This window comes from Berghia stephanieae, chromosome 7, assembly GCF_034508935.2.
Source record: "Berghia stephanieae isolate SIO BIC M18660-M18661 chromosome 7, UCSD_Bste_1.3, whole genome shotgun sequence".
Classification (NCBI taxonomy): Eukaryota; Metazoa; Mollusca; class Gastropoda; order Nudibranchia; family Aeolidiidae; genus Berghia; species Berghia stephanieae.
Window position 1 is genome coordinate 15,340,161 of NC_088366.1, and position 52,559 is coordinate 15,392,719.

General features: G+C 35.3%; 3 protein-coding genes across 6 annotated transcripts in view; 2 read left to right on the plus strand and 1 right to left on the minus strand.

Moving 5' to 3' along the window:
• LOC144976770 (ran-binding protein 9-like) overlaps positions 1–8,666 on the plus strand; it is a 21,314-nt gene extending 12,648 nt beyond the window's left edge. For both annotated transcript variants that reach the window (XM_078921189.1, XM_078921190.1), the window contains exons 8-12: positions 2,136–2,248; positions 5,093–6,058; positions 6,471–6,625; positions 7,414–7,525; positions 8,412–8,666. In XM_078921189.1, the coding sequence (XP_078777315.1) occupies positions 2,136–2,248; positions 5,093–6,058; positions 6,471–6,625; positions 7,414–7,525; positions 8,412–8,542 (1,477 nt within the window). In that variant the 3' untranslated portion in view covers positions 8,543–8,666. The remainder of the gene's footprint in view (positions 1–2,135; positions 2,249–5,092; positions 6,059–6,470; positions 6,626–7,413; positions 7,526–8,411) is intronic.
• A 14,642-nt stretch (positions 8,667–23,308) lies between these two features.
• LOC144976771 (uncharacterized) lies at positions 23,309–29,661 on the minus strand. Its single transcript, XM_078921191.1, has 2 exons — positions 29,529–29,661; positions 23,309–26,531 (listed from the first exon to the last, which is right to left on the minus strand). The coding sequence occupies exon 2, from the start codon at positions 25,526–25,528 to the stop codon at positions 23,945–23,947; it is 1,584 nt and encodes a 527-aa protein (XP_078777317.1). The 5' UTR covers positions 25,529–26,531; positions 29,529–29,661; the 3' UTR covers positions 23,309–23,944.
• Positions 29,662–36,399: 6,738 nt separating this feature from the next.
• On the plus strand, positions 36,400–51,386 carry LOC144976772 (GPI alpha-1,2-mannosyltransferase 4-like). 3 transcript variants are annotated; one of them, XM_078921192.1, is made up of 3 exons: positions 36,400–36,665; positions 42,058–42,178; positions 42,683–51,386. In XM_078921192.1, exons 2-3 carry the CDS (start codon positions 42,067–42,069, stop codon positions 44,476–44,478), a joined length of 1,908 nt encoding a protein of 635 aa, XP_078777318.1. In that variant the 5' UTR covers positions 36,400–36,665; positions 42,058–42,066; the 3' UTR covers positions 44,479–51,386. The 3 variants fall into 3 exon arrangements, with proteins under 3 accessions (XP_078777318.1, XP_078777319.1, XP_078777320.1); XM_078921193.1 differs by having other exon boundaries at positions 36,502–36,586; XM_078921194.1 differs by lacking the exon at positions 36,400–36,665 and adding an exon at positions 36,786–38,669.
• The last annotated feature ends 1,173 nt before the right edge of the window (positions 51,387–52,559 follow it).

The window sequence follows — 52,559 nt, forward strand, 5'->3', positions numbered from 1 at the left end:
GTAATAGTATTAGTATGTAGTAGTAGTAATAGTGGTAGGAGTAGAAGTAGTAGTGGTAGTAGTAATAGTACTAGTCTAGTAGTGGTTGTAGGAATTGTTGTAGTTGTAGTAGGAGGAGGTGTAGTAAATGCTATTTTTTAAAAAGGGAGAGAGAGAGACATGGATCATTTGATAACATAATGGAAATTATCCTGTTACTGCTGCAAATTGTCATCTCTATTAGATTGAAGACCACTCTCACAAATATTTTATCTCAAAACCTTCAACTGATTAACTGGGCTGGCAGATGTATATTACCATCACAATTTCCTTTGGGACATTAGCATCATCTCAAACCATCACCACTGTTACAATTACAACCACCATCACAGCATTGTCACTGCCTTAACCACCACCACCACATCACTTCATCCATCACCACCACCGCTAGAGCACCATTGCTACAACCAGCATCTCCTCTTCTACAGGAGCATCACTACTACCAACATATTTGGGGTCTTTTGGTCATTTCTTTTGCTGTTTTGAAAGCAATATCCTTAGATATTGCAATTTCTGAGCCTTATACTGATTTAAAATGGTCATTAAGCTTTAGTTTCTCGATAAACTGATAATTTTGTAATTACTGGTGATTGCTGCAAACAAATGTTTGAATGATGAAGATCAGAGTTTATTTGTGATTTGGGTTTGATGTTAGCTTTTATATAAATTTTTGTATTTTGCGCACTTTTATTTTCCACACATGCGGACAAAATACACTCTTTTTTTTGCAAAAAAAAATACACTTTTAGGATCATAGAATACACTTTTCATTCTGGGAAGGTTGGCAGGTCTGCGATAGTCTGGTTATGTGGTCTTGTGGTATGAAACTTGCTGTTGGATCAGAAGGTTTTGGGTTCGAGTCTCACTTGGTGCATAGTTGAGTCCTTGGAAAAGACTTTACTCACATTCTCTCATTGTACTCAGGTGTAAAATGAGTACCTGGCCGTTAACAGCATAGTGTCTGTCTGAAATAATTGTAATATCGCCTGACATGTGTCATGTCTTGTTCTATATGATACATGTTGCTGTTGGTCAGGGACCTTTTGTAAAGCATTTTGAGCATGTTTAGTGGATATTGCGCTATTTTAAAAAAAGCTTATTTAGAATCTTTCATTTTAATGCTCTCTTTCATTCTTTTGTTTGTACTGATATGATTGTATGTGAAACCAATGACGATTTGATTGATACATCCCGTATTTATATTTAGTACAATATATACCTTCAATGATTTTAGGTGTATTTGATAGAAACTACCTGTTATCTAAGTTTAACACCTTACACCCTTTCGTTTCTTGTCTCAATAGAAAATAGTTTAAAGTCTTTTTTTTTTTTTTTTTGTTTTTTGTTTTGTTTTTTTGGTGCATCAAATTTACAGAAAAAGACCTATTTTCCTACTCAATTCATTATGTTGTAAATGGAATTCCCTTTCGTGCGGGAGAACACTGGTCCTTTTTTTGTCTTTCTTTCTTTTTTTTTCCCCACAATTCCACAAGCCTATCTCTTTATTCCCCGATTATTACTTGTCCTTTCCATGTGTCTTTGTTTTGGAATGAGACCATTTGGTTTTACCTGGCCCCCTTTTCAGAGTCATTTGCTAACAGGAAACAGTTTTATGGGATTTATCTTTTATGAGAGATGATATTTTTTTCCTTTTGAATCATCTCCTTAATATTTGTCATTTTTAGGTTCTTTATGTTTCTATTGTAACCATTCGAGTTTATCTTAGCCTGTGGCATTTTCTTCCCCATGGAAGAAATTTTTTTCCCCATTTGAAATTGTTTGGATTCATGTGGTAAACCACTGAGTGTCGATTTGTCAGGAATCGCATACCATTGTTCTAGTTGACACATTGGGTAGTCTCAGTCCTGATGTATGGTTAGATTGCTTTTGGGATCAGTCTACTTCAGTTCTTTTTTTCTTAGAATTTTTCATGTCTCCTTTGTTTTGGTTTTTTAAAAATTACTTTTGAAAAACCTATAGATGTTTGATTTTCTATAATATGTGTGTTTACTTACTTCCTTTTCCTTGCAAGGTACGAAATGATATTTAATAGTTGCAATAATAGAAATCTTTTTCTTTTTTTTTTTAATCCATAGAATTGTGTCAACCTACCTCGTCCACCATGGATATTGCTCTGCTGCTGAAGCATTTTCTAAATCCACAGGAGAACCAATCATGGAAAGCATAGAGTCTATACGAAACAGGCAGCGTAAGTATGCGCCAGACATTTCACAGTGAAAATAAGATAATATAAAAATTAATAAAATTACGTTTTCTTTGTTATTTTTTATTTTGTAGTTTGGTCAGGATTTCACCAATCTTGGTTTAATTTTTCAAGAGAAACTGAGAATCAATATTGAGTAGTGTAGAGTCGGGGAACTTGGCCACCCTGCGGTCGCTCCACTTCTTTCGCTTATTTCAGTCTCAAGATGTCAATTTTCTTAAAATAGAAACTGGTCATCAAGACAATCAGCCAATCAGTGATGAGATTTTATTATACTTGTTCCAGTATTTCAATTCGTAATACTTTATTTTCGCATTTAAAAGTTGTTATGCTCGTCTGGGAAATTCGCCATAGTTAAGGGAAATTCGCCACCACTGTCAGGGAAATTCGTCGCTCGATTTTAACACTTTTTTATCATGAATTATATGTACTTTTTAGATATTATTTTGTTTTCTCATGTTTATATTTTATTTAATTTGTAGTAATTACTATATTTTATTTATTTACAATGGCAAAAAACTAAAAACATTCAATGACCAATGGCAAGTTTTATAAATGACGAGATGATACTATGATAGAAGGCGAATACATGACAAAATATCTTTTCTTGTGTTTTGCTGAACCATCCTATCCTATTTTTCTCTTAATCTTTTGCTTCCATTTTGGATTTTCTTTGAAGTTCTCACCATTTTATTCTGCCAATATATAAAAAACTGCTTCATTATAGTAAAGAGTTCATTAAGTCAGTTAAATTACTAATAATCATTACTATCCTCATTATGTAAATTTTATGCACTATGAACGCTACCGAGACACTGCATCACCAGTCTAATAAATAATTATCGGTCAAAATATCATCAATGCCCTCTTTAAACGTTTAATTAATAATATTTAGACAAAACAGAGCGACAAATGTCCCCAATTAGAACGGCGAATTTCCCAGATACTAGTGGCGAATTTCCCCGAAAGCAGTGATATCATTGGGACCCCCAAATAAAAAATAAACGAATATTTTTAACTATTGCGAATGATGGGAACATCAAAAATAATGTTTAAATCATACAATATCAAAATAACAGGTTGTAGTGTAAGGATCTAAGCTGAAAAAACGCTTAAAATGACGAGTGAAAGTAGGAATTTGGAATGGCGGGTGTTGGATTTCGGACGAATCAGACTCACAGAACGACAGACACGCTATGGCGTTGAATGACACGATTGTGTCACGATATTAATGTACTAAATGCTGATTGGTGGATTAAAAACAATAGATGAAAAGAGCGTCAAAGTGATGATGCGATACTTGGACTCGTCCAATAATAGGTAAGATGGGTTATTTGCAAAGAGAGGGGTGTGAGAAGTGGCAAATTTCCCCGACTCTACCCTGCGTTTCTATTGCGCCTTTCGTCGAAACCTCAAAGTGCTAAAAAAATTGAGCAGACATCAATGCACAGAATGCAATCTCATGAAACCAATCAACCAATATTAAAACAGTACTAATAGAATATAGCATCAACAGAAAGAGAGAAAAAATTTAACACATAATTACATTACTATGTAACTGCTATAGATAAAAGTGTGGATTGTATTTTCCCTCCAAAGACATATTAAGACAACACATTTATATGGTTTCTACCGTCAAATGCAGGATCCATTTGTATTACACCCATTGTTCATTGACAGTTTTATGCATTCCAATTACTTGATGTCTCTGATTGTCGATGCATATAAACAGGATGTTGCTATTTTTCGACAAACAATCCACACAATTTTCAGAAGACAGAATGGCTTTTATCCCAACAATTTATATTATTTACTATTTGCCATTTATTCGACATAGGTGGGAAATTCCCCGTTATTTATATCGGTTTCCCATTGAATTGAAACCAGGGTCCTGCTTCAAACCTGCTATTTTCCAATTTTGATTTCCAGAAATTTGAACACAAATTAAAATACCATCGTCATCATTATCTCTGCTACCACGACCACTATTGCCATCACATCATCATTTTACTACCATTACTACCACTAGCAACACATCAACAGTCCCAATTTTGAATTCTTTTTCTGTTCACTATATATTATGTTGATGACAATGAAAAAGTTTTTGTTTTATTTTTGGTTTGGGGTTTGTTGTTTTTTTTTTTTTTTAATGAATCACGAGTGTCCTGCTTGTGAAGAATTTTTGGATGGCGCTCTGCCCTTGGTCTGGGTGGAACAACTTTTCCCCTCTAAAACCATGAATTTGAATTCGCACCTATGAATTAATAATTCACACCATTCAATCATCCTGTACTTCATTTCAGAATTGAATTCCAATGGTTCTCTCCATAATTGGTATTGTCTTCTTCTTCTTCTTCTTCTTCTTCTTCTTCTTCTTCTTCTTCTTCTTCTTCTTCTTCTTCTTCTTCTTCTTCTTCTTCTTCTTCTTCTTTTTTTTTATTATTATTATTATCATTATGATTATTGTTGTTATTATTCTAGCGGTATTGAGTGTGGTCAGAGGCCATTTAGATGAGAGTGAATGCAATACTCTGGCCCTGATTTTATGTCCTTGTGTGAGGCACTTTACATACCGTCTTGGTTTTGGAATGAATGAGTACCCGGCTTTTAGGCAGTGGCTGATTTTGTAAGAAAGCAAGGACGGTAAAGGCAATCGGGTAAATTGAAAATTGGAATGCTGGGAAAATTGACGAAGAAATGATATGCATTTTCTCAGGTGTTTTTTTGGGGTGAGGAGACCGATTTTTATGAAAAAATATGCTGGACGTGAATATCAATGTCATGGACATGTTTTATTGGTAATAGCATTTCTGATTCCTTTTCTTGCAGGTATTCAAAAACTAGTCTTAGCAGGCCGAATGGGGGAGGCGATAGAGACAACTCAGAAACTGTATCCACATTTGCTTGAGACCAAACCAGACCTATTATTTATGCTAAAGTGTCGTCAATTTGTTGAGATGGTTAATGGTACAGATAGTGAAGTGCGTGGTTCCAGAACATCCACAACTATCTCTCCCTCTAGCAATATTTGTAATAGCAGCAGTGGCCCCGTGACATACAGCAACAATATACACAGCACCAACTCTAGCAGCCATGGGAGAAGTCCAAAGTCACATTTCGGTGGTGGTGACTCAACCGGCAGCAATCGATCCAGCCCTGCTCATAGTCCTCACCCTTACCATAGATCCAGCACACCACCTTCATCTTCATTATCACAGCATCATCATAGTCATCATCAACAGCAGCAGCAGCAGCAACATCACCATCACCACACGTCACCCTCTTCCCGCACAACCCCTACAAATTCTGCCTGCAACAGTCCCAACAGACCTTGTAGTAATAGTAACAGCAGTAATAGCAAAACTCAGGGAAGGCAGAGTCCGTCGATTTCATCATCATCCTCGTCATCCGTCTCCACCACTGCCACAGTCACCACTACCCAGGCCTTGTCTTTGTCCACTTCCTCCACATCCAATCTCCCTCCTACCTCCTCCCCTCAACAACACCTATATAGCAACAACAGTGTTAACGGTAACTCTGTTACAGCCGTCAGTCTGAACAACAACAATCGCCTTGATAACGATAACTGGGAGAGCTCTATGAATTCCTCCAATGCCAACTCTATCAACGAGTTCACCACCAACAAGTCTGCCTTCCCTTCTCGCTACATCCAGGATGCCGATGGAGATGATGTTGATATGGTGTCAGCAGATAAATCACCCATTACCAATGGCACAACTCCTATTGCAAATGGGGGGACAGATTCACACACTATTGATGAGGACGAGGATATGGGTAAGGCAATCTGCTCTCATGGGAGTTTGGGTTGGAGATACTATTGTAGTGTGGGCTTTAAAATGACATTCTAATAAAATGAGATTACTGCTATTGTGTTCACCCATATTATTTGATGTATAATTTATTTTTTATCTGGACTGAAAAATGGGCTAGGTCCATATAAAATCCTAATGTTGATAAATGACGCGTTTCTGAAATGGCTCAGAAATGTTGCTTGTACCATGAAACTCCCAAGTATAAACACCAAATCAACCTTGACATAATGGCAAGTATTAAAGTTGTTTTTTTTTGGGTTTTTTTTAGAAGTAGTATTTTTATGATTTCAACGATATAATGTCATTGTTTTTTGGGTTTTTTAAAATTATTTCATGGAATGATAGTAGTGATAAAGGTGATGTCCTTTCCACAGATGTTGATGCACCTCCATCCAACCGTCCACTCATGTGTGGTGGTAATGAAGTTGCCATAGAGAAGATGCTGGCATTTGGCCGGGATCTCAAGATGATGAGCCAAAGGTTACGAAAAGATTATGGCAAAAATGAAGCCAACAAGAAAACATTGCAGGTGAGAGTAGCACAGTGATGATGTCTGTTTCATTTCAAATATCTCATCGTGTAGAATCCCATGTCAAAATTTCAATTGGTTTCTACCTGAAAAATTAGGGTGCATGGTAAACATCTGGAAACGCGTGTATGAAATACTTTTAGACAAAGCAGAAAGAAAAAATAAAAGAAAACATCAACCTGTCTTGCCACTTCAATATATTTTTAAAATGTAAATGGGAGTTATTCAAGTCTTTGCTTTCGTCCTTTCATGTTTAATGTTTGTACATCAAAGCAAGGATTCACTGTTGATACACATGCCTCTGTGAAGAAATCAAGCTTCAATACATCCCAACTATCTGATAACCTCTGTGATGTAGTGATCTCACGTCTGACCTGTAGTTGCAACCAGTTGTTTTTTGGGGGGGGTTTTTTGGTTTATTTTCTTCTTTGCTTGGCATCTTTTTTCATAGAAACTTTTTCAGGTTTTTATTCGTCTCTCCCAAGACTACACTGTTAGAAAGGACTTGGGTGCTGGGAAGTATGATAGTAGGAAACTGGCCAGAAATTCAATTATTGGTTTTAGATTGCTTGAATACTGTCTTTAGTGATAAAGAAGCATTAATTAAATGGTTTGAAACCTGTCTGTAAAAATATGAGATAAATTTGATGAATTGAGACATTCAACTACTCATGCACATAGACTCAGTGTTTGTCAACATTTAGTTCTGCCTTCATTATCAGAAACCTGTCTAGTTGGAAGCACTTTCACTTTGAAATTCATGTTCTCATTCATTTGCTCGTCCCCAGGATGCCTTTAGTTTACTCGCCTACTCCGACCCTTGGAACAGTCCCATAGGATCACAGTTATTACCTGTCAAGAGGGAACCTGTGTGTGCTGCCCTTAATAGTGCTATTTTAGGTAAGACTTTGATTGAAACCAATAATTTGTTTTAAGATATTTTATTGGTTTGTGGTGTTGCGGAAAATAAAAATAGGAGGCGGGGGCGTGGGGTCTTGAAACAAATATAGTTTAGATTTCAGCTTAATTTTGTTGCACACCTCTGACATGTTATTTAAGGTTTTGTCTTCAAAGATACCAGACAAAAAACTAAAAAGCAGCATGCCTACCATCCATGTCCAACAAGTTTTTGAATATGTCATTTTCTGAACATTTCGACTACTGACAGCATTAATATACAATCATTTTGAAGGATTTAGTTTTTACCTGTTTCTCTTGGTTAAATTTTGAAAGATAATTCAAAGACTGAAGGGTCTGGCATCATTCATCAACATTCAGCTTAAGGAAACTGAAATTTGCTAGATCATTTCCATTATTCTTTGAATGACTTCATGTTGATGTGTGCGTGAGGTGGTGGTTTTTTTGGGGGGTTTTTTGTGTGTGTTTTTTAAATGTGTATGACCTTTAGTCAAAGCCTCATATAGATTTTTTAGGGATCAAATACGGCAAACTGGATATATTTTTTTTTCCACCAGCTTGACATTTTCCTTTAAAGTGGCTTTGACTACATCTGAGAAATTCTGGCATTTCTTTAGTATTGTCTCATCCTTATTATGTGAGTGATGCAATGAAGGGCCAACACGTTAAGATGACGACAATTGTGGATTTAATATCACTTATGATTTATAATATCACTTTGAATTTCTCTTTAAAACTTTAAAAGAATTTTTTTTAATTTAAAGAGAGTTTTTTCTGTACTCTTGTCAGTGAGCTCAACGTATGCTCATAGTGTATTAGTTATTATATTTTGAGATGCTTACTTCATTTTTTTTTCACTGTTTTTCAGAATCTAAAGGCCTTCCCAAGCAGCCGCCATTAGAACTAGCCCTGTCTCAGGCCAGTCAATGTGTCCGTCTCATGGCCAGGTCGGGCATTGGATCTTGTGCCTTTGCAAGCATCTCTGAATATCTTCATTAACAAAGGCCGATGTATATATTTGTGTGAATACGTGTTTGTTTTTGTCTGTGCTTTTTTGTTGTTGTTTTTAATGATGCAGAAGGTTGTCTTGCAGAAATAAAGAGTTAATAATATTGCGCAGTTGTCATGAAGATGTAGTTTTTTTGTTTTTAAATTCCTCAGGCAAATCTCTGACAATATGCTTTGAGTGGGAATCCATATTTGCTGCTGGTGAATTAGTAAATAGATCTGTTGGTTAATTTAAACCAGATCCAAGTCTTAGGTCTTGGTCAACTTTTATATTGTTATTATTAATTTTTTAATTTCTTTTTTTTTTTTTTTTTTTTTTGTGAAATGAGGATTAAATTGTTAGCCGTTAAAGAGCTTAATTTTTGCATTTTTGGTAAAATTAGATTTTTTAAAAAAAAACAAAAGAAATTTCTGGAAGCAGATTTTCAACAAAAAAAATGTTTACTTTGTCCCATTGGTCTGATATTATATTTTGGGTGTTGAGGTTAGCAATTTATCCATAAAGCATCAGTCTAGATCTGGAGAATGATGAAGGCTTTCCTTGTAATGTCGTGTTGTTTTCCCGTATTTGTGGGTTGTTTTTAAAAATCCAGTTTGTCCTGATATATGATTATTATTATTGTGGCTCGTGTTTGACAACTGTGAAGTTTTTGATATTGTGATAAAAATACAATATAGTCAACGTCTTTGCAGTGAGAAGTGCAAATAGGTGTGTGCATTTACATTTGCAATGTGAACAGGACTTTTCATTATATTTGTGATGCATCATATGATACAATGATCCATGATTGTTTGTGAAATGTATTGCAGTAAGAACAATAACTATAGATGCAGATGATAAAATTATTATATTCAAATGAATCACACATATTTTTTTTTCATTTCCCATATCTGATCAAATTTGAGCCTGTTTTCCATTTGGTAATCGATGTGAGCATATAAAATTCTGCTCTCAAATTAATTCCAGGGTCCCCTCTGAAGAGCCCGTCCTGTTGTTGCTATTTAGTTGCCTCTTACAACACACTTGCATCGTGCCAGCCTTTTTCTTCATGCTGGGGTCTGCACAGCAGCAATTTTCTCACCATCTTGCAGCTTCAATTCAGCCTTCTTGGTGATTTAAGATATCTCCTCTTTCTGGGAGGGGTTCCTGGACTCACATAGTGGGCAGGAAGGTACTTACTGTGTCTTCTATCCTCGTATCTGTTTCCCAACATGCTTTCTGTCTTTGTCTTGGGATGAGATTATTTGGTTTTGTCCTGGCCAGATACCCTGACTGAGAGGGAAACAGTCAAATGTACAGTTATAATTTTTTGGAGATGATATTTTTTCCCTTGTTAATCATCTCTCGGTTATACACTGCATTAATTTTTGTTTACGTATTACATATGATTTGTAAACATTTGAGTGTATCCTCTCAGTGGGGACCTGTGCTTATGTCTGGATGATCTCAAAGTACTTTGATAGTGTGCTCTTGGAATCTACATCTGTTTCCTATTTGAACCAATTCCCCTTTGTCTTACCTTTTCTTGGGTGTTTTAATTGTAAATCTAGAACTTTTTACTATCCCATTTTCTTCATTTTTACTAGCACTGATACGACCTTAATGTGTTGCCGCCACTCATCATTGGCAAGCAATTTAATTCCGTAATAATTCTCAACGTCATGCCAAACTCAAATTTCTAGCGCTGTGAGTGTATGCATTCTACAATTTGTGGATAAATTTTCAATTTGTATGAGTTTTTAAAACTTTGTAAGTTAACTACTTCAAATTAGGAGTTTCAGCTTTCCTCCCCCAACTTCCCGACCCATTGCAAAATTCCCATTTTTTCTTGATTTCCTGGCTCTCTGGGGACCCTGTAATCCATGCTGAATTTACTGGTGTCAATTTATGGCAACATTATTTGGAAAAGTTTAGTTTTCCATAATGATTTGAAGTCCACATCAAACACCTTGACTATCATTGAAAAAGAAAAAGGAAGAAATTTCTGGTATCCACAAAACGTGACAAGGACGATTGGTATGGCAAATCCAGAATTTCACATCTGATTTCTTTTCTTAATATTCGGATTAAATGTTAATGATATTGACTGCTTTTATTACATATTTTTTTCATTGCTAAGATAACAGAATTATAGGACTCGATTGAAACAAATTCTCTCTGTCAACTAGTAGTAGCAGATTCATTCAGATTCCATAAATATTTGAATACAATAATATTTGATATGTCATTTGCAAAGTTTGCTCAGTTTGGGTGAGAGTTTCATAAAGAAAGATTTTGATATTATGTCAGCAAACACTTTGTCAATTACATCTGTCTCTTGAGTCATCATCGCTGTGTCTGGGTCATGTACCTGCTGGGATCAGAAACTCCTCTGATACACTCTCATCTGTTTATTGTTATTATAATTTTTAATTATCATTACTGGTTCCTGACCTCCCGTAGTGGGCAGGGGGGTACATACTGTGTCTTCTATCCCCTTATATCTGTTTTCCAACATGCTTTCTGTCTTTTGTCTTGGAATGAGATTACTTGGTTTTGTCCTGTCCCTGGCCGGAGTCCTAGCTGGGAGGGAAACAGTCAAATGCATAGTCATTGTTTTGGGAGCTGATATTTTTTTCCTTGTAAATCATCTCTCTGTTATGTATTATTATATTTGTTATTTTGAATGTATTATTTAAGCATTTGAGTGTATTCCTCTTTGTTGGATTTTGTGCTTGTGTCCGGATGAGACTTATAGGTGATCTCAAACTAAATACATTGGTGGTATGCTCTTGGAATCTCCATCTGATCCCTATTTGTCCCCAGTTCCCCTATGTCTTACTTTTTCTTGGGTGCTTTAATTGTAATTCTAGAACTTTTTACTATCCCATTTTCTTCCTTTTTACTGGCGCTGATATAACCTAAATGTGTTGCAGGCACCGTATAACCCTTAAAAACAAACAAACAACATAATTATTTTTTTATCGTCATTATTATTATTATTATTATTATTATTATTATTATTATTATTATTATTATTACTTCAAGATAAATGGATTTAAATTGTCATGACAGTTTTATGTCAGCGATTGATGCAATATCATGTCATTATTTCCCCAGGCTCCAGCATCAGTGGGACAATAGTATGTTACTCATCTCCATAACGTATGCGTTGTTCAAACATGTTTTACAAATCCACAAACTCTCTGTATGAAGCTATTTGACATGCAAACAATTGTACCCTAAACTAATGAGTGATTTTTTTCCATTTTGCCTTAAGCCAAAAAGAATTTGTTCTCTCCTCTCTCTCTCTCTCTCTCTCTCTCTCTCTCTCTCTCTCTCTCTCTCTCTCTCTGTCTCTCTCTGTCTCTCTCTATCTCTCTCTCTCTCTATCTCTCTCTCTCTTCTCTCTCTCTCTCTCTCTCTCTCTCTCTCTCTCTCTCTCTCTGTCTCTCTATCTCTCTCTCTCTCTCTCTCTCTCTCTCTCTCTCTCTCTCTCTTTTTTTTTTTTTTGCCGTTAGATTTGATGTATTCTATTTTGTTATTTGGACAAATGAGAGTTCAATATTTTTTTTTTTTTCCTTATTTAAACAAAAGTTTTCAACCGGAGAATCAGATATTGTATCATACGACTTGTATTATGCCTTCACAGATTATAAATGCTAATAGCTTTTCCAATTTTGATTAACAAATTTTTCATGTAAGTTTGCGTTGATTTTTAAATTGAATTGTATGTTTTCTTTAGTTCACTTTGAGGTGAAGACATAAGGCTTTGGTTATACAAACAAACATACATATTTGTACATCAATACACACAAAACAGAGGGGTATAATGGGGTTTTTCCAACTAATATGATGATGATTGTTATTATTATAATTAATATTTTTTTACTTTTTTTTTTTTTTCCTTATCATTACTATGCAAGTCACTGAATCAGCAGAAGGAAAGTGCTCAAATTAATTACCTTGATACAGGGTTAATACACCAAAATCTTCGAAAGATCCTGACTTTTAAAGCAAAAAGCAATTAGTTCTATTCATTACCTTTCTATATCAAGCATACAATTTTGACATGACAGTTGAGTACAGTTTCATGAACAGTTACATTATTATTTCATTAACATTATTTTTATCAAGTGTTCACAATAGATTTTATTAGTAGTTTCTTAAATTCTTATTGATTTCATGTACTATCATAAGTTGCATTTCTGGGTGGGGATCCTGACCTCCCATAGTGGTCAGGGGGTTACATACTGTGTCTTCTATCCCCTTATGTCTGTTTTCCAACATGCTTTCTGTCTTTGTCTTGGCATGAGATTACTTGGTTTTGTCCTGGCCCTGGCCGGAGTCCTAGATGAGAGGGAAACAGTCAAATGCATAGCGGGTGGTTGGATGGGAGCATCACCCTTGAATCATATACCCATGATGTTCGCATGGGTGTACGATCCGATAGTGATGTCGTTTCTTCTCTTTACTAGCCTATCCTGCTTCTTTGGTTTGTGATTGTATTTTTGACAGGGGATATTTTTTTTCCTGTAAATCCTCTGCCTGTTTGTTCTTGGTTATTTATAATTTAGCTTATGATATCTTTAGGTTATGCTTTTGATTGACATTTGTACTATTTTTGTTAGATTGCTTGTTTTTTTGTTTCAGCGGTCTCTCATATAACCTCAATTGTGTTGGAAGAGACCTAAAGCAACAAACAAACAAACAAAAATCAAATGCATAGTTATTGTTTTGGGAGATGATATTTTTTTTCCTTGTAAATCATTTCTTTGTTATGTGTTATTAAATTTGTTATTTTTAATGTATAATGAAATGTAAGCATTTGAGTGTATTGCTCTTTGTTGGATCTTGTGCTTGTGCCTGGTGAGACTTATAGGTGATATCATACTAAGTACATTGATGGTATGCTCTTGGAATCTACATCTGATACCTATTTGTTCTCAACTCCCCTTTGTCTTACTTTTTCTTGTGTGCTGTATTTGTAATTCTAAATCTTTTGACTATCCCATTTTCTTCCTTTTTACTGGCGCTGATATAACCTTAATGTGTTGCAAGTACCGTAAAACCCTTAAAAACAAACAAACAAAACATAAGTTGCATTTGGTCACTGTAATTCTATAATATGAAATATATATTTTGTATGTGTATTTATGGGTGGGGTCTTTGACCTCACCTGGTGGGCAGGAGGTCACCCTGTGTCTTCTCTCCCCTATATCAGTTTTCCGAGTTGCTGTATGTCTTTGTCTTGGAATGAGTATACTAAGTTTTGTCCTAGCCCTGGCCAGAGTCCTTGTCTGGGAGGGAAACAGTCAGATGTTTAGTTGGGAGATTATATTTTTTCTCCCTTGTAAATCATCTCTGTTATTTAGGATTAAATTTTACTTTGCTTTAGATATATAATGGTTTGTAAATGTTTGAGTGTTTTCCTCTTAGTGGGATCCTGGGCTTGTGCCTGGATGAAGCGTTTAGCTGATCTCAAACTCAGTTCACTGATATGTGTTCTAAGAATCTACATCTTTTCCCTATTTGAACCAATTATCCTTTGTCTTAGTTTTTCTAGTGTAACTTCAATTCCAATTCTATAACTTTTTGACTATCCCATTTTCTTTCTTTTTGCTGATGTGGAAATGACCTAATGACCACAAGCGCTGTAAAACCCTTGAAAACATTTAAAAAAAAAGATTTGTATGTATTTTATCACAACATGAAATAACTAGTGGTTTGGGGGTAAATCATGGTCTTAGCAAATACTATAGTATGTAAAGTTCTTTATTACTATTACTATGCACTGTGTCAATACTTGTTTGTTTTTTTTGTTTTGCTGATTTGATACAATGTGAAACTTTTGGCTTACGATAATACGTGAAATCATCAATGAAATGTGCAAATTTTGTAAAAGTGTAATACTGAATGCTTCCCATAGTGGGCATGGAAGCACTTACGGTGTCTTCTATCCCCCTATATCTTTTTAGATTATCACAAAGCGGTATAATGGGTGGGGATCCTGACCTCCCATAGCGGGCAGGGAGGTACATACTGTGTCTTCTATCCCCTTATATCTGTTTTCCAACATGCTTTCTGTCTTTGTCTTGGAATGAGATTACTTGTTTTTTTTCCTGGCCCTGGTCGGAGTCCTGCCTGGGAGGGAAACAGTCGAATGCATGGTTATTGTTTAGGGAGATGATATTTTTTTCCTTGTAAATCATCTCTCTGTTATGTATTATTATATGTGTTATTTTTAATGTATAATGTTAGCATTTGAGTGTGTTCCTCTTTGTCGGATTTTGTTCTTGTGTCCGGATGAGACTTATAGGTGATCTCAAACTAAGTACATGGGTGGTATGCTCTTGGAATCTACATCTGATCCCTATTTGTTCCCAGTTCCCCTTTGTCTTACTTTCTCTTGGGTGCTTCAAATCTAATTCTAGAACTTCTGGGTGGGGTTCCTGACCTCCCATAGTGGGCAGGGAGGTACATACTGTGTCTTCTATCCCCTTATATCTGTTTTCCAACATGCTTTCTGTCTTTGTCTTGGAATGAGATTACTTGGTTTTGTCCTGGCACTGGCCGGAATCCTAGCTGGGAGGGAAACAGTCAAATGCAGTTATTGTTTTGGGAGATGATATTTTTTTCCTTGTAAATCATCTCTCTGTTATGTATTATTATTTTTATTTTGAATGTATAATGTAAGCATTTGAGTGTGTTCCTCTTTGTTGGATTTTGTGCTTGTGTCTGGAAGAGACTTGTAGGTGATTTCAAACTAAGTACATTGGTGGTATGCTCTTGGAATCTACATCTGATCCCTATTTGTTCCCAGTTCCCCTTTGTCTTACTTTTTCTTGGGTGCTTTAATTGTAATTCTAGAACTTTTTACTATCCCATTTTCTTCCTTTTTACTGGCGCTGATATTACCTAAATGTGTTGCAAGCGCCGTAAAACCCTTAAAAACATAAAAACAAAACAAATTCTAGAACTTTTTACTATCCCATTTTCTTCCTTTTTACTGGCGCTGATATAACCTAAATGTGTTGCAAGCGCCGTAAAACCCTTAAAAACAAAACAAACAACAATTTTTTCTTATCTACTCATGTTGCATTGAAGAAGAGGAATTTTAAATGAAATATGTTGTATAAGGTAAAGGCAGTTTTTGCAACTAAATGCTCGGAAAAATCAATGAAAAGGGAGACTTTTTTGTGCTGGTGAAAAATTTGAAGAACGAAAAGAAAATTTATGACATGGGTTACAGTAATTCTTTTCTCTTTCGAAATCCGAGAGTTCAGAAATGCATAATTTAAATATAAGACTTATCACGCTTCTCTTTTTCTTTTTGGTTGAGATTTTGTACCATTGACAAGAAAGTCCTTTGTTCTTAAATATATAACAACAGTTAAATGGAATGGAAGAATCAATTAACGAAGACAGATAATGTGTACGTTTCGGTTTTCCTCTTGTCATTAGAACACAATGAATGAAACACTAAAGAAATCTTTTGTGCTTCATTTGTGTTTTGTTGAGATAGGTGATACCCGAAATGTCCAGATTGTCTGTCTTCGTTAATTGAATCGAAGTTTCCATTCTATATTTGACTTATTTATTTCTTCAAGCTTCAAGCAGCATTTGTGTCATACTTTCTTCTTAAAGGAATATACTTGAAAGTTGCTGTTGATTTGTTTTATTTTTGTCATATATCATCGTTTTCTTTTATATCATCTTTTTCTTTTAAAGTTGGGTGGGGTTCCTGACCTCCCATAGTGGGTAGGGGGGGGGGGGGGTACATAGTGTGTCTTCTATCCCCTTATATCTGTTTTCCAACATGCTTTCTGTCTTTGTCTTGGAATGGCCCTGGCTGAGAGGGAAACAGTCGAATGTATAGTTAGTTTTGGGAGATGATATTTTTTTCATTGTAAATCATCTCTCTGTTATGCACTGTATTATGTTTTCTTTATATTATATATGATTTGTAAAACATTTGAGTGTGTCCTCTTAGTTGGGACCTGTGCATGTGTCTGGATGAGACTTTTAGTGATCTCAAACTAAGTACTTTGATAGAGTGCTTTTGGAATCTACACCTGTTTCTTATTTGAACCAATTCCCTTTTGTCTTACCTTTTCTTGGATGCTTTATTGTAATTCTAGAACTTTTTACTATCCCATTTTCTTCCTTTCTACTGGAGATGTTATGACCTTAATGTGTTGCAAGCACCGTAAAACCCTTAAAAAAAACTATTTGTTCCCAATTCCCCTTTGTCTTGCTTTCTCTTGAGTGCTTTAATTATAATTCTAGAACTTTTTACTATCCCATTTTCTTCCTTTTTACTGGCGCTGATATAACTAAATGTGTTGCGAGCGCCGTAAAACCCTTAAAAACAAAAAAACGTTCTTTTAAAGTTTTTAATTGATCCATCAAAACAAAAGTGGCATTCAGAGACATGGGTATTAATTAACGATATTAGTCGGAATTATATAATTATTTATTTGTAAAGAGGCATGTAAGCCATCCTCCTCAATTTGATTTTCATGCATTTTAGACTGTCAGTATTTGCTTGAAAAGAGCCAGTGTGGAAAGTGCTATTTAAATGTTTGTGCGCTTGCTTTTAAAATCACACCCTTTCAAGACATGGATGATATGTACTCCATTTATCTTCGTCCCCAACTCTTATCGGTTGTTTATCATCACTATTCAGTTCTTCTTTTTATTTTTGTATTTTATATATTTTATTTTATTATTTTTTATAAAGAGGGGTTAGCCACTGCTAGTTATTTTAGGTTGCTGAGAGGGGAAAGGATATATTTACATACAATACAGTCAAAACACACGCACTCACACAGACACAAGTTTAAATGATCATTTTCATGAGAATATGATCTCATTCTTTCAGGAGTGTTAAAGCACTTTGTCTTCTCATCAATCATGACTGATTTTAAATGTCTTTCCATTTTTACTGTTTATGTATGGTCTAGCTTTTCATTTTTTAATTATTGTAATTTAGTAAGTATGAAATATTGCCATTATTATTATAATAATTATGTCCATGTATCTTGATAAACAACACAGAAATTTCTTTGCAATGTGAAGAACAATAAAAATAAAAATTTGATTTATTTCTCCCAAGTTATATTGTTGTCAAGCTCTTTACAACAGGAAACCGATGCGCGTGTCGTGTAGCCCAGTGTCCATGCCCCCCATGGCGTTTAGTGGAGGTTAATTTTTTTGTGCACTCTCATTTGACTTTCTTTGAATTGGACAGCATATTTGGGGTTTCCTAGACAACTGAATTCGTTGGCCAAGAATGGAAATCACCTGCATGTTTGTACATGCCCTTTTTTTTTTTTTGTATATCTGTCATAATATCGTTCTAGTGTGTAAAAGTGGTTACTAGGTGGGGTTCCTACCTCCCATAGTGGGCAGGGAGGTACTTATTGTGTCTTCTATCCCCCTATATCTGTTTTCCAACTTGCATTCTGTCTTTGCTTGGTTTTGTCCCTGCCCTGGTCGGGGTCCTGGCTGGGAGTCAAATGCATAGTTACTGTTTTGGGAGATATTTTTTTCCTTGTAAATCATCTCTCTGTTATGTATTATTATATTTGTTATAATTTATAATGTAAGTATTTGAGCGTATTCCTCTTAGTGGGGGCCGTGCTTGTGTCCGGATGAGACTTGTAGGTGATCTCAAACTAAGTACATTGATGGTATGCTCTTGGAATCTACATCTGATCCCTATTTGTTCCCAGTTCCCCTTTGTCTTACTTTTTCTTGGATGCTTTAATTGTAATTCTATAACTTTTTACTATCCCATTTTCTTCCTTTTCACTGGCGCTGATATAACCTAAATGTGTTGCAAGCGCCGTAAAACCCTTAAAAACAAAAAACAAACAAAAGTGGTTAAAGCATGTACTGTTATTGGATGGGGTCTTTTGACCTCCCATGGTGGGCAGGAGGTCACTTGCTGTTTTTTTCTATCCCCCTATATGTTTTCTGATTTGCTATCTATCTGTCTTGGATTGGGATTACTTGGGTTTTGTCCTGGCCCCTTCCGTAGCCCTTGGCTGAGAGGGAAACAGTCAATTGTATTAAGTGTCAAGTGTTAGTTTTGGGAGGTGATACCTTTTCCTTGTAAATCATCTCTGTTATCTGGGTGGAGTTCCTGATCTCCCATAGTGGGCAGGGAGGTACATACTGTGTCTTCTATCCCCTTATTTCTGGTTTCTAACATGCTTTCTGTCTTTGTCTTGGAATGAGATTCCTTGGTTTTGTCCTGGCCTTGGCTGGGAGGGAAACAGTCGATTGTATAGTTTTGGAAGATGATATTTTTGTCATTGTAAATCATCTCTCTGTTATATACTGTTATTTTTTTTAAATGTATAATTAACCTTTGAGTGTATTCCTCTTAGTGAGATCTTGTGCTGGTGTCTGGGTGAGACTCAGGTGATCTCAAACTAAGTTCTTTAATAGTATGCTCTTGGACTCTTCATCTTTTCCCTATTTACGAACAATTTCCCATGTCTTACTTTTTCCTCAAGTCCTTTTAATTGGTCCTTTAGGATGTTTTCACTATCCAATTTTCTTCCTTTTTACTGGCGCTGATATGATATAAATGTGTTGCAAGCGCCGTATAACCCTTAATAAAAAACAAAAAAAAACAAAAAAAAAAACGAATTCACCTTGGTCTTAGTTTTTAAATTTTTTTTGGAGGGTGTGTCAATTGTAATTTTAGAATCTTTTAACTATCCCATTTTCTTCCTTTTTACTGGCGCTGATGTAACCAAAATACATACATGTATATTATTTTTTTTTTTTTTTCATGGGGGTTATTTAATGTTCAGTGAAAGTCAACACTCTTAAGTCAACTTCTGTTTAAAGTCAACACCTCTTGTTGGCCCCAAATTTTCTGTTCTTTATCTGAGTTCCATTGATACTGGATAAAGTCTGATCCGGTAGTGTTGACTTTATCAGGATTCCGTTGTATGTTTGATTTCAGGGGTTTCGCGGCGACTATTAGTCACTTCAGCGTCAGTAAAAAGAAAGATGATGGAATATCCAGAAAGATTTAGGTCTAGTTCGAGCAGCCAAGAAAAAGTATTGAACATGTTTTATGTTTTTAAGGGTTTTACGGCGCTTGCAACACATTTAGGTTATATCAGCACCAGTCAAAAGGAAGAAATTAGGACAGTAAAAAGGTCTAGAACTACAATTAAAACGCCCAAGAAAAGGTAAGACAAAGGGGAATTGGTGCAAATAGGAAACATAGATCAGTGTACTTTGAGATCACTAAATGTCTCATCCAGACACAAGCGCGGGTCCCCGCCAAGAGGAACACACTCAATTGTTTACAAATCATACAGTAAAAGGGAAAAATAATACAGTGCATTACGGAGAGATGATTTACAAGGAAACGAATATTATCTCCCAAAACTAACTGTACATTTGATTGTTTCCCCTCCAAGCCAGGGCCACAACAAAACCAAGTAAAATCATTCCAAGACAAAGAAAGAAAGCAAGTTGGAAAACAGATATAGGGGGATAGAAGACACAGTATGTACATCCCTGGCCACTATGGGAGGTCAGGAACCCCAACCTGAAATATTGAAGAGACTAGAAGGAGATCCAAGAGCATAATACCCAAAGAAAATACAACAACACCTCTACAGGTTTGTATTTGTATAGCTTAGGAGACCCGATCAAATGGAAAAAAGGAGCAGAAACAGAGAGCAATCTTTAGATGGATACGGTTACTAAAGACAGACTTTGACCAAATAAAAAAAAACACAGAAAAGATTATTTACAAGAGAATAAAAATATAATCTGTCACAAATAAGTTGAATCCATTTGACTGTCTCCCTCTGAAAAAGAAATCGTATAGAGCCTGAACTAAAATAAATTAACCCTTTCCAGACTTAAAGACACAATGCCACAAGGAAAGGACAACTGATATGTCGGGTATACATATAAATATTATTTAATATTTTTAAGAGGTTTTACTGCCATTGATACATTGTTAGTATCAGGTCATTTCAGCGCCAGTAAAAAGTGAAAGTTGTATATCTGAAGTTAAAAGCACCGAAGAAAAAGCACGACAACGAGAACTGGTTCAAATAGGAAACAGAAGATTCCACAAGCAGTCTACAGATTTGTAAATTTTGATATTACCCATAAGTCCCATCAAGGCTTAAGGAAAGAATCTCGCTATGAAGGAGACGCTCAAATGTTTGTTTGTGGTTTGTTTTTAAAAGTTTTACGGCGCTTGCAAAACAGGTCATTTCAGCGGCAGTAAAAAAGGATGAAAATTGGATAGTAAAAACATTCTAGATGTACAATTAAAAGGACTTGAGGAAAAAGTAAGACAAAGGGGAATGGTACAAATAAATAGGGAACAGAGGTAGATTCCAAGAGCACACAATCAGTGTACTTCGTTTGAGATTACCTAAATATCTCATCCTGACACAAGCACATGTCCCCACTAAGAGGAATACACTCAAATGTTTAAAAATCATATATTATATGTAAATAAAACAATACAGTGCATAACAGAGAGATGATTTACAAGGAAAAAAATATAATCTCCCAAAACTAACTATACATTTGACTGTTTCCCTCCCAGCTGAGGTATCCGCCTAGTGCCAGGACAAAACTAAGTAATTTCATCCCAAGACAAAGACAGAAAACATGTTGGAAAGAAGATAAAGGGGGATAGAAGACACAGTAAGTGCCTCCCTGCCCACTATGGGAGGTCAGGAACCCCACCCAGTGGGTTAGGACAAAACTTAGTAATCTAATTCCAAGACAAAGAAAGCAATTGGAAACCAGATACAGGATGATAGAGGAAAAACAATTATCTCCCTGCCCACGTAGGGGGGTTCGGGAACCCCACCCAAACTCAAATGTTTATACATATTCAAAACTAATAACTATAAAAGTGCACTATTGGGTCATTTCAACACCGTTAATAAAGCAAAAGATTTAGGTCATACTAAAAAGCGCAAGAGAAGATTTAACAATGGAGAAATGGATTCAACAGAGATTAAAAGTAGGTTCAAGAGCAATTTATCCTTATAGCTAATCTGACACTATCTACAGGTCCCACACTGACACTGACACTGACACAGGTTTTTTTTGGGTTTTTTAAAATATATATTTTATTGAATACCAAACTTCAAAGTCACAAGGCTATAAAATATATGACGCATTGCCTCTATATAAACAGAACAAATAAAGACACTTTTTTCCCAACTATTTGCTTAACTAAGTTTGAGCCCCAAAAGTTCATTATTTCTTATAACAATCAATTTTTTTTTCCATTTACGAGCATTTTTGTCATTTCCCTTTAGCATTTTGGACCAAATACTGGCAAAATATAAATCTTTTTTGTTTTCATTTTATGCGTAAATGTGTTCGCATAATTAAAATTAAAGAGTTGATGCAACACCGGTAAGGTTAAATGCTACATTTAAAAAGAAATTAAATAATAATTTTCCTACCATAATCTCTGAATGCTTTTCAAAGTGAAATAATATATTTTTTTAAGATAACAAAACAACAAAGGCAATGCATCGCTTTTTAGCGTGAAAATTGAAAAAGGAATGGCTGTTATTAGATAAAATAAAATTATAAATTAAAACAATACAGCAATCATTTTAACAAAACGATATAACTATTATTATCATTATTACTATTACATTCTTTACATAATACGTGACTTGCATCCAGTTTAAATGAGTCAAAAAGGAGAGTTGAAAACAAATGAAACAACATGAATAGTTGTAGTTGCAGGAAGTCAAATCATTCTAAAACAAAAAAGGCCGTATAACCAACGAGTATATAATATCATTGGTAAAACTCATCAGGTAAAGCACCTCACATATTACATACAAAAAGAACCTGGTTCAATCTACATTCCTCCAGAATTTTTCATGGCTTCATTGTCAACCCAACAATGATTTGGTAGCAGAGTCCACTAAAATTATACTTGGTGGAAAGTAATTTGCAATGACAAACATCCTATTTCATGGGTTGCAAGCGATTGTTAACTCCTGTTACTGTTACACAATGAAGAAACTAAAATAATTAATTCCCAACTCTCCAACCCCAAGCCATATGGATGTTGTAAAGGACCACTTAATTAAGCTGCAGACTGTTGGCTCACTTACAACTAAATGCAAGTCATATCAGTCGTATTTGAATCATTTCCTATAACGCTAATTTCATGAAGATTGAAATCAAAACAAACGATTTGACCCCCCCCCCCCCCCTTTCAATAATGCTCTTGACAATCTGGAAACGTCAATAATAATAATAATAATAATAATAATAATAATAATAATAATAATAATAATAATAATAATAATAATAATAATAATAGTAACAACAACAACAACAACAATAATAATAATAATAATAATAATAATAATAATAATATAATAATAATAATAATAATAATAATAATAATAATAATAATAATAATTATTATTATTATTATTACTATTATTATTATTATTATTATTATTATTATTATTAAACAAACAAAAAAAAAGAAAAGAAATTACTTCTAGTCAAGTGTTTCATTGGCAAAACTCCTCTGCTAAAAAGTGTCTCACAAGTCTTTGGCTTCAGATTTAAACAAATCAAGGCCTTTAATTAATCACTTGCACGGCGCTATTCCAGTGCAAGGTGTAAAAGTTTTTAGCTTTTATTCAAAAATATTTCAAATAATAAGTCTTGTTGTACAGACTACAAGGGTCATTCTATATAACATTCATTTCCCAATTGTTTGCACCCCATTTTTGTTCGTGAACATTAATAATTACCTTTACTTATTCTTCTCATTTTTTAAAAACAATCAAACACTTAACACGGTCATATATACTGAACATCAAGAAACTGAAAGGGTTCTGAATTGAAATTAGGTTAAGCGCTACATATTAATACGTGTACTTAATAATCGGTTAATTTAACATCATATTATTGTATAAATTGATAACAATTAAAAGAGATTAAAACATTGGATACACATCAAATTTGTAATCAATAAAAACATCAAATTCAATTATGTACATAAATCCATTCCATTCAACCTTCCTGGTATAATGTATACATATAGCCGTTCCCTTCTAACTCTATAAAGACTTATTGGTTTATATATTTTTCTACTTTTAAACAAACAATAACAAAGAGTTTGTAATTTTGCATTCAGTTTTGTTGTTTGTTTTAATATTTGAATGATACAATAATCTAGGACATAGGAGTCGCTTATTCGTTGCTGCCATTTAACTAATAGTATATATATATATATTTACAATTGATCTATTCTAAAAAAGCTGCCACCTTTGTGATGTCCTCAATGAAAGCTATTGGGAGTGATGATGATATCATGAATTTAATTTTAAAACTAAGACTAAGACAACTTGTTTATCTCAAGAACCTGCCATGTCGTCCTCCCATTGGTCCAGTACTGGAATTTCATTATTAGTATCATCAACACTTTGGTCGAATTTATCAAATAAAAACCGTTCTAAACTATATGACTCATTTCCATTATCACCCCACTGTACTTCATCATCTGTCGCGGCCATAAGCTCTTCAAGATCAAAATTCAAGTCATCTGCAGAAATGTAACCTCCATCAGAATTGGTTACGGGACAACTGTGGGTTTCACTGACAGTGGAATGTGGACTTGGGTTATTACTCTCTAGAACAAAGGAAGATGAAAGGTTTTGACTATCTTTACCATGAAGATTGACAATGCTATTGGTTATACCAGCATCATTACTACAAGCCCCATAATCTAAAGACTCTACTTGAAAATCGTTTCCTAATACTACCTGATTTTCACCCTTATTTGCCAAGGGTATCGTTTTGAGTAAGCTGACGTCACTAACATAATCAAAATTTGAACTATTTACATCTAATTTTGGATTGTCTTCAACTGCGACAGGGGATAAAAGAAAATCAATTTCATTGTCAAAGGTTCCAGAATGCTCAGATGAAATTTGACTCGAAACTGGATTGTTTGAAGGGGTCTCTGAAATATCATCAACAATGGATTTGAGATCTAATTGTAAAGGACCCATTATCAGAGATGGTGAGTTATTATCATTGGGTGGAATAAAGTTACTATAATTTTGATGGCACTCGGTGGATTTATTAGAATTATTCTCGTCACTTGAGAGGAAAGACTTGGAGAGGATTTGAGATAAGTCTAGATTTCTATTTTTTGTATTATTTCTCTTCTCTAAGATTCTATTTGCAAATTTAAAAATAGTGTCAGAATTTGTGGTAGTAAGAGTAGCATTTGGGGCAAAACTGATTGTAGAAGTGTTGACAGCAGCTCTTTGTTCTGGCTTTGGCAAAATTGGTACTAAACGTTTGTCATTTTCATACTTCGGCTTTTTTGAGGGAACGGCCTGTACGATATCATTTTTGTCATTGTGAGATCTTTTCAATTGCTGTGGGGATTCTTTATGTTTGAATTTGTCAGTAGCTTTTAAGGCTGAACTGAGACAATTTCTGATATTTTGTAACACATCTTGATTAATTTGTGCTTTCATTTTATCTACTTTTGAACAAGCTTCTTCAATTGCTAGATGGACACCTGATACTTTTCTCAATAAACTAGTAAGATTACAGAGCAAAAATAATTCTTTGTGCTTCCCACTGGCCCAAAGTTTAGCCTCTTCTTCTAAATCAGATGGAAATCTTTTTTCATTCCTTAAGTGTTCTTCTAAAGCTTTGTATTTTTTAAGCAAGATATCTTTATTATCCTTTGGATTAGTTGTGGGATTTTTCCATGGAAGTTTAACAGATGAATCCCACCAGGAAGGCTTACATTCCATACTCCAGACCGTTTCTTGTCCATTTCCTTTTCCAGCTGCCTTGCGGCTAAGATATCTCACTGCGAAATCAAGCCAGGCCTTTTCACTAGAAATAGTGTCTTTTTTATCACCATGAGTGTCCAATGGCCAGTTAAACTGACACGGGCACAAGTTTCCACAACTCATTGTGGAAGTGGGTATCAATTGGACGAAGTCCAATAGATGAAGAGTCAATCACTGGATTATCTCCAAGAATAAAATCACTTTCTTTCAAATTTGAATTATGTCTATGTTTATCGCTTTGAGGAGGGCAATTGAAATTACAAGAACTGTGTAAATCGTCGCTGGGTGTGAAGGCTTTGTCGCATTGATATATAGTCTCTGTTTTCGCATCAGGCTTTGACAGTGTGACACTTGATGATCTAAATTTTTGAACCACGATCAAGAAGGCAACACAGGCTAGCAATAGTCGCTCAATTTGACCATCATCAGCTTTGTTTCCTAATATTTGATCATATGTGCAGAATCCATCATCATGTGAAAATTTATTACAACAGCTAACATCAGTGGCAGCAATGGTTTGAGGAAAGGAAGTCACGAAATCTGTTGTAACCAGAGCAGACTCATCCCTGACATCCGAATTCTCTTCATCAAAAAGATGCTTCACTGTCGAGAACCAAGGACGTAAAGGTAAGTTTTCAGGTTTCCTGCTAAATGCTGGAAGACCAAAGATTTCCCGTTTTGAGTCACTGGTTGGAGTTTCAGTTGAGCATACAATATTGGATGTTTTAAAATCGGTTGTCCCTGATATTTTGATCGCTTCGTTATCTTGTGTTTGTTGTACAGATTTTTCCTTTGGAGAATACTGACACTGAGTTATAGATTTTTGCCTTTCTGGATCTTGATTTTGCAGTTCAGTTTGTTGGATCAATCGCTGTAAAATTTGGTCCAGTATTTGTCGTATTTTACCTCTTCGTTGTCGATTGGTAACTCGTTGTTCAGTTTTGGAGACTCGAAATTGATCATTGGAATGTAACTCTTGGTCATCAATTGTCGACTGTCCTGTATCAGATGCGTCCGTTTGCTGATGCTGAGCAAGGGCACACAGCACCAAAAGGTGCTGTATTCGAGAGTTCCTCGCCATCGTGGATTTATAAAAGTATTATGTTGCTATAGTCATATATGATACCTGGAGAATAAATTAAAAAGTAAAACAAGTTAATATACATCAATATTAAATACATTCTCTATCAATTTTATGATGCACTCATTGTATCCCATCATCATTACAAATGTTTAAAGACTATATAAAAAAGTGGTTAATATGAAATTTCCAGCTCCAAGCAAAATAAGTCAGGACATAAACATATTCAAAGGAAACAGTTAAGTTACAATAATACATGATACCAAATACTACACATTATCAATTCTAATTGTAAAGAATCAAAATCTCAATTATGCTTATTGTTATGTATATATTTTCATTCACTTGACATAATAAGGCATATATATCTTGGTTTTGTTAGACTTGATATTCTTTCCTGCAATTTTTGGCAAATCTGCAATTTTTCACAAAAACAAAAAAAAAGAAAAAAAAAGGAAGGCAATTTTTTCACTGTAACAATTGAAACAATTGCGCAGCAATTTTTTCACAGTAACGTTTTTATCAAAAACAGCTCTATAATCGCTATGCTGCACTGCAATAGATTGCATATTTTCCGATCAGATAAAGAGGATGGCCCTTGTTCACTACAACGTATCAATATCAAAGTGACTGTGCAGATTGACTCTGGACCTCTGATAGCATGGCACCAATGGGGATTGAACCTGGGACCATTTTTTATGGACACCAGTGGAGATTATACCAAGAGTAATGAGAGGTCAATATTAGAGGGAGGAAACCGAAAGACCCAAGGATGTGAGCAGCAGTGGGGAATGAACTCGGGAATATGAAATGTAGACACAAGTGAAAAGTGAATAAGGGACAAAGAGATGTAAAAAGTGGAGAGTAAACTCAGGACTTTGAGATGTGAACATTCAGTGGATAGTAAACCTGGAGCATTCAAGTTCAAAGTTCAAATTTTTACATTCAGATATCATGAGAGATTGAACTGAGCACACAACCAAATATATATACCTCTCTCTCTCTCTCTCTCTCTCTCTCTCTCTCTCTCTCTCTCTCTCTCTCTCTCTCTCTCTCTCTCTCTCTCTCTCTCTCTCTCTCTCTCTCTCTCTCTCTTTGTATGTGTGTCAGTGTATATGAATGAAAGTAGTCCTAAAGAGCCATAGGGCCTATGGAGCTGGAGTTTATTCTGGTTTCTATTGTGCTAAACCCCTGTGTATAGGATTTTATCCCTAGTCTATCTAACAGACCCAGCAACCCAATCACTGCTGGGTGGAATGGAAATTCAAACAAAAAGCTCACCCGGGATCGATCCCACTCCCTTTGAGTTTGAAGTAAGTCTCTACCAACCGAGCAGTTGGGACCACCATCAACCCCATCCCTATTGTGTGTGTATGTATGTGTATACTACAAAACATCTTCATTTTCTATCTGACTGCATCACTGTATAAATGACTAAGCGATACATTATATTGTCTTGAAACACAGTCAAGCAATGTTGAGCATTGTATTGTCATCGGCCTGGTGGATAACAATGATATGAAAAGTCTGGCCCTTGCACCATGATCTTAGGTAAGGCACATAAACACATCAATTCGAATCGCAGGAGATGTGAATGAGTAGGAACCTAGCTTTAGACAGTGACAGATATTTTTAAGTGCTACAACGAAAAAGGATCTCTAACAGACAACTTGTTCTACTTGAAATGGAAATTTAGTTTAAAATGGCCTATTGGTGGAACAAGCGAAGCATTGTGGAGCAAAATGACCATTGTAAATCAGTTGAAATGCGTGATATAAATGTTCATATATGTATTCATTTTGCTCTTGATCAATGTCATCTAAATGCCCACTCTTTTCTGCTTCTCAACCACCCGACATTTAGGTATTCACCACTGTAATAACAATAACAATAATAAGAAGAAGAAGAAGAAGAAGAAGAAGAAGAAGAAGAAGAAGAAGAAGAAGAAGAAGAAGAAGAAGAAGAAGAAGAAGAAAGAAGAAGAAGAAGTAGAAAGAAGAAGAAGAAGAAGAAGGAACCACTTCTTTTCGAAAATGTCCTGAACCTAGTTAACATCTTGGTTTAAGTCTTGAGATTGATATCATGCAGATTGTCAGAGCGTAAAAAAAAAAGATGATCTTTTATTTGGCACAATATCCATTATGGCTGCGGCTATTCTGACTCGTCTTAGTCTTAATAGTCTCCTGTGGCTAAATGTGTTCAATGTGCGATCAATTAAGTTATGGTATTAGATAAAGAGGATGGCCCTTGTTCACTACAACGTATCAATATCAAAGTGACTGTGCAGATTGACCCTGGAACTCTGATGGCATGGCACCAATAAGGATTGAACCTGGGACCATTTTTAAGGTACTTATTTAAATGGAAAAGGATTACAGTAGTTTTACAATTTACAGCACGCCTAAAGAGGGGATATTTTTTATTACCGGGGAGGGGTGGGGAGACCCCCGACCCCCCCCCCCCTCTCTCAGGCCTCCCTAACTCCTAGACTGTAACTTTATTATGAAACATAAAGTTTGCCATCACTTGCAGTATCGAAACTGATAAGAAACACAACAAGTAATAATGGCGACGACCGACTCATCAAATTGTTTTTGAAATTAGAAAAATCACACCACTTATAAAAATGAAACGTATCTTTAAGTAGACTCGTCTAATATTTACTGGGAATACATAGGTACCCTATAATTATATAGGATATATGTAATCTTTATGTACTCAAGTACACAAAGCCTATAATTATACTGCTTATTGAAAGTCCATATTATTGGCTAAAAGATTAAGTAATATCATAAAAGTGTTGTGAAACTACGGAATTCCTCCCATATAAATCACCATACCCTCTATTTATCGGTTTATTTTATTATTATTTTTCTTGTGGGGCGTCTCTTTCACTGGACTCGTGTAACTGAAATTGTAGCGACCAGTAGGAGAATCTATCAAGACGTCTAGATCTAGATAATTTTGCGTTTATGGCTAGGCCATGGTTTTAAATCATAATCATGACTACCATACAAATGAAATGCCGTAAACAATACTTACGTTTGTAAAACTATTGTTAAACAAACAAATAAAATCAGGAAAGTTGGTTAACCAACCGTCTCGTTCAGGATAAATGTTGAAAGTGTCGAGTGTAAAATTATTGTCAGGTCGACAATTTGACAAGAATTACTATGTTACTATTTTTAGTTCACGATTAACCAATCAGAACTCCACGAAGTGTTAACCCGATTTATTTTAAGAAAGCATGGATTACGTCACACTATGAAAATAGTTAACTTGAAACACATCCTCCAATCAGAAACGACAAAATGGTTAACCACCTCTTTCCGACGTACGTAGTAACGTAAACAGAGAAAAACATCGAGAAAGTTCATAAGCTTTCTTTCTAATTCGCCATCGAAGCTATGTAATTTTTAAACCAACGATTTTTGTGATACAATTGAAGAAAAGTCAAAGATATATATAAATATATAAATAGTATAAGTAAACACAGTAAAATGGGAAAATCAAATGGAGGTCTTAAATCTATTAATAACCTTTTGAATTTTCCTGGAAAAAGCATGAAGGACATGCGTAAACACCAAGACACCTTTTGTCAATTTTAGGTTGGTCAATCAACGCTTGTTGAAGACGTGGTGTAAGTTCTCTATTTCTAATTTCTGGGTAGTAGCAACAAGTACCTATAGATAGTATGCAGATGACGTCACTCAGGCCTTTGTTATTGTTTTTGCGATCCGCGTTTGTGAGTTGTTCTCACTAAACTGTATTAACCAGACTATAAAAGTTCATGGTTACACAGAGTTTGTGTGTTGGTCCGTTATACTTCCGGATGGCAATGTTGTGAACTCCTTGGCCAAGCGCATTCTATCTATATCATTGGTAGTAAGTAGTGTTTGTGTGTGTGTGTGTGTGTGTGTGTGTTTCTGTGTGTGTTTTAATTATTTATTTATATAATTTATTTATTGTTGTTGTTTGTTTGTTTTTTTGGGGGGTTTTTTTTCTTCTTTTTTTAAGTAGCTCTCTCCCTCTAGTCAGCTGATCCTGCGTAGGACGTTGCTTCCCGAACTTTCTTGCGAAACAGATCCGCCAGTCTACTTGCTTGAGTTGTCATTTGTCATTCCGAGCCATTCACATACATCTTGTTCCCAGCTTCTTGTTGGTCTACCTCTTCCTCTCTTGCCGTCTACCCTTGTCTGCAGAATGTGCTTTTCTAATGATTCGTGGCGAGTCGTATGGCCAAAATAGTTCAGTTTCAATTTCTTTACAGTTTGAAGAAGAATTGGTGATTTTATTCCGATCCTTCTCAGGACTACTTTGTTTGTTTTTCAATCCATGATATTCTATTTTTCTATAGCATGCTATTTCAAAAGCTGTGATTTTTGTGCTCTCTGCTTTGCTGATAGTCCACGCTTCGCATCCATATGTTGCAGTTGGGAAAACAACACTTTTGAGGATTTTGAGTTTTGTTTGAATGCACTGCCCTTTCCAGATATTATTCATCTTTTCTAGCTTTGATCTTGCCATTGCTAGTCTCCTCCTGATTTCTGGGGCCGATTTCCCGTTGTACTCAATCCTGGCTCCAAGATATTCAAAATTCTTTACTCTTTCTATTTCTTCTCCGTTGATTTTTATGATGGCATCTGTTTTGCACTTGTCAGTATTTTGGTCTTCTTTATATTCAGCTTAAGGCCTTTGGTCTCACTGTGTAAGTAGCTATGCTGGGGAAAACAAATGGTGCTGTTGTCCGACGTGCCTTGCACGTCAGTGTTGGCAATACAAACTAATCTGCCCTGTCAGTGGCGGTTGGTATGAATGGCTACTAGTACTAGGGCTAAGGCATATTCAAATTTCAGTGTTTATGTCCAGAATATTGATTTAAAAAACTTAATTTATTGATTTTTCTTTAATAACACTCACAAAGTTCACTTTCACTTTCACGCCCTCGTCAACTTCTGTCTGCGTGTCGTGTAAAGATGATGACAAAGGAAAGAGTGAAAGAGAGTCGTTGGGCTTTTGTCAAAAAGCTTTCTATTAATATGTCCTTAACACTCATTGGTACTAACCACTTACCACTTGGTGATAGCCAGAAAATGAACGTTGACCTTTTTCCGAGCCCTTCGCAACAAACATATTGGTCTTCTCTAACAAAGCCCCTTTAACAGTCATAGATTCACATATTTCTTTTGATTGCTCGGTTATGTGTTCTCTGTATGTGTGTCTAGGTAGAACGTGATGATTTGGGCGTGTGGGATGTGTGTGCTTGTGTGCTTTTATGTGTATGTATGTATGTATGTATGTATGTATGTATGTATGTATGTATGTATGTATGTATGTATGTATGTATGTATGTATGTATGTATGTATGTATGTATGTATGTATGTATGTATGTATGTATGTATGTATGTATGTATGTATGTATGTATGTATGTATGTATGTATGTATGTATGTATGTATGTATGTATGTATGTATGTATGATAATGTATGCAGTGGCGGTTCTAGCCTATTTATAGTGGTGGGGCAAAGATGATTCGTCATTTATATATATATATATATATATATATATATATAATATATATATATAATATATATATATATATATATATATATATATATACTTACTAAATTAATCCTCTTCGGGCATTGAGGCACATAGGGCATCCACCAGACATCTCCATTTTTTTTGCGATCGGCTGCTTTTGCGGTGGCTGTATTCCAGGACAGGCCTGCTTCCTTTAATTCTTTCTCCATGGTCCTTCGCCAGGTTTCTTTGGGTCTTCCCCGCTTTCTCTTCCCATCTGCTGTCCAGTACGAGGCTGTCTTGGGAAGTGACCCTTTTTCCATTCTGGCCACATGACCCAGCCATCACCATTTTCTTCTTTTTATTTGGCTATCAATGCTAGTGCAGTCAGCTTTCTTTAATAGATCCACTGTTCTTATTTTTGTAGGCCAAAATAAATTAAAAATTCTTTTTAAACACTTGTTCCGAAAGACTTCTAGTTTCTGTATTAAGGAGGATGTCATTTTCCAGCTTTCACTTCCATAAAGCAGTTCACTTAAAACATTGCTCTTGTATATTTTCAGCTTTGTCTTTCTCATTATTTGCTTTGATTTCCAAAAGTTTTTCAGCATGCCGAAAGCCTGGTTTGCCTTTTGAATTCTGTGCTTGATATCGTGTTCTGCATTTCCGTCGTCTGTTATTTTGGATCCGAGGTAGGAGAACTCTGTTACCTCTTCAATTATACGTTCATCTATCCTAATTTCACTGTCATGTTTTGGATTCACCCTAATGTACACAGTCTTATCGAAATTTATTTTCAGTTCAATTTTCGAGGCGTTCTTTTGTAGTACGTTTAGTTTCTCTGAGGCGTCTCTGTGTGTACTGGAAACTAACGCGATATCATCTGCGTAGTCTATATCTTCCAGAAAGGATGTCAGTGTCCAGCGAATGCCTCTCTTCTTACCATCAATTGTATTTTTCATGAGCCAGTCTAGAGCCAGGATAAACAGAAGCGGGGAGAGTATGCAGCCTTGTTTTACACCAGTTGTTACATTAAAGCTGTCTGTTAAATTGTTACCACAGATCACTTGGCATTGGTAGTTGCTGTACATTGCTTTGATTAAGTTGACTATCTTCATCGGTATACCATAATGGCGGAGTATTTTCCACAGGGACTCTCTGTGTAAGCTGTCAAAGGCTTTTTCAAAATCGACAAAAATGGTGTAGAGGGGGCTGTTCCATTCACTGCTTTGCTCCAGGATTTGTCTCAGGGTAAATATGTGGTCACTACATGACTTCCCTTTTCTGAACCCTGCCTGCTCTTTTCTAAGAATGTTTTCAATGTGAGGTGAGATTCTTTTCAGAAGGATTCTATTAAAAATTTTGCTCGTTACGGACAGGAGTGTGATTCCACGCCAGTTAGCACAATTTCCCAGGTCTCCTTTCTTGGCTATTTTATGGATGATGCCTTTCTGCCAATCCTCTGGTATTTCTTCCTTTTCCCAAATGTTGGTGAACAATTTACTGAGAATTTTGGACATTTCTTGCGAGTTCGCTCTAAGCATTTCCGCGCTGATTTTGTCAATACCTGGGGCCTTGCCATTTTGTTGTTGTTGTATTGCCTCGTGCACCTCATGCTCAGTGATTGGATCAAGATTAACCTCTACATCCATTTCTGCTTCTGGGATATCTGTGTAAGAAGATGATCTTCTTACATACACACACACACACACACACACACACACACACACACACATATATAATATATATATATATATATATATATATATATATATATATATATTTTTTTTTTTTTTTTTTTTTTTTTTTTTTATTTTTTTTTTTTTTTTTACTTTCACCTTAAAAAAAAATTTCAACCACAAATAATCACATTCACAATGAAATGACAATACCAGTAGATTTTAGTTATTCCAAACGTAATCAAAAATGAATCACGACGAAAGAGAATACAACAAAAAATAAAGGACGAGACATAATGCGACAACACCTTGACAATACAAGTCCATTTCATTCACTCGAAAGATTAAAGAGAAGCTTTAATCCCCCAACGGCGAGATTAATATTTCTGTTACATTACTGGTTTTCAGTAATACGTAGTAACTTTAAAGTTTTCATCGAGAAGCAACAACAGCGATATGACTCGAGTTTCATTCAGAGCTCAAATTGCATCATTTTTACTGCTCTCTTGTTGGTTAGAATGATTGTACCGGTGGTGGTAGTGGTTGGAATAGTGGTAGCGGTGGTGGTGGTGGTGGTGGAGGAGGAGGAGGAAGAGGAGACGGTGAGGGAGGATGTAATTATGGTAGTGGTTTTGGTGGTGCTGGTGGTTAGAATGACAGATGTGGAGACGATGACGGAAATTAGATGATGATGTTAATATTGTTTTTATTGCTATTGTAGTACTTGTTGTTAAGGTTGTTGTTGTTGTTGTTGTTGTTAAAGATGATGATGATTATGATGACAACGATGATGTCGTCGACAATGATGATTGCCATACGATATTGGCTTTCGCCAATAAATCATACAATTTGATGACAACATACACGAAAGTGGAAAAAATGGTAAATGGAACCAAACAATAAACTGATACCATTAATAACCACAAAAAATACGACAATCGTAATACCACCAATACGTACAATAATAATAATAATAATAATAATAATAATAATAATAATAATAATAATAATAATAATAATAATAATAATAATAATAATAATAATAATAATAATAATACCATCATCATGACTACCACCACCATCATTATTACGTTTCCAATCAGTTTTTCTCGTTTTTTAAAAAAATTGATACCTATAATAGACGAAAATTCCGGTGATTTTTTTAAAAGGGTAGTTAAAATATCTACGATTTTATTAACCCTGAAAACTACGATTTTTATTTTCCTATTTCAAGTAGGCAGGTCTGCTAAGACAAGTATCAGTTTCGTAGGTGTAACAAAAAAAAAAAAGACAAACAAAAACAAAGTTTATTTAATCTTAGACTTTCGCCAATAATTCATACAATACAATTAAGATAAAATAATGCTACCAATCTCTCCTCATGCATTCGTTAGACCAGTACATGATCAAACCTGAGCCCGCCGTCGGAGGAATCGATAATTCATCCCTTCTCAACTGCCTGGAAGTGGAACCTTACAAACATGAGCCCGCCGTCTCTGGATTACATAATTCATCCATTCTCAACTGCCTGGAAGTGGAACCTTACAAACTTGATATCATATTATCATAAGTTACGTAATATCTCAATCTTTCTATCTGTAAATACCAGAATCCTTATTCATCTCATTTAATTAAATTTCATCTTTCTTTTTATTTCATTTAAACAAATTATTAATTGTTCTTCATTTTAAAGTAACTGGTAAATTCAGGGGCCTTATTCTTCATATCTTTGTTTTTTGCATAGTCGAGTAGCTCTTTACTCACTTGAGACCATGACAGTTACGCTGTGCTAAATCAGATGGCCACCTTGCTTTATCGCGCTCGGTCAAAAAGTTTAGCCCTTTTATCTCACTGAGATACTGAATACTATTCATTAGCCTAAACATAACCGTGTATTCAGTACATTGGTGTACGGAATACACCGTTCCTTTATAAAGTTGTTGTGGTTAAAGATTTGGCATTTTTTCCGAACCCCTTCTTCTTCTTCTCTCCCCCCCCCCCTCCCCCCTTTAGGTATATCCATTTTTCGTTTTTGATACAAAATTACAAATAATTAACGTTAAATCGGAGACATATATCTATCTATCTCCGGTTTTGCCGAGCAAAATTTGGGTTTGGCATTTTGGCATATTTTCCTCAAAACACTAAATTTCAACTATTTTCGAGACAAATTAACACTCTTTGTCTTTAAAAAAGAAAAAACAAACAAACCCCAGCACATTTTCAACCTTAAACTGACAAGACAAGGTGACTTTTTACAATCTCTACTACTACTACTCATGGCAGGGGAAAAGGAAAGTTCTAATTTATTTATCTCCACATTTATGCGCATTTTAGCAGAAAAAGTGATGCTAGGAAAAGTTTGGCATTTTTTTTCAGACTGTTTATTGGCATTTTTCTGCGACCTTCTGCCTCCTACGACAGACTCTAGCCAGGGTTGCCAGTTTGGCATTTTAAATGCCAGATTCCAAAAATCTGGCATTTTTGAAAACCGTTTGGCATTAGAAAAATCATTTGGCATTTGGCATTTTCATTTGGCATTTTCTTTTCTTGTATATTATACTTCAAATGACACCTTTTCTTAATAAAAAAATTACCCCAACAGGAAATTTAGTATAATTCAAAAAAAAAAAGAAAAAAAAAAAAAGAAAACACGCAAGCCACCAGGATATGATAGTAAATTGTCTATCAAAAGTGAGTAGTTTTCTTAGTGGGGGTGGGAGTCTTTGGCATTTTTTTGAGTGTTTTGGCATTTTTTGAGTGTTCCCCTGGCATTTTGTTGAAAAATAATCTGGCAACCCTGACTCTAGCATACCTTACAGCACAGCCTTACAGAGTAGCTACAGTCTACTTTCGAATTCGTCTGGAATAGTAAATCATATTCTCAGTGCTCCGAGGTAGACTATAGACTTCTAGAGTAATAATTTGGATGGTATATAAAGCCATATAATATATATTGATATATCTTGTTAACAGGTAATTTTTGTTTGATTTTCGCGGTGTTTGTGTATAGGCTGCCTCTATTCTCATCCCCCCCCCGGCCGATTGGATTACCGGTACCGAAAAAAACGTCGCCGGCTTTTTGCGATTTGGATTTGATTGATTTTTTTTTTTAATTGTACAACTTGTGACAAGAAACTTAACAAATTACTGCATTACAACCTTTGGATTAAACATACAACAATTGTGGACTACTATTATGAAGACTAGCATCCTAGACTAGGGGGATGAGAATAGTCACTTCGTTGTGTATAAAGTCAGAGACCAAGTCAAGAAGTAGAAGTAAAAAAACAACAACCCATTTTCATTTATTTTCGGAATTGCCATTGCCTGCCGTGTCATATCTTAGCTGAATTGTTCAAAAGTTTTCACAATTATTCATTGCAAGGTCTTTACACATTTGCTCCAACCCAGAGCAATATTACTATCGCCAGAAATAGAAAGTCCAAAATCAAAACAAACGATACAGTGGCAGTGGGTCGTGGTTCTGTCTTAGTCTTAGATTTGTTGGGGGGTAATTTCGTCACAAATCTTTCTCTTCAGGCTCCTCAGTCCCAGGAGATGATAAATTTTCCTATGAGATAACCCAGACAAAAACAGCCAGTTTCCACGGCTGAAGTGTAAATTGTACAGTAGTCTCCGTTTATAATTATAAGCACATTCCTCTCGACTCTCATTGTCAGTAGAGTGGAGTGGTCTCCATTTCATTTATAATTTATAAGCACGGTCCTTATAGCCGGTGATAGTGCTTGTCAGCTAAGTCTATGATCAGTGCTCGTATTACAATAAAAATGACTTTCTCCCTTGATTTTCACAACGAAGTGGTAATTCAGACTTGAGTCTGAATAGTCTCCTGTGGCTATTCGGACTCAAACTCCAATGTGCCTGCGCAAACACAAGGTGGACACAATGCGGGCAGTGGGCAGAGAGGGGGGGGGGGACTGATAGAAGCAGGAGAGTTCAGAAGAACTTCTGTTTTGCCCATATCAGACTGATTCAGCTGATACCCCCCTTCTTTGGACTAGGAGTAGGAGGATTGTTGCCTGTCTAACACTGTCAAAACATGTATTATTTTTTGTCCTGATTTTATTTGGACAAAGTATACAGTTGTTAGAAAAGCTTTTCCTTTAGACCACAGTTTCTTTGATTGACTTTTGTATTCCTTTTGAAGGGAACTTTTGAACTCTTTTCTTTTTAAGGTTTAGATTACCTGGTGATAGTTACTATAGGCTTACCATTATTGTTATTTTTATTTGCATCAAATTTTTGTGATTGTCAATAATTATAATAAATTGAAATTACATTTTTTTAAAAATAAATAAATAAAAAAATAAGTTAAAAAATATATTAAAAAAAAAAAACAGAAAAGAAAAACTATACAGCCACAGGAGACTATTTAGACTTAAGTCCAAATAACTTGTTGATTGCACGCATTGAGGTTTGAGTCCAAATAGACTATTCAGACTGATGTCAGATTAGCCGCAGCCTTTTCACAATGTATACATATAATGGTATGCACCGGCTTGAAATTACCATTGGCCTATTGAATAGAAGCATACCAGTTTGTCATAGACCCGGTTTATTACAGACCCAGTTTGTCACAGGCCCAGTTTGTCTTAGGCCCAGTTTGTCTTAGGCCCAGTTTGTCACAGGTCCAGTTTGTCACAGACCCAGTTTGTCACAGACCCAGTTTGTTACAGACCCAGTTTGTCACAGACCCAGTTTGTTACAGACCAGTTTGTTACAGACCAGTTTGTTAAAGGACTTTTGATTATTGCTGGACACATTGATCACGTTGGAAGAAAGATTTTATGCAATATGCCAAACTAAGCGTGAAAAATACCAAATATTCTGAAAAAATGCAATGGTAATTTGTATCCCAAATTAGTTAATATCAAGTGATAATTAACACAAGATGAAAGTAAATAGTGCTCAAATGCCAAATCCAGCTTTTTAAAAAAGCAAATGGATCAATGAAATGTAAGTTTTTGACACTTTGAACTGAAAAACATTAAACTGGCAATTCCACCTTTATTTTCAACCAGCAAGAAACTTGTTAATCAGCAAATCGATTCATAGTCCTCCAACCATTAAAAATGTCTCTACCTACCTACCCGTTAGCTTTATTGATATTCTTTTGTTTCTATAATTTGTTAATTCTGACCACAAATTTGGGGATATTGATGTTGGTCTGAGGTTTATTTATTTTGTGGACGAATACCTAGGCCGAGGTGTTGTTCGCCCCAAAATTGACCCAATATTTTCCTGTCTTCCTCATACAACATAAAACAATTTATTATCACTCTTCCACAACACTAGATCCAACAACTTATTATCCGAATCAGAGATGAAAATAACTATCAAATCAAGGAAGCAAAGACGGTGGAAAATTACCTAGCTCATACTCATATATGAATTTTAATATAGAGAGATATTGGTGTGGATAGACAGCTCAGTGGGTTAGACCACCTTTCATTTTGTTCCTTTTTTCTGCACTGGTTCGAATCCTCTCACTGCCTTCCCAAATGATGTTAATTGTTTTCCCTTGTTCTGAGCAGGAGTTCTTTAATTAATTGAATTTTTTATTTCTCCGATTATTGTTCAATTTTAATTCATTATATATTTTGCTCTAATTATTTGTTCTGTTTGTTTTCTCTCAAATTATTATTATTATTATTATTATTATTATTATTATTATTATTATTATTATTATTATTATTATTCATCTGTTCGCTAGCTACTATGGATTTACACATACCTGTTTAACAGAAAGAGATTTAAAAATTTGACCAAAAAAGCCCCCCAAAAAACAACAACCAAAAAAAAAAGACCTCTCTTTCTGTTTTGTTTTTTTTTGTTGTTTTTTTTAGTTTGTTTTTGAGTGAGTCTATTCTTTTCTCCTTTTTAGTTTGGCCATGTTCCGTTTCTGAGCATGAATTTCTTAAAATTGTTTTTATTTTTATTTATTCATTTTTTGGTCTATCTGACCATAATTTGATCGCCCTCTGAATGTTTTTGTTTGTTTACTTTTTAATTATATATTCTTTTAGTTTATACGTTTTGAGATCGGAGTGGGGACAATATGACAATTTGCAATATTCTATAGAAAGGAACCAAAAGAGAGAGAAAGAGAGAGAGAGAGAGAGTGAGAGATTAAAAAAAAAAAAGAGTGGGTTGGGGGATGGATGGGACATTTATCATTTGCAAAGCTCTGTATAAAGAAGACCAAATAACAAAAAGTGGCAGAACCGGGAATCGAACACACATTGCCGATTCCGACAAGCCTTCTAAGGTAGATGACTTAACCATTCAGTCATGACACCCACATGAATGTCAACGCATTTTGTGTATATATAATAGTAACCTACTATCCATCGACTGATTTATTGTTGGTTAATTTTATGCTTTTATTGATCCATGTTTAATTATGACCACATCTAGTAGTCTCAGCCCTCCCTTCCCGACCCTGCTTTCAACGCCGTGTCAAGAACTAGCCCATTCCTAACTCTGCCCTCCCTCTACAGTTTCAATGAGTTGCCAAGTCTGCCAATTATCACTTAAGATATTATTATTATTATGGACATGCTTTGTCCGTTTCATCACTGAGGTATGAATTGTTTTGTGCAAGGGATGTAAGGCTGAGATGGTGAGATATGTTTTATATGTCGCTCATAGAGCGTTGTAAGAGTTCCTGTTGACCCTGTATGTCAATCTTTTGTATTAAGAAAAGTTGTAATTCTCATCTTAGTTCCCTATTTATTTTCTTTTATTGTTATGATTTTATATTAAGGGTCAGAAAATTGAGCGTGCTTATAAGCAGATTCCTTTTCAGTGATCTTGCTAATAGAGGGGTAGATTTATATTAGTAAAAATTCAGTTTCATGTCCCGTGTGTGCATATAGTGGGATTGTGCTTGTAGCCGGAGTGCTTATAAACTGACACCACTGTATCTCATTTTTACTGCAACTGTCTTCGCTGTCCGGTGATTGGTGGCTAAATTCGTTGCAAACTGCGGGTAACATCGAGGCAACATTATTTTTATGCTTAATTTGTTCCAATAGCCACTATTATGTCATTATGACACTATGATTTAAAAATGTCCATTTCTTAAACACTTTTTTATTCCAACCCCTGCCTCTATAGCAAGTAGCCAGGTATTCATTACATACTTGAACACTCTGCAGAGCCAGAGTTATGAGATCATAGTTGGGTGCCCACTTGCAACTAAATCGACTTGTTTCTGGTTATTGCTACTCATTTATTCATATTTTCCTTTTTACACTTACTCAGATTTCAGACCTTTGATTGCAAAAGATCGTTGTTGGACTAATTATTATATGATATATATCAACGGTTCATGTCTAAGAATATTATATTTGATCCGGGAAGAATACTTATCACCTAAACATATTTTTTCTTTTAAATTACACATTTGGGTTTTTAAAAAAAATCAAAAAAACTTATCTAATGGTGTTTTATTGCATTACTCAATCTCTTATTGGCATTTAATTACACGAATACAAGTTCATGGCTTTCCTTATAAACATCTGATAAAAACTAGAAAATTTGCTGAAAGCAAAAATAGTAGTTTGGCTCTGGGTTGCCAATTTGATGTTTTTATTGCCATATTCCAAACACTTCGTGTTTTTTTAACCTTTGGCATGGACAAATCGAGTTTGGTAGTTTGTCATTTTAAAAAATTCACATATTATCACACATCCACCTATTTTATAGAAATTATACACAAAACATCAAAATTTTCACCCATAAACTGATAAGACGGGTCAGTTCCTATTTGCCTGTCATCTGAATTAATCAGCCCCACAGTTGGGGAGAATTTATCTCTATATTTTGGCACACTACTGACGGAATTGCATTGCATTGTGACACATGACAACTCCATTAATTTTTTTTCAAACAGAGGACAAGACAACACCATGCATTTTTTAAAAATCGCCTCTGTTAAATTTGTGAGTGATGCTCACGAGCTGTGAGGTTGATTGTATTGGGTGATAGGGTACTTAAGGTAAATCTTATATGCCTAGGTTTCAAGTTTAAAAGTTATAACATTTTAGTGAGACAATAATTCTTCTACCGAAACAAACAACTTGTTACACAACTGTGATGTTTACACATGTAAAATGATCAGTTTTAGTCTAACAGCCATTGTTACTGTACATTTAACGCTACAGCAACTAGGATAAATTCTCTTTATGAGCCTGTGGCTGAAAAGGACTACTTTTTTCTTTTTCCATCCATTCATACTGAGCTGAAGAGAGTTAAGTGACTTGTACTGTATTTATTTATTTGTGAAAGAAACACTCATTACTCTCATTCGTTATTTCTCTCTAAACGTCTTACATTTCAGACAAGCAAAATGAATAAACTGGCCACCATCCTCCTGTTCATTAATTTTGTCACTGTACTTTTCCCGCAACCAGGATACATCCACCCTGATGAGTTCTTCCAATCCACTGAAATCGTAGCGGGTTTGTTTCAAATACCATGTCTACATACTGTTATTAATGTTGTCATTTTTAAAATAATCATTTTATTTTATTATTTATTATATTATCATTATTATTATTATTATTATTATTATTATTATTATTATTATTATTATTATTATTATTATTATTATTATTATTATTATTATTATTATATTATTATTATTATTACTATTACTATTATTTTATTAATGGAATAATAATAATAATAATGATTGTTATGCCAAACAATATTGTGAGGGTTGGAAAACCCCTGAAAACAAACAAAAAATGAAAGATAAGAATTAGACAAATGTTATTGAGTTTAATGCTTATTGTGGAAGAGTGGGGGGGGGGGGGGGGGGGGGGGGGGTGAGAGCATTATTGATCTGGCTATGAAGTTTCCTTTCATTTATCAATATATATATATCATAAAATGTTATTTAAAAGAGACAACAAAAATGCCATTTATGTATTATTTTGTATGTATCTTTTTCTTTTCTTCAGGTGACATTTTACGTGTCTCACACACAAGAGCTTGGGAATTCAATTCTACATCACCAATAAGAAATGTTGTGTTCCCTTACCTTCTGTCAGCACCCTCTTTTCATCTCCTGAAATATTTGAATTCCACAAATGTTATTGGACTCAAGATCTCGGCTGTGAAAATTGTCATGGCCAGCAGACTCCCCATCACTTTTCTCAGTCTCCTCGGATTTTTGGCTACAGATCGTCTCTCATCACATTTTAAAGCAGATGGATACATCAGTCAAGTGATGTGGTGTAGTTCCTATGTCACCTGGACTTATCTCACAAGAACATTTTCAAATTCTGTGGAAGCGTTTTTATTATCCTTGATTCTTTTAGTTTCTCTAAATAACTTATCATGCACCAGCGTGAGGAAAAATTCTGAAAAGATAACGTCAGGGAAACAAAAAATTGAAAAGGACGAAGTAGTGAATGATGGAGAGGAAAATGAAGATGGTAAAAAAATTGCTGATAAAAAAGGTGGGCGTAAATCTGGTCTGAGGAGTGTAGGAGATGAAGACAATGCATATGAAAAAAGTGGTGACTTTTCACAATGTAAATCTATTGGACCAACTGCTTGTGTTCTAGGGTTTTTGTTAATGTCTGGATTTTTCAACAGACCTACATTTCTTGCCTTTGCCTTTGTCCCATTGACATATTGGTTTATTATTGTATGTACTTCAAGCCAACGCTTCATTGCCTCTGCTCTCTCTGCTATAATGTGGGCCAGTGTTGGGATATCAATATCTTTGGTTATATTTGTAGCAGCGGACACATTATATTACAATCCAGACATCATCAATACGATTTCATATTGTCATGAGAAAATGATTGAAGCCCAATATTCACTTCAAAGTATCATGGAAAGTCTTGGTTTAATAAGATCTGCTTTAGTTGTAACACCATTGAACTTTATGAAATATAATTTGGATACAGACAATCTGGCTGAACATGGGGTGCATCCTCGTCACACTCATTTATTCATTAATCTCCCGTTATTGTTGGGACCATTATTTTTTCCTTTTATGGCAGTTTGTATGCTTTCTTTGTTCCAGCCTCTGCTGCGAGGCAATAGAGCAGAAAGCCGCACAAACTCTTTGTGGCTTGTCCTGATGGCCCTTGTTCCTATTGGGGGATTATCTGTTTTTCCTCATCAAGAGCCCAGGTTCCTAATCCCTCTAATGCCAATACTGATTGTCTTGGGAGTCAAACTAATAACGTACATGGCTTCTGGGAAAAAATTATTTTTCATTCTTTGGGTGGTTTTCAATCTTATCCTTAATATGATTTATGGATATGTCCACCAAGCGGCTATTATACCTGCTTTGTCCATATATCAGCAAAAACTATCTTCGCCAAAGACAGTTACAAAATTGATCGCTGGAGGAACTAACCATGCTTTCTTCTACAAAACTTATCCTCCTCCCCTTCACCTTCTTGTATTGGATCCTGATCAGACCTATTTCAAAGTTCATGATCTGGCTGGGTCACCTGTGAGAGAGCTGATATCACGAGTTAAAGCCATTGAAAAGAAAAGGTGGACATCCAGAGGAAAGAATCAGGTTTTCATTTTCTCACCTGCCACAGCCTCACAGCGCATAACCGACTTACTGGCTGGGGATTTGAAAGAATATGATGTAAAGTTAAGCACAACCAGCATTTGTCCTCACTTATCTGTTGAGAGTTTACCCCGATTCAGACAGTTTTGGACCAAGAGAATAACCTTTGATGACTTTATCATGGACTTTTGTTTGAATGTTGTGGTTATTTCTTAAGACCTTGTCTCTTTTCTTGATTTTCTTGTTTCGCTCATTTTGTATTGACTTGTAGATAAGGGATATTTTGAATTGTCTCTACAGCAAGTTCTCAACATTTACAGTGGAATCCTGCTAAGCCAACATCGCCAGACCAGACGAGAGTTGTTGACTTTATCCATTATAAAAGAAACACTCTTAGATAAAGAACAGAAAATTTTGGATCAACAAGAGGTGTTGATTAAGCAGAAGTTGACTTTAACAAGTATTGACTTTAAGCAGATTTCACTTTTGTTTATTTTAAATTAACTGTTGAAGAAAAATGATTAAGTTGACTTTAACTCCAGTCCAATAAACAAAGACAGATGATGGTTGTGAAATTAGAGTGTGAATTTAACCATCGCTTTTTTTTTTTATTCCTGTCTTTTGACTTTTGTATTTTTTTTACTTTTTCGTGCTTCAAGCAGCAGCATTTTCATTTCCAAGATCTAGTACATTCAGAATGTTACTCTAACTTAACAAAATTGATTAAAATGGTCCTAAGTAAGTTGTATCAGTGTGTGTTTATGTGTAAGTGTATGTGCGTGTGTGTGTGCTTATGTTAGTAACAGTTGGATTGCCATATGTTTTAAAATCATAAACATCTTGCATTTGATTGATAGTTTTGACATGCTGCATTTTTGATATTCTTGTATGAATGAGATAACATTGCCTCGAATGAAATGGAGTTAAGGCTGGAATTGTCATCATAGGAAGTGAGCCAACATTTGTTCAAAACTAACAATGTAATAATATTGTCAGCTGTGTCAAAAACATTGGTATAATTTTGGGCTCCAAGTTGCGGACGTGCCCAGACACCTTGGAATGAAAGCTGAGATTTGAATTTTAAAAAGTACCCTTCCTAACGAACAATGGCTTGTTTAACAATTGGTAACAAATTATGCCTGTCAGATACTCATAATGTCTGTCATTTACTCAAATAACTAATAATAATAACTTGAGCTTTTATTAGCGCAATATCCACTAAACGTGCTCATAGCGCTTTACAAAGGGTCCCTGACCAACAGCAACACATAACATGTAGAACGATACATGCCACCTGTTAGATGGTATAAAATTTATTTATGATTGATATTGCAAAGTATGATAAACCGATATTGATTTTTGATTGTTTCAACCTCCCACTTTGTTTGATCTGTGCACTGTGTTGTTTACTTCCAACCCATCTAGTCTGATGATCTCATTAGGTTGATTGTTGAAGGCTTGTTTTGGATTTTTTTTTTTTTGTTTTTTTTTGTGATTTTAAGAATTTCCTTTCAAAAGTAATTTTTCTTTCACTGGATTTATTTGATGTACTTGTACTCAGACCCTAGATTATGGGCCTATCATTTTTTTCTCTACCACGAGTCACAAGTCATAAGTAATCTAGGGTAGTCCAACGTTCAATCTGTTGTCATTGCCACAAACCTCAATCTAGATCTGGATTGACATCGTCAGTCCTTGCATATTGCCTAAATTTAATCTCATGTGATGTCAGCTCTTCCTCCACCAAGTAAACAGCACTAACCAATCCTTGTACATACTGTAAATAGTGTTATGGCGATTTCACATTTTCTGGTACTTAACTAAATTTGTGTTGTCATTGTCTTTGCATTTGTTTTTGTTATTGTTGGCTTCAATGTTTCTCACTGCTGTTATTTGGTTTTGTTGTTTTTAAAATTAGCTTTTTATTTTATGTTGAAATTTGTGCATTTTCATTTTTATATTACTTTTCGACCTCGGAAGATTTTCCTTCAATTTAATTTTGAACAGTTGGTAGGTCTGTATTTTGGAAACAAATGTCTCTCTTTGTCCTTAGTTTTTCTTTCGTACTCATTCTAGATCCAAATCTTTTGTAAAGTGGGATATTTTGACCTCCTATGGTGGGCTGGGAGGTCACTCTTGTGGTGTCCTCTATATCCTTTTCCAGGTTGCTTTCTGTTTTTGTCATGGAATGAACTTACATGGTTTTATCCTGGCCATGGTTGGAGCCCTTGGCTGAGGGAGAAGTGGTCAAACATGAAATATTAGATTTAGGAAATTATATTTGTATCCTCCCTCTATTTGTTTTGTTTTGAACAGAATATATTTTCAGCATATGAATATAGTTCTCTTAGTGGGATCCTGTTCTTGTGTCTTGATTTCGGGGTGATCTCAAAATAACCACATTGTGCTCACTGATTGAACTAATCCTCTTTTTCTTACTTTTTCTCAAATGCTTTTGATAGTGAATCTTTATTATTTTTTTTACTATCCCATTTTCTTTTTCACTGGCGCTGATATGACCTTAAAGTGTTGCAAGCACTGTAAAGCCCTTGAAAACAAAAAACCCAAATACACAGTATTTCATGATAAACCCCTTTTAATTTTAAAATAAATTCTCGCTTAAGGTAAACTCCGAACTATTTATCAAAGTCCTAAAAAAATTTTCTTCTAAACCATTAGTATTTTAAAATGGACAAAATAAATCCTGTAAAACCCTTTAAAACAAAAACAATACACAGCATTTCACTAAAGATAAACCCTTTTAAGAGAAATACAGTCGAACTTATAAGTTGGCATGACATAAGTGGCTGTCTTAGACAGTTGGCAGCTCGTAGAAATCAGATGCTTTTAATTTTAATAAGAGGTGATGGTGTTTTGTTGAATTTGATTTCCAACACATGTTGGTTGCAGGCTTTGGACTGCCGTTGACCCATTAAATTCCTTTTTTTTTTTTTTTTGAGTTTTTTTGTGTTTGCTTATTTTTAATTTAGATTTCTTACTGTTTTAAAAATATCTTTTTTTTTACTCGTCAGATTTATCCAATGTACTCTGTTTAACTCACTCAATCCTAGAGATTTTTGCTACTTTTCAAAATTAGAAAACATGTATTAAAAATGAGCATGTACATAGATTTATTCAACTGCCATTAACATGTAAAAAACTAAAAGCATACTATGCCTACAATTTGTCTCACAAAGATGTAATAAATAGGCATGGGGTAAAATTAACCCCGGGTATACTACGGATATAGTCGGTGTTAGGGTTGAGTGAGTTAAATGTTTTAGAGACACATTTAAAAATATCTTTATCCTGGTTTTGTACTGCAAATAGTCAATCCACCATTGGTGTTTTTTTTTAGGAAAAAACATTTTTAGTTGTTAGTGCGGTTAATGCTTTTGTGACACTAGAAGGTGTTCCTTCATTTTGCTCCCCATCTGAATTGTCATTGTGTCATCTTCTTCATTTGCCTCTCCCCTTTGGTGGGGTTCCCGATCTCCCATAGTGGGCAAGGAGGTACTTGCTGTCTTCTATCCCCCTATATCTGTTTTCCAATAGCTTTCTGTCTTTGACTTGGAATGATATTACATAGTTTTGTCTAACCCTGGCTGGGAGAGAAACAGTCGAATGTATGGTTATAGTTTTGGGAGAAGATATTTTTTTTCTTGTAAATCTTATCTCTGTTATTTTTTATTTTTTTAACATATGATTTGTAAACATTTTAATGTATTCCTCCTGGTGGAGACCTGTTCTGGTGTTTGGGTAAGACTTTTAGTCTAAGTACACTGATAGTGTGCTCTTGGAATCTACATCTGTTTCCTATTTGAACCAATTTCTCTATGTCTTACTTTTTCCTCAGTGTCCTTTTAATTGTTCATCTAGAATGTTTTTACTGTTCAATTGTCTTCCTTTTTACTGGCGCTGATATGAGCTCAATGTGTTGCAAGCGCCGTAAAACCCTTAAAAACATTAAAAAAAAAAAAAACATTGCCTCTCCCCTACTTGTGCATCATTGTAATGCTTCCTTTCATCAATCATTGACTCGACCAGACTACAAATTGGCAACTTGATTTCTTACAAATTACATTGACAAGATCACTTTGATATCACAACAGAGATGAATTACCTGTAAACACTACAGTCTGTGTTATTGAAAAAGTGAATTTATTTGGGCAATTGGCTTAATTATCTTATACAAGTCCAAGTCCCCAAATAAGTGGCTGCTGGGTGGGGTTCCGACCTCCCATAGTGGGCAGGGAGGTACTTACGGTGTCTTCTATCCCCCTGTACCTGCTTTTCAATTGTTTCCTGTCATTGTCTTGGAATGAGATTACTTGGTTTTGTCCTGATCCTTGCCGGAGTTCCTTAGCTGGGAGGGATATAGTCGAATGTATAGTTATAGTTTTGGGAGATGATATTTTTTTCCTTGTAAATCATTTCTCTGTTATGCATTGTATTATGTTTAGTTTACACATTATATTATAGGATTGGTAAACATTTGAGTGTATTCCTCTTAGTTGGGACCTCAGCTTGTGTCTGGATGAGATTTTTAGGTCATCTCAAACTAAGTACTTTGACAGTGTGCTCTTGGAATCTACACCTGTTCCCTATTTGAACCAATTCCCCTTTGTCTTACCTTTTCTTGGGTGCTTTAATTGTAATTCTAGAACTTTTTACTATCCCATTTTCTTCCTTTTTACTGGCGCTGATATGACCTTAATGTGTTGCAAGCGCCTTAAAACCCTTAAAAATAAAAACAAAACAAAACAAATAAGTGGCTGCAGCTGCGTCACGAAGTGGCTCCCTTGTGCAGTAACAATATAGAGGAAAAAACGATGGCCAGCCACAAAGGCTTGCTACCACCACGGCAGGTGGCTGCCTTATACTTATACAAGTTCGACTGTACTCACATAAAATAAACTCCGATCAAAGTCATGAAAATTCCTCTTCTAATCCATTAGTTTATTTTTAATTACCTCGAACTTTTTTTTTCATGGTTTCCTGGGGGTTTATCATTAGCAGGTGCAATGTTAATCTTTTGGTTACTTTCTCATCTTTCTTTTTACTGATAACCTAAAGTTGTTGCAAAAAAAACCCTTGCAATATTAAATGAGGGTGATCTTGATGTTGGACTATCACTGGGTGGGGTTCCTACTTCCCATAGTGGGCAGGGAGGTACTTGCTGTGTCTTCTATCCCCTCTTATCTGTTTTTCAATAGCCTTCTGTCTTTGTCTTGGAGTGAGATTGCTTGGTTTTGTCCTGACCTTGGTCGGAGTCCTTGGCTGAGAGGGAAACAGTCGAATGTATAGTTATTGCCTTGTGAGATGATATTTTTTTCCTTGTAAATCATCTCTCTGTTATGTACTGTATTATGTTTTATTTACATGTTATATTTGATTTGTTAACATTTGAGTGTATTCCTCTTAGAGGGGACCTGTGCTTGTGTCTGGATGAGACTTTTAGGTGATCTCAAACTAAGTAACTTTGATGGTGTGCTCTTGGAATCTACATCTGATTCCTATTTGAACAAATTCCCCTTTGTCTTACCTTTTCTTGGGTGCTTTAATTGAATTCTATAACTTTTTACTATCCCATTTCTTCCTTTTTACTGGCGCTGATATGACCTTAATGTGTTGCAAGCGCCGTAAAACCCTCAAAAACAAAAACATTGGACTATCATTTTTATTATCCATATATAAATAGCATTCTATCTATAAAATAATATCTAATGATGATTTTGTATGAAATGCATTGAAAACTCGGGGCTTGTTATTCGAAGAACTTTGCATTTATTGTATTCCTGTAGGTGGTCTCTTCTGACCTCCTAGATTGTGTTAATGTTTACCTCTGGGTGGGGTCTTCTGGCCTCCCATGGAGGGCAGGAGGTCACTTGCTGTGTCTTCCATACCTCTACATAGCTGCCAACCAGTACGATAAAATCGTACTTAGTACGATTTGGCCAATCCAGAAAAAGGAAAAAAATCCAGAAAAAAAAAAGAAGAAAATTTGATAAAAATTATCTTGGGAGAAAATTTTTTGTCAAGAAATTCAAGGTGCTACTTCTGGCGGAAGAGGGTGAAAGTTTCAATGCAGCCATTGCCTCACTGGAGTCTGAATTCAATGCTTATGCTGTAGAGGACTTTCCTTCAGACTTCCTGGTGGTCCTCAGATGAGCAGTGGTTTACACTGGCAAAGATTGTAGACTCTTTTGGGAAAAAGAAGTTTAAAAAGCTGTCATATTTCATGCTTGGCCTTCTCACAATCCCACACAGCAATTGTGAGTGTGAGAGAATTGAGTCAAGTTAGGAAAAATAAGACTGACTTCAGGGGCAGCCTGAGCACAGACATGCTTTCAGGACTTCTCATTGTCAAGTCTAATAGCACTCCATGCTATGACAGTGAGTTCAGCCCAGAGTTCCTGAAGAGGGCAAAGACAGCCACAAAGGAGGCTGTTAAGCCCAAGCCTCAGTAATCTGGTTCTGTCACCACCTCCCCATCACTTATGCCTACCCAGTATGATGATAAAGGTAAGCTTCTCTTAGTATTACAGTTCTGACCATTCTAGTACTTAAGTACATTAATAAATATGCCATTTTACGACATGAATTGGGCGTCCGCGCCGCACCGCGTATAATAATACGTTTTTGCATTTTGAAAAGTTGGCAGCTATGCCTCTATATCTAATCTGTTTTCCAACTTGCTTTCTTTGTCCTAGAATGAGGTACTCTGTTTGTGTCTGGATGAGACTTTTATGTAATCTCAAACTAATTACCCTGATATGTAGTGTGCTCTTGGAATCATCTACACCTGATCTCTACTTGAACCAGTCCTTTTTGTCTTACTTTTTCATTAGGATTTTAATTGTAAATCTATAATTTTTTGACTATCCTATTCTCTTCTCTTTACTAGTGCTGAAATGACCTAATGTTTCGCAAATTCCGTAAAAACCAGTAAAACCATGCCTATTGTGTTCATTTGATTGCTTTGCCTGATATTGTTAAGCATATTTTTTTCGTTCACATTGAACAAATGATTTCATGACAGCTTTATTCAAAATGAAATACAGACGAGTATGTTTCATCTTTTGATTTTTTACAAATAAATATTGTGTATGAATGATAAAGAAGTTATGAAGTTTCCTGGAGTTTTTTGTTTGTTTTATTATGCTGATCTGTCCCTGTGATTTTATTTTTTTTACATTCTTGCTGCCAATTGTATGCAATGCAACGCAAAATTTTGATTTTTAAAATAATTTTTTTATTTGCAAAAAAATATACAGTTTTAGGGGGCAATTTTAAATACGGTACTTGCTAGAATTTGTTTTAATCTGAGTAACTTTAAAACAAAATGAATTCTTCCGGGGCCTCTTGCTCTTTTCCTCCTCTCCTCTCTCTCTCTCTCTTGCTTTTTTTTCGCTTGGGGATCGGGAGAGGTAACACTTGCTGTGTCTTTTATTCCCCTATATGTATATCTTTTCCTTTTTCATGTTGCTTTCTGTCTTTGTCTTGGAAGTGAAATTACCGGCTGGACTGGCCCTGACCGGAGTCCTTGCCTCAGATTCAGAGGGAAACATTCAAATCTTACATATTAGTTTTGGGAGATGAGATTGTTTCTACCTCGTAACTCGTCTGTTATGTTATTTATAATATTTTGTTTTGAATTTAATATTTTGTAAGCATTTGAGTATACTTCTTATGGGATCCTGTGCTTGTGACTGGATAGGACTTTTAGGCAAGTGATCCTAAATCAAGCACATTGATAGTTTGGAATCTACAACTGTCCCCTATTTCAACCAATTCCCCGTTGACTTACACTTTTTCTTGGGTCCTTAATTGTAATTTTAGAATTTTTTGATTATCCAATTTGCTTCCACTACTGGTGCTGATATGACCTAAATGTGTTGCAGGTGCCATAAAACCCTTAAATTAGCAATGACTTTCCCGCACAAATCTTTGGGCCTTTTTTTTCGCCCACGAAGTGCCCAAATTCGCGACAAAATATAGGATGAAGCCGTTACGTACATGCTATTTTAAAAAATTAATTACGACGCTGTTTATCGATGAATATGACTGAAAGTTGGCACACAGTTAGAAAAGAGGTCATTTTAGATTATGTCAAGCGACAAAACTCGTGCGATTACCAGAAGACCGTTAAAAATAGATTTTTACTCTTTGGAGTACAATATTTCTAAAACTACAAAGAGGAGAGATTTTGTCGCTTATAGGGTTATATTATGCACATTTCTTCTATTTATATTTCAAATCTCATTGGATTATGATAAGTACCTTTCCCGTATTCT

Coding starts and splice junctions, on each gene's coding strand:
- LOC144976771 (XM_078921191.1), bottom strand. CDS start 25,528: ATGAGTTGTGGAAACTTGTGCCCGTGTCAGTTTAACTGGCCATTGGAC.
- LOC144976772 (XM_078921192.1), top strand. CDS start 42,067: ATGAATAAACTGGCCACCATCCTCCTGTTCATTAATTTTGTCACTGTA. Junction 42,179..42,682: donor ATCCACTGAAATCGTAGCGG/GTTTGTTTCAAA, acceptor TCTTTTCTTCAG/GTGACATTTTACGTGTCTCA.